Source organism: Hypanus sabinus, chromosome 11 (assembly GCF_030144855.1).
Source record: "Hypanus sabinus isolate sHypSab1 chromosome 11, sHypSab1.hap1, whole genome shotgun sequence".
NCBI lineage: Eukaryota > Metazoa > Chordata > Chondrichthyes > Myliobatiformes > Dasyatidae > Hypanus > Hypanus sabinus.
The window spans coordinates 36589033-36661121 of NC_082716.1; the positions used below are offsets into that span (position 1 = coordinate 36589033).

At 40.7% G+C, this 72089-nt stretch overlaps 1 protein-coding gene and 1 pseudogene across 1 annotated transcript; one reads left to right on the top strand and one right to left on the bottom strand.

Annotated features, from left to right (window-relative positions):
* Window positions 1-5828: 5828 nt before the first annotated feature.
* Window positions 5829-6674, top strand: LOC132402359 (uncharacterized; annotated as a pseudogene).
* A 25232-nt stretch (window positions 6675-31906) lies between these two features.
* klf17 (Kruppel like factor 17) lies at window positions 31907-35757 on the bottom strand. Its single transcript, XM_059984130.1, has 3 exons — window positions 35417-35757; window positions 33401-34448; window positions 31907-33038 (listed from the first exon to the last, which is right to left on the bottom strand). Exons 1-3 carry the CDS (start codon window positions 35501-35503, stop codon window positions 32863-32865), a joined length of 1311 nt encoding a protein of 436 aa, XP_059840113.1. The 5' UTR covers window positions 35504-35757; the 3' UTR covers window positions 31907-32862.
* Window positions 35758-72089: the final 36332 nt, after the last annotated feature.

The following is a 72089-nucleotide window of genomic DNA, read 5'->3' on the forward strand; positions in this document are numbered from 1 at the left end:
ACAATGATAACACAATTTGTTCAGCAAGGCTGGTTTCTGTTAGACACTGCAATTTTGTTCATGCTCATTCCTGACTGCAACTCAATTGCTCTTTTAAATGTTGAGCTTCATTTACAAGCCATTTTTTGAATGCTTTCTTGTAAGATTCCATAAACTAAATGATCTCTCAGTGCATCATTAAGACCATTACTAAACTAACAATGCTCAGACAATCTCTTCAATTCTGCCATGTGTGCGGAAATGAGCTCCCCATATTTTTGATTCCACTTATGAAACCTAAAGCCTTCAGCAATCAACAATGGCCTTGGTCCTAAAAGTCCCTGACAATATCAGCAAAGCTAATTTTTGCTGATTTGGTTGAAACAGTCTAACTTCAAAGCAATCTGTATGCCTTTAAACAAAAGCACTCTGCAAAATTGGTACAACACACACAAAATGCTGCCTGGCTTGCTGTGATCCACCAGCATTTTGTGTGTGTTGTTTGAATTTCCAGCATCTGCAGATTTCCTTGTGTTTGCTCTGCAAACTTGGTACTCGTTTTTCAATGACTATTTCATTTGCTTCAAAATCTTGCTGAATTAGCCCAGTACATATGAGCCAGTTACCTGTTGTGTAATCAAATTCGTCAATCTTTCCAGCAGAGCCAGCCTTTTCTGCTTTTATTTATTATTATTATTATTATTATTACCCAGTACCCACTCTTTATGAACGCATGAATTCTTCTGTTTAATACCATTTTTTAAATGATCATGCTTTCCTTTCTGAAGCACATGCGCTGGGCTGCGTTTTTCCCTCACTGTTCCTTGCTGTGCTTATTTAAAAATTTGAATGTCTCAGTGCGCTTCAACTGGTAGATAGTCATCTCAGGTTCATTTTAAAAATACCTCGCCGTCAATGTTATGTTTTGTAACTTCAAAACATAAACCTGATTCAAAAGAAGATACAGGTGTCAGAGAATACAGGCCAAACTTTTGTGTTTACTTTAAGCAAGGCACACATATATCACGTAGTAGCATGCTGGCTTATGCAATTCATATATTTATACATTTGACCCATAATGGATTATTTTAATGAACCAAAATGTTTAATGTAAAAGATTATTCAAATATATATATCTGAAACATTAAATACACAACATAATCTGCCCCAAAAAGTGCAGATGTGTGCCTTTATCGATGTGTAATTGACAGCATACTGATCTACTGCATAACATTATGGTAACACAATCTGCAACAAGTTCGACCAAAAGGCACTTCAGGCGAATGACTGGACTACACAGGACATCATTGGGACACAACTACTAGATATAGAGACCTTCAACAAATCACAATAGCTACGGTGGGCTCTCAGAATCGTGATGGATTCATCCCACACCAATAATCATCTGTTTAGTCCCTTGCAGCAGGAAATACAGAAACTTACCTGCATGGGCATCCAGACTGAAAAACATCTCTTTCCCCAGGGCTCTCATGCAACTGAGCAATGCTCCATTTTAGAGTTGTTTGTTTTAAATTCAGTTGTAACTTAGATGTCACTCTAAATAGCTCAGATGTTATTTTAAATTTAATCAGTGTTTTTTTAATTGAATTACCAGTCTGCTGTTTTGCACTGACCGTAGCAGCACTGCAATCTCATTTTCCTCAGCAATGACAATAAAGCCCTAACATCTTCCTTGTCAACTCATGACTGCATTGTGCCACACTGTGGCTGATAGACTCAATTGCAATCTTACAAAACCCACTGACTGAAGAATACATTTCCTTCTGCCGTATGAGAAACCTTTCCCTTTCACTTCTGGGTTCTTACCCAGTCCAGCCTGATGTGCTGACAGTCATTGTTGCATAATTAGTCTAAAATAAAATGAGATTGGATAGTTTACGTTTGCAGTCAGTAAATGAAAAGATTCTCTTTAATGTGACATAACATAAATTACAAGCACTCAAAGCTTGTTAGACTGCTGTTAGTTTTAGCTGCCTGAAATGGACACTTTGCAAACACTAGTAGTCTACAGAGTCATAGAAAAGTACAGCACAGAAACAGGCCCTTTGGCCCATCTAATCCATGCCAAACCATCTAAACTGCCCACTCCCATCAACTTGCACCTGGACTGTAGCCGTCCATAACCCTGCCATCCGTGTACCTATCCAAGCAGCTCTTAAGCATTGAAATTGAGCTCACATGCATCACTTGCACCGGCAGCTCGTTCCACACTCTCCTGACCTCTGAGTGAAGACGTTGCCCATCATGATCCCCTTAAACTTTTCACCTTTTACCCTTAGCCCATGACCTTTAGTTGCAGTCACACCCAAACTCTGTGGAAAAAGCCTGCTTGCATTTACCGTATCTACACTCCTCATAATTTTGTACACCTCTATGAAATCTCTCTTAATCTTCTACATTCCAAGGAATAAAGTCATAACTTATTCAATCTCTCCTTATAACTCAGCTCCTCCAGTTCTGGCAACGTCCTTGTAAATTTTCTCTGCACTCTTTCTACCTTATTTACATCTGTCCTGTAGGTAGATGACCAAAACTGTACACAATACTCCAAAGTAAGCCTCACCAATGTCTAAAATATCCCATCTCCTGTACTCAATACTTTGATTTATGAAAGGCAAGGTGCTGAAATATTTCTTTACAACCTACCTGTGATGCCCCTTTCATTGAGTTATGAACCTGTATTCCCAGATCCTTTTGTCCTACTGCACTCCTCAGTGCCCTATCGCTCACTGTATAAGACCTACCCTGGATGGTTCTACCAAAGTGCAATTTTATGCATTAAGTTCAATCTGCCATTTTTCAGCCCATTTTCCATCTGGTCCAGATCCTGTTGCAAGCTCTGGTAGCCTTCCTCGCTGTTCATCACCTCCCTAATCTTGGTGTCATCTGCAAATTTCCTGATACAGTTAACCATATTATCATCCAGATCATATTGATGACAAACAACAAAGTACGCTTTTCAAAGAATTCTGACAGGTTCATTGGACAAGATTTTCCCTTAAGAAAACCTTGCAGACTTTGTCCTATTTTGTCTTGTGTCACCAAGTTCTCCATAACCTCATCCTTAACAATTGACTCCAATATCTTCCCAACCACTGAGGCCAGACAAACTAGTTTACAATTTCCTTTCTGCTGCCTCCCTCCTTTCTTAAAGAGTGGACTGAGATTTGCAATTTCCCAGTCCTTCAGAATCACGCCAGAAGTCCAACGATTTTTGAAGGATCATTATTAATGCCTCCTCAGTCTCTACTGCCACCTCTTTCAGAACTCTAGGGTGCAGGTCACCTGGTCCGGGTGGCTTATGTACCTTTAGGTCTTTCAGCTTTTTGAGCACCTTCTCCTCTCTTCCCTCACACCTTTCAATACCTGGCACACTGCTGGTGTCCTCCACAATGAAGACCGATGCAAAATGCATATTTAGTTCATATGCCACCTCCTTGTCCTCAATTATTATTTCTCCCTCCTCATTTTCTATCAGTCCTATATCCACTCTCATCTCTCTTTTATTTTTATATAATTGAAAAAAACTTTTTCTATCTATCATGATATTGTTTGCTAGCTTGCTTTCTTATATCATCTTTTCCTCCTAATGATTCTTTTAGTTGCTTCCTGGAGGTTTGTAAAAGCTTCCCAATCCACTATCTTCCTGCTAATTTTTGTTTTGTTGTATACCCTCTCTCTTGCTTCCCTTGTCAGCCACAGTTGTACTGTTTTCCATTTGATTATTTCTTTGTTTTTGGAAAACATCTATTCTGCACCTTCCTCATTTTCCCCAGAAACTCACACCATTGCTGCTCTGCTGTCATCCCTGCCAGCATCTCCTTCCAATTTACTTTTGCCAATTCCTCTCTCATACCGCTGTAATTTCCTTTACTCCACTGAAATACTGCTATGTCAGATTTTACTTTCTCCTTATCAAATTTAATGTTGAACTCAATCATATTGTGATCACTGCCTCCTAAAGTCTCCTTTACCTTAATCTCCTTAATTGCCTAGTTGTAGGCATTCAACAAACTCACTCTCTTGAGCTCCATTACCAACCGGATTTTCCCAATTGATTAATTTAGATTAATTTAGATATCTGATTTTACTTTGACATGGAAGAGACTTTTTCCGGTGATCAGTGTCAAAAATGCCAAATTAAGTCCACTGTGATTCAATGTTGTAGAACAATAAAACATGAAAATTTTCAAGGGGGGCTGGTGAATACTTTATATAGGCACTGTAGATTGGCTGCTTGGGTGGAGTCAACAATAAACTTGCACTCAATGCCAGTAAGACCAAGGAATTCATTGTGGACTTCAGGAAGGAGAAGTTGGGAGAATACAGACCAATCCTCATAGAAGCGTTAGTGGTGGAAAAGGTGAGTGGCTTCAAGTTCCTTGACATCAACGTTCGAGAGGATCCATTCTGGGCCCAATATATTAATACGATCATGAAGAAGGTATGCAGACAGCTATTAGGAGTATGAGGATATTTGGTCTGTCATCAAAGAGGAGGAGAGTTTGAAAGTGAAGAGAATTGCTAGAGGATGATAAGGTGGAATACAAATGCTAGCTGACCAGGAAGGAAGATGATAAAGAAAGCCATTAGGGGAGAGGTGAAGGACAGTTGGAACCGGAACCTCGTGTGCCTGTGTGAATAGAGGGGGTGGTGAAGGGGGTCAGACAGTGGGTGAACTGTGTGGATAAGATGTTGATGGAGGTAGGAGGGGGAAGGGGACAAAAATAGGCAATACAGAGCTGGGGAGATGTTAATGTCCATAATACTTCCCCAGCTGGAGAAGTATCAGAAGGAGATGGTCATGACCATTTTCACAAAGCATTTCATCATGGTAGATGTGAGTTCTACTGGGCGATAGTGATTGAAAAGAATAAGGTGGCGGAGGCCTTTTCTGGCTGGCTGCAATGACTAGTCATCTTCCTTCTGTACCTAATCAAATGGCCACTGAGAGTATGCTCATGGCTTTCTACTGCTGTCCCCAATTCACTTAAAGGTTCAACGTGTTGTGCATTCAGAGATGCTCTTCTGTACATCACTCTTGTAAAGTGTGGTTATTTGAGCTACTGTCACCTTCCTGTCAGCTTCAACCAGTCTCGCCATTCTCCTGACCTCTCTCATTAACTAAGCATTTTTGCCTGCTTACTGGATGTTTTTTTTAATGTTTTTTTGCACCATTCTCTGTAAACTCTAGACCAGTGGTTCCCAAAGTGGGTGATATCATCACCTGGGGTCTGTGAGAGATAAAAGGGGTGGTGGGGGTGTGCTTGGCAGTGAGGTGGGCAGCTGAGGGATTACAGGCTTAATTTAAGAAATTAATTACATATTTTAAGCATTTGATCCTCAGTGCCTCACAATTGATTACAATCATCAAACAATCACCTCATTACTTGCTAACCCACCATTCTCTTAAACTTTGCTGGAAGCGTGTTACAGTTGTTGAAAAGCAATGTGACACTTCTGCACTTAGCATATCATGAAAAATCTAGTCTGAAGAAAAAGTGTTATTTCCTGGCTGGGCCATTCAATACTGTGTTAGCTAGTACAATTCCCAAACTCTAATCAGGCCATGACACAGTTCCTGTGAATTAGTGTATGGCATTCAATGGGATAAAGTTCAGAATCTGTCCTTTCGAATGGTCTTGACTGCATTTCTTAAGCCTAGGCCCAACTGAGAAATCACTGCCCTGGCTTATGTACCTTCAGGCAGCGAGTCAGGTTTCATCTGAGCTATGATGATGCCAATACTTTCCCCTTAATTGACTGCAGCACTTGAGGTTGGACTTGAACAATAGGCGATTGACCACCATCGCTAACCCATAATGAAAATGGCAGAAGCAAATCAAACAAAAAAGAAGTGTAGACAATTTAGCATGGAGTATCTGAAATAGGGATTTAAACCAACACCAAGCAACAACAGTCCTGATGAAGGGTCTTGGCCTGAAACCTCGTCTGTTTACACTTTTCCCTAGATGTTACCTGGCCTGCTGAGTTCCTCTAGCATTTTGTATGCATTGTTTTGATTCCCAGCATCTGCAGATTTTCTCTTGTTGGTGTGAGCCAACTGTAGCCAATGTGTCTGTTGTGTGAAAAATATTTTTCAAATAAGGCAATTTAATTGTCCAGGGTCCTTGAACATTTGAAAAGAATACACTTTGAAAACGTAAACAAGAACTTGACTTATTTTCAGTTACTTCTTGAAAACTTTCAGAAACGGAAAACACTTCAAAACATGTTTGCCAATACTTCACAACAAAATGGTAATGGTTTGCATGCTTCATGCAACAATTCATTGCTCATTGCTAAATCCGGAGAGCTCTATACAATTGGAGAAGAACTGGTTCTGGCAGCAGTAAGGGAGGTTCTGAGAATGGTTTTGCATAAATCACTCAGCATCAGCTCTGTACAAAGACAAATAGATGAAATGTCTGAGAACGTGGAAGACACATCGTGCAACATACTTAGCACAACAGAATTTGCTCTGCAGTTGGATGAGTCAACTTTGCCAAGCAACAAACCTTTGCTTCTTGGTTATGTTGCTTCATAAAAGATTGAAGCATGGGTAAGAATTTTTCAAAGAGAAGGGCCTTCTGCTCACCAACATTCTTGCTTGTACAACAAATGGGGCACCATCAATGAGGACGCTGTCATGGAGTTATTGCTTCCCTGAATAAAACTGCATCTGACATATCTACCATTCACTATGTAATTCTCAGACAACATCTTGTCACAAAAAACCCAAGTGGGCTACACCCATCATTATTAAATACTCTTACCACAGCAGAAAATAAAATAAAATCCTAAGCTCTCAATTCTCAATTATTTTGAAGCTTTGTATTGAGAATGATGATCAGTCTGCATGCTAGCTGTTGCACACAGAAATCTCTTGGTTCTCAAAATGAAACTGCCTGAGGAACTTATATGTGCTATCTGAAACTGTGACAAAATTCTTTGAAGTCTCAAATGCTTCATTCAGCAATCAACTCAAAAATATTACGCATGACATTACTTATTTGTCAGAATTATTCACAAAGGTTAATGAAATTATGTGAATTGTAATGAAATAATGTGAATTTTATCAAAGTCAAATCAGTTTGATCCCACATTTCTGTCCAAGTTAACCCTATTTAAGTGTAACATTGGCAGTCACAACCCTTTTCTAGCCTTTCTGAGTTGGAAGAGAAAGAAAGAATGGCAGATGATCATTTTCAAGTAAACTGTGCCCACCTGAGTGAGCTGCATAAAGACATGTCAGAGAGATTTCATGGATCTTCACTGAACACTTGTAATGAAGAATTAACAAGAAGGATAGACGAAGAACTGATCTTGCTGCAAAGGCAACACGAGTGAATGTGCAGATGCTGGAAATCAATAAAAACACAAAATGCTGGCAGAACTCAGCAGGCCAGACAGCATCTATGGGAGGAGGTAGTGATGACATTTCAGGCCGAAACCCTTGACTCACTCCTTATGAAGGGTTTTGGCCTGAAACATTGTCACTACCTCCTCCCATAGATGCTGTCTGGCCTGCTGAGTTCTGCCAGCATTTTGTGTTTTTATTTATCTTGCTACAAAATGACTTTATGGTAAAGCTGAAGTTCAAGAGTTTTGGTTGCAGAAATAAATCTTTGAACGCTATCCTGCACTGTGGAAAAATGTCAAGATGTTATTTATGCCTTTTCAACATCATATTTACTGGAGCATAATTTCAGTGTATTCGCTCAGCTGCTTTCAAAGTAGTGAATCAAGCTGCACATTACTGAAGCTGAGGACCTGAGACTCCTTCTGAGTGACATTCAGTCTGATGTTGGGAAGCTTGATATAGCTGCATGAAGTCCAAACATCTTATTAAAGGTGAAAAAGCAATGAAGTAGTGAATAATTGGATGACTAATGTACACTCTAAAATTGTTAATGAATACTGTTTTTACTGTAATCAAATAAAGAAATTATGTTATTTAAGCCTTATATAGGTTTGAATCATTTTTGCAATTATTTGTCACTGCTTTGAATTTGTAGATCCTATTTTAGACTGTAATACCATAAGACACAGGAGTAGAATTAGGCCATTCAGCTAACAGAGTCCACTCTGCCATTTCATCATGGCTGATCCCGGATCCCATTCAACTGCATACACCTGCTCCCTCACTTGATGCCCCAACTAATCACGAATCTATCAACTTCTGCTTTGAATATACCCATAGACATGGCCTTCAACACAGTCTGTGGCAGTGCATTCCACATATTCACCACTCCTTACCTCTGTTCTAAAAGATCACCCCTCAATTTTGAGGCTGTACGCTTTAGTTCTGGATACCCCCACCAGAGGAAATATCCTCTCCACATCTGCCTTATCTAATCCTTTCAACATTTGGTAGTTTTCAATGAGATCCCCATGCATTCTTCTAAATCCCAGTGAGTACAGGCCCAAAGCTGCCAAACACTCCTTGTATGTTAACTGCTTCCTTCTCAGAATCATCCTCATGAACCTCATCTGGACTCTCTCCAATGATAATACATCCTTTCTGAGATAAGGGGCCCAAAGCTATTGACAACACTCCAAGTGTGGCCTAGCTGGTTTCTTTAAAAGCTTCAGCATTATCTCCTTGTTTATATATTCTATTCCCCTTTAAATAAATGCCAACATTGCATTTGCCTACTTTACCACAAACTTAACTGGTGAATTAACATTCTGGGAGTCTTGCACGAGAACTCCTAAGTCCCTTTGCACCTCTAATGTTTGAACCTTCTCCCCGTTTTGATAATAGTCTACACTATTGTTCCTTTTACCAAAATGCATTATCATACGTATCTCAGCACTATATTTCATTTCCCACTCTTTAGAACATTCTTCCAATTTGTCTGTCCTGCTGCTATCGCATTGCTTCCTCAGCACTACCTACCCCTCAACCTATCTTTGTACCATCCACAATCTTTGCCACAAAGCCATTAATTGTACTACCTATCATTGACAAACAATGTGAAAAGTAGTGGTCCCAATACTGGACCTGGAGGAACACCAGTAGTCACTGGCAGCCAACCAGAAAAGGCCCCTTTAATTTCTACTGCTGCCTCCTGCCTGTCAGCCATTTCTCTATTCATGCCAGTACTTTCCTGTAATGCCATAGGATTTTATCTTGTTAAGCAGCCTCATGTGAGGAACCTTATCAAATGCCTTCTGAAATCTAAGTAAATGACATCCACCACCTCTCCTTTGTCCACCCTGTTTGTTACTTCCTTAAAGAACACTCACAGATTAGTCAAGCAAGATCTCCCTTTACAGAAACCATGCTGACTTTGACTTCTTTTATCAATAGTCTCCAAGTACCCCAAAAACTTGTCCTTAATAATGGTCTTCAACACTTTTCCAACCACTGAAGTTAGGCTAAATGGCCTATAATTTCCTGTCTATTGTCTTTCTCCCCTCTTAAAGAGTGAGGTAACATTTTCTTTCACTGTGCATCATAAAACAAAGTGCTTTATAGTTTCTATGTAAAGGCCAGAAAAGGAGAAGGAGGCACTGGGGATGTGGTTTGGGGCCGATGGGGGTGGTAGCTGAAAAAAAGTTTAGGAACCTGTTCTAAAGACTGTTTGGAGGAGAATCCCAGGAGATCAGCAGTCTCTGAGATACTCAAACCAACCCATCTGGCACCAACAATCTTCCATGGTCAAAGCCACTTAGATCACAATTCTTCCCCGTTATAATGTTTGATCTGAACAACAAATGAACCTCTTGACCATGTCTGCATGCTTTTATGCATTGATTTGCTGCCTTCTCTTTGGCTGATTAGATATTTGCATTAACGAACAGGTGTACTAGTGTACTAATAAACTGACCTTTGAGTGTATGTCAGTGGTTTGGATGATGGAATTCATGGCTTTGTGGCCAAGTTTGCCAACGATGCGAAGATAGGTGGAGGGGCAGATAGCGTTGAAGAAGCAGGGAGTCTGCAGAAGAACTTAGACAGACTAAGAGAATGTGCAAAGAAGTGGCAGATGAAGGGAAGTGTGTGGTCTTGCACAAAGAAAGAATAAAGGCATAAATCATTTTCTAATCTGGGAGTAAATTCAGAAATCAGAACGGAAAAAGGGACTTGGGAGATCTCATGCAGGACTCTTTAAAGGTTAACTTGGAGGTTAAGTTGGTTGGAAGGAAGGCAAATGCAATGTTAACCTTCATCTTAAGAGGATTAGAATATAAAAGGAAGGATATAAAGCTGTGGCTTAATTCAATAGTCAGACCACATTGTGTATTGTGAGCAGTATTGGACTCCTTTTATAAGGAAGGATGTGTTGACATTGCAGAGGGTCCAGAGAAGGTTCATGAGAATGATCCAGTGAATCATTTACTGATTCACTGAGAGAGTCAATTATTCTCACAGCAGTCCTCACAATCTGCTGCAAGACCAGAGAGCACAGAAGCCACAAAGGACACCTATAAAGTGCTTTGTGAATAATTGAAATTAGCCACAAAGGCTATCTGTCTCCTACATGCATACTTCTACAAAGCCAGGTGGAAGGAAGGATGGTTCTCTGGAATTCTTTGCTCTAAACAACAGTAAGAAGTTATTCACATGGCTGAATTCTTAAAGTGCTGCCAACCAATATTACAGTTTACATTCCTGCTTAAGAAAGTCGGTACTTCTTTCTCTAAGGTATTGGCAACATACCTGCTGCCAGTGAATGATGTAAATGATGATAAGGGAATGGAGTTTGCAACAGGGAATGAAAACTGTTGTCTAGATCTTCATGATGTTGAAATGGTTTACTCAAAGTTGGCATCAACCAGGGATATGGAGGAAAGAGATGGTGATGGTTCAGGAGAGATGGCATTGGGAGACAGATGGGTGATGTCAACAAAGGCTGAAATTAGCCACTTACCTTTGGACAAATGATATTGAGGAGTAGCATGGACACAAGCAACAGGAGGAATCTAAGGAGAGGTTCTCAGAGCTCTCCAGAGATAGTAGTGTGAGAACAAAAGAAAGATTGTTGACTCTGAAAGGATATAAAAGATGAAGGTTAAAGGTCGGGCAGAATAAAAACTTAAGGAAACTATTACCATCAGGAATAAAGAGACAGATCAGCACTGACCCTGATCTCTGCTTGATTGTTGCTGAGGCAAGTGCAATGTTACAGGAGTTTTCTGTGAGAAAGATGCTTCCCAACTATTCTGTAATTCCTGCCCTATGGATTAGCATTGTCACATGGCTGAAAGTAGAGGGGGGCAAGGTGAAGTGAGCATCTCAACTACTGCATCTCTGACTGACCAGGATAATGCTGGAGGACAGCAACAGTTGTTCTAGCACAATTTGCACACTTCACATCTGCCTCTCTGCTGATTCTGAGTCCATTAATGCTATGTCATACATATTAGAGTTTGCAGATATTGTAGGTTGTACAATGCATACAGGAATGGTGACCTTTAAATCATCTTTGTACTTCTATTGACATGCCTACTGTATTTAGGGTATTTTTACTAATTTTATGTGCATTGCTGTAAGCCCAAATTTATTGGGGCCCATATTCATAGACCTCTCTAAGTTGCCATGCAGTTGATAAGGTGGTTAAGATGGCAATGGTGTGTGACATTCACCAGTCAGTAGATTGGGTTTAAGAGCCATGAGCTAATTGTTGCAGCTCTATAAAACAAACTTTTGTTAGATCATACATGGAATATCGTGTTCAGTTCTGGTCACCTCACTATAGGAAGGATGTGGAAGATTTAGAGAAAGTACAGATGGAACATGTCTCACAAGGGAAGGCTGAGCGAGCTAGGTCTTTCTTCTTTGGACCAAAAGAAGCAGAGAGCTGACTTGATAGAGGTGAATACGATGATAAAAGGCATAAATAGAGTGGACAACCAGCACCTTTCTTCCCCGGGGCGGCAATGACACTACATTTTGAAATAAGTCTCAACAATTATGTTGTCAAATAAAATTCAAGCAGTGATATGGTTGAAAAGACAACATCTGCATGTTTGAACAACTTTCAGCCTCCTAGAGCATTGTGGGAACTAGATTAACCCTGACATTGGCATAATGTCTCTTTTTAATTCAAAAAGAGCATAAAAGTTAGAAAAATATGTTAAAAATTCAGTGGTTTGATTGAGTTATGAAAGACTTTGAAGAATGCTTTTATTTGTTATAAAATTATTCGCTAGAATATTACTCCAAAGCATAACCAGAACAAACAAAAACAAGGCATTATAATTGTCACAATAAAAACTCAGGTAAGTTTTGACATGGGGAAGCCCAGGAAAGAACAGCATGACAAAACCAATACTCTAGTCTGCTATGTAGATCATATGTTATCTGGCATGGCATTGTAGCCGTTAGCACAACACTTCACAGTGCCAGGTATCAGAGATTCACTTCTTGCAGCTGTCTGTTTGGGGCTTGTGACCTTGGCAGTTTCCTCTGGTATCCTCTAATTTTCCAAAGATGTACAGATTTGGGTTTGGGTGAGGGTTAGGATTAGTAACGTATGAGCAAACTATGTTGGTGCCAGAAGCAAGCTGATGCTTATGGGCTGTCCCTAGCACATCCTCGGGTTTTGTTGGTCATTGAACTCCCTTGAACACCATTTCATTAGACAGCTTTTGCACTAGTTATTTATTTTGTAACTTAAAGTAATTTTGTCTTGTACTGTATGCTGCTGCAAAACAACATATGTCAGCTGATTTTGATTCTGACCCTTGAAGTTATATAAATGAAAAGCACTATCAATCACCAAAAATAAGAGACTTGGCACCTTCCAATGATTTCCAATGCAAAAAATACAATAGTAGTTCAAGGAAACGTTCGCTATAATCTTCGATGAAGTTCAACAGCCCTCTCCAATCAGATTGCATCATTTTCAGCGAAACATATCAACTCCCAGCTTCTGACATCATTCCCCCTCTCCACCCCCTCATGTGCCTTTTACCCTCCCCCAATCCATCTATCACTTGCCAGCCATTGCTTCAACCCTAACCCTCACCTTCTGAACCATCTTCTCTCCTCCTTCTTTCCAGATGAAGGATCTTGACCCAAAACATTGCCTCTCCATTTCCCTCTATAGATGCTACCTGACCCATTGAGTTGTTCCCAAGCTTTGTACATTGCTCCAATTTCTGCTGTATATTTTATGTCAAATTCTTCTTGTCTGCAAAGGAAGGAGACTTTTATTCCACAGTCCTGTGTATCAGTTGAACTGAATTTTCTTTTGGCCTAGTTATTTGCAAAGCCACAACTTATTATCTGTCTCTAGTCTTCCTGAGTAAGTGTTGCTGAGGTGACTATCTGAATTTTCCAGGCTGAGTAGTGAAGGAAGGGATGCACACAGTGATGTTTGGAAATGAGGATACTGACCCATCAACGATAAAGGAAACATGATGCACTTCCATGGGAAGGTGGTGTGGAAGGATCCTTGATGCTGACACTAATTCTATATGCCTGCTACCAGCCCACTGCTGGGTAGTCACTGCAAGCCAAAGAAACTAAGAAAAAAAAACTAAGAAACTTGATGAGGTTTCTTGTAGTGCGTCTTGTAAATTGAACTCACTGCAGCCATAAGGCAGAAGGAGCAAAGTCTAATGTTAACAAGTTTTATGTTGCATTCCCAGAAGTGAAAAGAAATGTACTAAACCATTGTAACATACTTCCTGTCTTCATAAACTGCATTTATTTGGAACCTTCTTTGGAGCATTTCCTAACTCTCTTGTTCTGGATGAGTTAGGACTAACTTTAGGAACTGTTACAGGTGAACTGAGATGCCACTATCAAGCCTTTTATTTCTCATCTCATAAGTCTGTAATAATAAGATCATAAGACCATAAGATCATAAGATATAGGAGCAGAAGTAAGCCATTCAGCCTACTGAGTTTGCTTTGCCGTTAAATTATAGGCTGATCCAATTATTCCAGCCATCACCATTCCCCTGCCTTCTCCCCATACCCTTTGATGTTCTGGCTAATCAAGAACCTATCTATCTCTGCCTTAAATGCACCCAATGACTTGGCCTCCACAGCCACTTGTGGCAACAGATTCCACAGATTTGCCACCCTCTGGCTAAAGTAATTTCTCCACATCTCTATTCTAAATGGACGTCCTTCAATCATGAAGTTGTGCCCTCTTGTCCTGGACTCCCCTACCATGGGAAATAACTTTGCCGTATCTGATCTTTTCAGGCCTTTTAACATTTGGAATGATTCTATGAGGTCCCCCTTCATTCTCCTGAGCTCCAGGGAATACAGTCCAAGAGCAGCTAAACGTTCCTCATGCAGTAACTGTTTCTTTCCTGGAATCATTCTCGTGAATCTTCTCTGAACCCTCTCCAAAGTCAGTATATCCTTTCTAAAATAAGAAGCCCAAAACTGCACACAATACTCCAAATGTGGTCTCACAAGTGCCTTATAGGGTCTCAACATCACATCCCTGCTCTTATATTCTATACCTGCAGAAATGAATGCCAACATTGGATTCGCCTTCAGCACCACCGACTCAGCCTGGAGGTTAACCTTTAGGGTATTCTGCACAAGGACTCCCAAGTTCCTTTGCATCTCTGTATTTCAAATTCTCTCTTCATCTAAATAATAGTCTGCCCGTTTATTTCTTCAACCAAAGTGCATGACCATACACTTTTCAACATTGTATTTCATTTGCTGCTTCTTTGCCCATTCCCCTAAACTATCTAAGTCTCTCTGCAGGCTCTCTGTTCCTCAATACTACACGCTCCTTCACCTCTCTTTGAATCATCGGCAAACTTAGCCACAAATCCATTAATTCCATAGTCCAAATCATTTGACATGCTGTACATTGTAAAAAGTAACGGTCCCAACACCGACTCCTGTGGAACTCCACTAGTAACCGGCAGCCAGCCAGAATAGGATCCCTTTATTTCTACTCACTTTTTTCTGCCGATCAGCCAATGCTCCACCCATGCTAGTAACTTCCCTGTAATTCCATGGGTTCTTATCTTGCTAAGCAGCCTCATGTGTGGCAGCTTGTCAAAGGCCTTCTGAAAATCCAAGCACACCACATCTACTGCATCTCCTTTGTCTCCTCTGCTTATAATTTCCTCATAAAATTGCAGTAGGTTAATCAGGTAGAATTTTCCTTTCAAGAAACCATGCTGGCTGTAGCCTATCTTGTCATGTGCTTTCAGGTACTCTGTAATCTCATCCCTAACAATCAATTCCAACAACTTCCCAACCACTAACAATCAGGCTAACAGTTCTATAGTTTCCTTTCTGCTGCCTCCCACCCTTCTTAAATAGCGGAGTAACATTTGCAATAAATGGTAGCTAATGAGCTACAGGGTAGTATTTTACTTCTGTGACTTACATGATCATTAAAGGCCTTGAGATTGAACTTCTTATAATTTTATTGTAAGTTACTTGCTGTAAAAATACATTATTTTTCTTGAGCTCATTTTATTTTACTTGTATAATTAACCGACAATTGCACAAAGTGCAGTAAAAGCTGGAATGATCTAGATAATGGTAACACAAGATATGACCTGATCATCCTGAGAATCATATGATTTACACTTCGGTAGCAGAAGTTTATTATTTTTGGCAACAGATCATTAGCCAAATAGTCTATTCAATAGATATACTAGATATCTGTGAACACATAAATCTTAGTAAGAAATAAGAAACAAGGAAGTCTCCAACTACAATTGTAAGTGTCGCTATTTTTGACAAAATTTGACATGGCAAACATTTGTACGGAGAGAACTACTTCCAACATTTGAACCGTTTCCTGTCTGTTCTATTGCACTTGCAGTTACCTGCCACCTGGTGGTATGGTGCAGGTCCTGTTCCAGTGTCAGGACACAGCTTTTTTGTCCCATTTTATTTCTAGTTCATGTAAGTAATGCATTTATTTTGTAAAATAAAATGTTTGACATTTCTCATTTGCATCCTATTGATACTTCATCTTTACTGAACTGCTTTTCTCATTTTCTTATTGCATCCTTCTGAATAGAAAAGCTTTTCATTATCTCAGTTCAAAATTATCACACTTTATCCTGAAGCAATGCACTCTCTCATCCTGTTCTGAGAAACTCTCTTAATATCCACTTTTCAGAATGCCAGATTCCTCTGTTCTTATATAACTCAAAGGTTATGGGACTATACTTACTTCATTATGCCTTATAGAGCAACTTCTCAGTCCTGTGAACACTTATTGCAAAACCTCAAATGGAAGTATGTTTTTCCTTAGGTATGGAAGCCAAAACTACAGAGGAGTGGAACTGCAGAAGTCCAATACAATTGTATAAAAGAAATCAAGAAGATTAAAAGATTAGTTCTATTTGTCTTATGCACATTAAAAAATACAGTGAAAATATGTCATTTGCATCAAATCAAAACCATTGCAATAAAGAGTTCTGATGCAGGTTAATAATGAGGGGCTTCAACTCAAGACTTCAAGAACTACTTTGTTCCCCTATAGATGCTGTTCAGCCTGCTGAATACTTCCAGAAGGCTGCTTGTTGCTCCAGGTTCTCGTTTCCGCAGTCTCTTCTATCCCAAGAGAAAGATGCACTCAGCGACCACTTTATTAGGGAAAACTGCTCATTACTGCAAATATTAAATTCAGCCAATCACCTAGCAGTAATTCATTTCATAAAAGCATGCAGGCATAGCCAAGAGTTTCAGTTGTTGTTCGGACCAAACATCAGAATGGAGAAGAAGTGTGATCTAGGTGACCTTCACCGTGGAATGATTGTTGGTGCCAGATAGGGTGGTTTGAGTATCTCAGAAACTGCTGATTTCTTGGGGGTTTCACACACAGCAGTCTCTAAAGTTTACAGTGAATGGAGTGAAAAGCAAAAATAAACATCCATTGGGTGACAATTCTGTGAATGAAAACCCCTTGTTAATGAAAGAGGTCAGAGGAGAGTGGCCAGACTGGTTCAAGCTGACAGGAAGGCAATAGGAACTCAAATAACCACATAGAGGTGCCTAATAACATGGCCACTAAGTGTACTTCCTCTACAGGTTGTTTCCTGCATTTGTTTGTTATCTTCCTGTGTTCTGGGTATAAGTTCATTCAGATTCTTCTGAATATTGATACTGAACAGTTTCTCAACAAGTTGCAATAACAAAACTGCCAACATTTATCATCATTACGCAGTGGAACTACAGGCTATGCATGTCAAATTAAATGTAGAACTCAAAAAGTTGCCATGATAAATGTGCAGCTAAATGCCATTAGGTAGATGGTAACTGGAACACTTACTTCAATTGAGTCACTACTGGTCCTTTCCCACATTTACGGACTGGCAGTTGCTGCTATTCCAACATCCTTCATAAGATACGAATACTGTGCAACTTCAAGCTCTCTATTAATTCACAGCTGCACAAAAGGAGGAAGTCATGGCGGGATTGTCTACTGAGCCATTGTGGGTGGAAGTCAGAAACAGGAAAGGGACAGTAACTCTACTGGCATTTTTTATAGATCCCCCCCCCCAACAGTAACAGAGACATCAAGGAGCAGATGGGGAGGCAGATTCTGGAATGGTGTAATAATAACAGGGTTGTTGTGATGAGTGATTTTAACTTTATTGATTGGCATCACCTTAAAGCAAGGGGTTAGATGGGGTGGAGTGATCAGGAAGGTTTCCTGTTGCAAAATGTAGATAAGCCGACTAGAGGAGAGGGTGTACTTGATCTGGTATTGGGTATTGAACCTGGTCAGGTGTCAGATCTCTCAGTGGGAAACCATTTTGGAGGTAGTGATCACAACTCTATCTCCTTTACCACAGGAGCAGAAAATTTGGGAAAACATTTAATTGGGGCAAGGGGAAATATAATGTTTTTAGGCAGGAACTTGGGAGATGATGTTCTCAGGGAAATGCACAGTGGAAATGAAGCAAATGTTCAGGGAACATTTGCATGGCGTTCTGCATAAGTATGTTCCATTGAGGCAAGGAAAGAATGGTAGGGTAAGAGAACTATGAAGGGTAATTTATAAGTTCGTGGCCTAAGGTAGAAGGAGTCGATTTTAGAAAACCTAGCACATTTATTTTTCAACATAGTTCCCTCCTACATTTACACACTTATTTCAGCGGTCATGGAGCATACGGATCTTAGACCTCCAGAAAGTGTCCACAGCAGGGGTGATTGATAAGTTAATGGCCTAAGGTAGGAGATGAGTTATACAGTTCTCGTTACATGCACATGCAGTTCAACTCTTTGAGTGATTATGCAGAAAGTTTGAAGTTAATAACTCATCAGGAGTGATTGATAAGTTCGTTGCCTAAGGTAGAAGGAGATGAGTTATTAACTTCAAACTTTCTGCATAATCACTCAAAGAGCTGACCTGCACGTGCATGAACATGGCCTTTTCTCCTTGGAGAGATGGAGGATGAGAGGTGACCTGATAGAGATGTATAAGATAATGAGACGCATTGATCGTGTGGATAACCAGAGGCTTTATCCCAGGTCTGAAATGGCTAACATGAGGGGCCATAGTTTTAAGGTGCTTGGAAGAAGGTACAAGGGGGATGTCAGGGGTAAGTTTATCACACAGAGAGTGGTAGGTTACTTGGTCGGCACAACATTGTGGGCCAAAAGGCCTGTAATACCCTGTAGATGCTCTATGCTTCTATCTCAGAAAAGCCACCAGTCAAGCTGGCCGCTGGGGGAAACAAACTTATAGATCTTGAACAGAGAACAGATTATCCAGATAGCGGGAATGGTGGGAAGCATCTAAAGCAACAAGCACCACGTCACTGACCATTTGGCATATTTTCTGTCCCTGCTATAGATACAATATATTTATGACCTCAATTGCTATCAGTTGTACTATGTCAGCATGCTACAGACCCTTGTTTACTTATGTTTCTCTCTACCTTTTTATACAATTATGGAGGAGTTACTATCTTAATTAATACTTGGTTCTAATTTACTTTCATTCTGCTTTCCCTTCCTCTATCAAAGTTTTAATCATCCTGCAATAGTTTAATATTATTCATGGTTACTATCCTTCTTGGCAGAACTGTATTCTTTTATTTTCAATCCAATACCATTTTATCTTTTCAACAAAGCATAAATTGATCACTTTTCCTCAGGTGTTTTAAATTCTCAATGGAATGTACTTGACAATTTTGAAATATTTCTTTTTTTTAACCTTTCAATCTAATTTCCAAACATTTGCAAAATTATTTTTGTTTCAGATTTAGATACATCATTCCTGAAAAGTGGAAAATTCAAATCATATTATGATCACTCTTTCCTGGATGGATCCCTTATTCATTTCCTAGTTAACCATGTTTTATTAAACAGCTCAAAATCTAAGACAACCTGCATATATATTTCCTAACATAATATTTTCAGAATCAGAATTAGGTTTATTATTACTTGTATGTGACATGAAATTTGTTAACTTAGGTGCAGCAGTTCAATGCAATACATAATCTAGCAGAGAGAGAAAAATAATAATAATAATAATAATAAATAAAATAAAACAATAATAAATAAACAAGAAACTCAATTACGTATATTGAAAAGTTTTTTAAAAATGTGCAAAAACAGAAATACTGTGTATTAAAAAAGGTGAGGTAGTGTCCAAAGATTCAATGTCCATTTAGGAATCGGATGGCAGAGGGGAAGAAGCTGTTCCTGAATCACTGAGTGTGTGCCTTCAGGCTTCTGTACCTCCTGCCTGATGGTAACAGTGAGAAAAATGCATGCCCTGGGTGCTGGATGTCCTTAATAATGGATAGTGCCTTTCTGAGACACCACTCTAAAGGTGTCCTGGGTACTTTGTAGGCTAGTGCCCAAGATGGAGCTGACTAGAATTACAACCTCTGCAGCTTCTTTCGGTCATGTGCAGTAGCCCCTCCATAGCAGAATGTTCTGTCGGAATGTTCTCCACATTACAACAATAGAAGTTTTTGAGTGTATTTGTTGACATGCCAAATTTCTTCAAACTTCTAATAAAGTATAGCCGCTGTCTTGCCTTCTTTATAACTACATTGATATGTTGGGACTCAGAGATCTTGACACCCAGGAACTTGAAGCTGCTTAATCTCTCCACTTCTGATCCTTCTATGAGGATTGGTATGTGTTCCTTCATCTTACCCTTCCTGAAGTCCACAATCAGCTCTTTTGTCTTACTGATGTTGAGTGCCGGGTTGTTGCTGTGGGACCACTGCACTAGTTGGCATATCTCACTCTTGTACACCCTCTCGTCACCACCTGAGATTCTACCAACAATGGCTGTATAGTCAGCAGATTTATAAATGGTATTTGAGCTATGCCTAGCCACACATTTTTGAAAAATCTCTCAAATACCTCTATAAATTCATCATTTGAGTAAAGGAAAACATTTTTCGTGTGAAAAATATGACCAGAGTCATCTGTTTATTCTAGCCAAATAAGAATGGCTGATTTATTTGATTTATATGACTCTCCCATGAGCTAGTGGAAAATTCACAACAGGCAGGCTTGTCTGAACTGAATGTTGACTTCAGGTCAACCTGGAGTGCATAATAAATTTGGAAGCTGCTTCTTTAGTGAAGGACAGGCTGTGAAACTATATCCCTTCTAACAAACACAGGTAACTATATCTGAGTCAGATAATGGAAAGCTCGAAGCAGTTGACCTCTCTCATCTATAACAGTCACAGGTAAGTGGAGTGGAGTGGATGAAAATTCTTTCAGCATTGGGGAAAGACACAACCTTGCAGTAAAGCCACAGTAATACCATATTGGGAGAACAGAGTTCAACAATTAAAACATCCAAAGCAGTCATTAACAGAGTAATGTTCCCTCAGACGATGAAACCCTTAATAAAAGGCACTCATTTTAATCAGGGGCCAATGAGTTAAAAGCTGTAATGCAAAAGGTTAAGTGATTATGAAAAGAGGTCAATTTAATGGGATTTAACTGAATTTTCTCATTACCAATGATATTATGCACTGTAGGTTTCGACAAAAGCAACAAAAATATTTTCTTCAGCAGAACTAAAGCTTAGAAGGTACACGGAGCTCAGAAAAATAGAGGGTTATGCTCAGTTTCTAGGGTAGGTCACATGGTCAGCACAACACTGTGGGCCAAAGGGCCTGACTGTGCTGTAGATTTCTATGTTCTAGAACAGAAATTCGAGACCTAATGTACTGTTGCCGGAGCAAGAGTGGCAGTGAGAACTGAGAGCGGAGGCTGCAGCGGAAGAAGCTGAGGCGCGACTGCGCCACAAAGCGCTGGTGGGGGCAGTCGCCAAGGGAAGAGTTGGACTTGGACACCTTGAAGTCCCCCATTTTGACAAAGTACAAGGGAAATAGCGACGAGAACTGGTCCAGAATGAAGTAAAGGCAGCTGTGAAGGAGGAGAGGACCAGCAGAGCAGTGGCAATGAAACAGCAAGGAGCCTGGACCAAATGGGAGCAGGTGATCGAGTGAAAGATCACGTGAAACGATCTCTGGAAGGAGGATCCACACCGCATCAAGTTCGTTATCCAGGTTATTTGTGATGTCCTTCCTAGTCCATCCAATCTTCACTGCTGGGGCTTTGCAGAACGACCAGCTTGCCCCCTCTGTGAGAAGACCGGTACGCTGGAGCATATTCTGAGCTGCTGCCCCAGAGCTCTTGCCGATGGCCGTTATCAGTGGCGGCACGACCGGGTCCTCCGGACAATTGCTGAGACAGTCTGCAGCACCCTTATCATCTGCCGGAAAACAAGTCTGGCCAAGAATACAGTCTGCTTTGTCAAAGAGGGGGAAAGACCAACAGAACACCAGAAAGCAGCCGAGTTGCTCTTCACTGTGCAGGACTGGAAGCTAAAAGCAGACCTGGGAAATCAGCTGAAGTTTCCTCCCCGCATCACAGAGTCTACATTGCAGCCCGACATTGTGTTGTGGTCCAGCTCATCAAAGCACGTTCTTATGCTTGAGCTTATCGTGCCTTGGGAAGAATGCATGGAGGAGGCCTACGAGCGAAAAAGAGCCAAGCATGAAGATCTGAAGAACAACTGCCAAAGAAGAGGCTGGAGAGCAAAGTGTTGGCCCGTGGAGGTCAGATGTCGTGGCTTTGCAGGCCAGTTGCTCTGCAAAGTAAACACTGCACTTGGAATCATGGGAGAGAGAAGGAGGAGAGCCATTTCTACGATGCAGCAGAGAAAGCATCAAGATGACTCTGGATAAAGAGGGCAGATCCGTGGGTTGCTGCTAGGGCACAGGCTGGGTCTGATCAACCCTGTTCGGGTTGTCTGGGCGAGGGTGTATGGTGTTGTAAGACCCGAAACACCTGACAACCCCAGGTAACATCACTGATGATGTGCCCTAGCTTAGCATCATGCAGATGTTTCTGTAAGAATCACTTCACTGAAACTGATTCTGGTGCAGAAAGTCAGTGTTTCAGTAATTTCACTATATGTCAGGAATATAAACTTGTTGTTAAAGATGCATAAATCAGGCAGATATAGGTGGGCCCTGTTTTTTGAACGTTCTCTTTACAACACCTCGCTGTTGCGAACGACCTGCATTAGTTTACTGTTTTCGCTAACAGAAGGTGTTTTCACTGTTATGAAAAAAGGCAGTGTGCATCTCAAGCAGCTAAGCTCCTCCCCCAGAACTGCATTCTAGCTGCCATTGCTTGAACACGTAGAATTGTGCTTTAAAACTAAGTAACAATTACAGCATGAAAACAGGCCATCTCAGCCCTTCTAATCCATGCCGAACACTTACTCTCACCTAGTCCCACCGACCTGCACTCAGCCCATAACCCTCCATTCCTTTCCTGTCCATATACCTATCTGATTTTACATTAAATAACAATATCAAACCTGCCTCTACCACTTCTACTGGAAGCTCATTCCACACAGCTACCACTCTCTGAGTAAATAAGTTCCCCCTCATGTTACCCCTAAACTTTTGCCCCTTAACTCTCAAATCATATCCTCTTGTTTGAATCTCCTCTACTCTCAATGGAAAAAGCCTATCCACGTCAACTCTATCTATCCCCCTCATAATTTTAAATACCTCTATCAAGTCCCCCTTCAACCTTCTACGCTCCAAAGAATAAAGACCTAACTTGTTCAAGCTTTCTCTGTAACTTAGGTGCTGAAACCCGGGTAACATTCTAGTAGATCTCCTCTGTACTCTATTTTATTGACATCTTTCCTATAATTCAGTGACCAAAACTGTACACAATACTCCAATTTTGGCCTCACCAATGCCTTGTACAATTTTAACATTGCATCCCAACTCCTATACTCGATGCTCTGATTTATAAAGGCCAGCATACCAAAAGCTTTCTTCACCATCCTAACCACATGAGATTCCACCTTCAGGGAACTACGCACCATTATTCCTAGATCACTCTGATCTACTGCATTCCTCAATGCCCTACCATTTACCATGTATGTCCTATTTTGATTAGTCCTACGAAAATGTAGCACCTCACACTTATCAGCATTTAACTCCATCTGCCATCTTTTAGCCCATTCTTCTAACTGGCCTAAATCTCTCTGCAAGTTTTGAAAACCTACTTCATTATCCACAACACCACCTATCTTAGTATCATCTGCATACTTACTAATCCAATTTACCACCCCATCATCCAGATCATTAATGTATATGACCAACAACATTGGACCCAGTACAGATCCCTGAGGCACACCACTAGTCACTGGCCTCCAACCTGACAAATAGTTATCCACCACTACTCTCTGGCATCTCCCACCCAGCCACTGTTGAATCCATTTTACTACTTCAATATTAATACCTAACGATTGAACCTTCCTAACTGACCTTCTGTGCGGAACCTTGTCAAGGGCCTTACTGAAGTCCATATAGACACCATCCACTGCTTTACCCTTGTCAACTTTCCTCGTAACCTCTTCAAAGAATTCAAAAAGATTTGTCAAAATGACCTTCCACGCACAAATCCATGTTGACTGTTCCTAATCAGACCCTGTCTATTCAAATAATTATATATACCTTCTCTAAGAACACTTCCCATTAATTTACCCACCACTGACGTCAAACTTAAAGGCCAATAATTGCTAGGTTTACTCTTTAAACCCTTTTTAAACAATGGAACCACATGAGCAATATACCAATCCTCCAGCACCATCCCTGTTTCTAATGACATTTGTAATATTTCTGTCAGAGCCCCTGCTATTTCTACACTAACTTCCCTCAAGGTCCTAGGGAATATCCTGTCAGGACCCGGAGATTTATCCACTTTTATATTCTTTAAAAGCTCCAGTACTTGCTCTTCTTTAATCATCATTGTTTCCATAACTACCTTACTTGTTTCCCTTACCTTACACAATTCAATATCTTTCTCCTTAGTGAATACCAAAGAAAAGAAATTGTTCAATATCTCCCCCATCTCTTTTGGCTCTACACATAGCTGTCCACTCATATTCTCTAAGGGACCAATTTTATCCCTCACTATCTTTTTGCTATTAATATAACTGTAGAAACCCTTTGGATTTATTTTCACCTTACTTGCCAAAGCAACCTTTTATCTTCTTTTAGCTTTTTTAATTTCTTTCTTAAGATTCTTTTTACATTCTTTATATTCCTCAAGCACCTCATTTACTCCATGCTGCCTATATTTATTGTAGATCTCTCTCTTTTTCTGAACCAAGTTTTCAATATCCCTTGAAAACCATGGCTCTCTCAAACTTTTAACCTTTCCTTCCAACCTAACAGGAATATAAAGATTCTGTACCCTCAAAAATTCACCTTTAAATGACTTCCATTTCTCTATTACATCCTTCCCAGAAAACAAATTGTCCCAATCCACTCCTTCTAAATCCGTTCAGCATCTCCTCAAAGTTAGCCTTTCTCCAATCAAAAATCTCAAACCTGTGTCTAGTCCTATCGTTCTCCATAATTATATTGAAGCTAATGGCATTGTGATCACTGGACCCGAAGTGCTCTCCAACACATACCTCCGTCACCTGACCTATCTCATTCCCTAACAGGAGATCCAACACTGCCCCTTCTCTAGTTGGGACCTCTATGTATTGCTGCAAAAAACTATCTTGCACACATTTTACAAACTCCAAACCATCTATCCCTTTTATAGTATGGGCTTCCCAGTCTATGTGTGGAAAATTAAAATCTCCCACAATCACAACCTTGTGCTTACTACAAATATCTGCTATCTCCTTACAAGTTGGCTCCTCCAATTCTTGCTCCCCATTAGGTGGTCTATAATACACCTCTGTAAGTGTTACTACACCTTTCCCATTCCTCAGTTCCACCCAAATAGCCTTCCTAGATAAGCCCTCTAATCTATCCTGCCAAAGCAGTGCTGTAATATTTTCTCTAACAAGCAATGCAACACCTCCCCTTCTTGCCCCTCTGATTCTATCATACCTGAAGCAATGATTTATCTTGATTTATTTTGTGCATCCGTTAGCAAGATGAGTTCTGAGGTATCGGAAAAGCCTTATGAACATCATTAAGTGTTTTGATTGTGGTGAACTAAGTAAGGACATTGTCTGTGTGTTGAACCATTTGCACTACTTATACCCAGAGAGAAAGAATCTTGAAAGCTGCCGATGTTACTGTTGGTTCTGCTCATAGCAAAATGGTCTCTCTTAGTCGGCATCCAATAATGGATGAAATGGAAAGTCTATTGCTTGAGTGGATTGGCAGGTGCACAAAGCGTAGTGTTCCATTAAGTTATCTTATACTTGAGGAGAAATCAGTCAGTCATTTTAATAAGCTTAAAGAGAAAGCACTGAGCAATGATGATGAAAGTATTGCGAAAGTGGATTTTAAAGATAGTCATTGGTGATTTGATCAGTTTCTGAGTCGAGGGCAGCTACATAGTTTAAAGTTTACTGGGGAGAGTGCTTCGGCTGATACTGAAGCTGCGGAAAAGTTCCTAGCAGAACTAAAGAAAATAATTACAGAAGGTGGTTACTTGTATAAGCAAGTGTTTAACTGTGACGAAACTGCAATTCATTGGAAAAAATTGCCGAGCGCCCCAACCTCCAAAGACTCAGCCTAACACACCATCCATCAGTGTGATCGTTGTCTTCCCAATTCTGGTAAGTGAAACTACACCGTACATACATTATTTCTACTTATATAGGCTGTGTATTTTTATGTGTTATTTGGTACGATTTGCAGCTTCATAGCTTAAAGGTTACTGGAGAGACTGCTTCGGCCACATAGGGAGATTATACGCTACACTAGACAGTGCTGCAATGATTGCAGAAAAGTATTTCTACTTTATATAAGCTGTGTATTTATCATATCATTCCTGCTTTTACTATATGTTACTGTTATTTTAGGTTTTATGTGTTATTTGGCATGATTTTGTAGGTTATTTTTTGGGTTTGGGAACGCTCACAAATGTTTCCCATATAAATAAATAGTAATTGCTTATTCATTTTACGACATTCCACCTTATGAACCATTTCATAGGAACGCTCTACCTTCAGATAGCGGGGGAAACCTGTATTAGATAATTAAAACTAATAAAAGATATAATAAATATCCTGTATCTATAAAAATTAAGATGAATAGTACCTATAAATTACATAGTTACAACTTAGTCATCAATCTCATATAAAGAGTTGGATACTGGGAATTATTTAAATACAGGTTACATAGTCAACCTATAGGAGCAAACTGGAAATATTCATAATTGCAACATTGAATATTCTGATACATAGTATGAAATTTAAGTAGGTGGTCTACATAACAACAGCTGTTGTGACCACTGCCTTCTGGTCGTCCCTGGTGCGTGGTTGCCAATACATTGCAGGACTACCTGCAGCAGGCACTTCTAAAGAGCAGGAAAGGCACCACCAATAGTGTTTCCACAAAGTCCTTTAACTCCATTGGTAAATATTAGTGATGTAATTGAATTCAACATCTCAAGTATTTAGCCCCTAATAGAACAAAGGGGTTGGGGGGTGGTTGCAAAACATGACACAACATCCTGAGACAGATGCTTAACTTCAATCTCTACCAAGGACAAGAGAATGCCATGTTATCAGAGGAAAATATTAAAGCAGATTTACAAAGTCACCTTGGTCACCCATCTACAGGAAAGATTTAAATAAGATTGAAAGAGTACAAAGACAATTTCCAAGGATATTGCTGGAGCTGGAGGGCCTGAGTTAAAAGGAAAGGTTGAATAAGTTAGAACTTTATTCCCTAGAACGTAAAAGATTGAGGGGAGATTTGATAGAGGTATACAAAATTATATGGGGTTTAGATGGGGTAAATGCAAGCAGGCTTTTCCACTGAGGTTGGGTGAGACTACAACTCGAGGTCATGCGTTAAGGGTGAAAGATGAAATGCTTAAGGGGAACTTCTTCATTCGAAGGGAGGTGAGAGTGTGGAATGAGCTGCCAGCGCATGGGGTGGATGCAATTTCGATTTCAATGTTCAAGAGAAGTTTGGATAGATGCATAGATACATGGTATGGAGGGTTATGGTCCAAGTCAATGGGACTAGGTAGTTTAGATGGTTTGGCATGGACTAGATGGGCCAAAGGGCCGGTTTCTGTGCTGTAGTTTTCTAAGACTCTGCACATAGTCTATTACTCCATGACTCTGGTATAACATCCACTTTGACTCATGGGAAACCCTGTAAAAAGAGTTTTGCGTATGGTACTAATACGTCTATCCATTTACTAAGGACAGATAGTCACACAAAGTAATTGGCAGAGGTACTTACCCAAGCTAATATGCTCTTTCTGCCAATTATATCAAGCACCTTCTGCCTTACTACAGGTCCCACATTGAACTTATTAATCACCTCAAAATGAACAGAACTGGAAGTGAGCAAGTTCTGCTTAGTTCTGCTGAAGGAGAAGAATAAATCTTCTAGGCATATGTTTTGCTGTGATAATTGATCTACACAATTGATAATTGGTATAGATTGTTAAATTGGCATTAGATAATCTTTGGTCTTAAGATGGTATATCCACAGAAAATATGATAAATAAAAGCACTAATTTCTGAAACACATGTTACAAAATTATTATACTTTATGATCAAACATAGAAATCTATGATTTTCACCCACTTCTATCTGCTATGATTGCTCTTAATGTTCTTAAATGTTCAGTTTCTAATAAATGGATTTCCAAACATCTGTAATTCATGGGAAATCCACAAGACGGTGCTATTGCACTTTGGGTAACATAATGGGCTTGCTGCTGCCATCTAGCAACAGGGGTTGTAATGCCCTTCTTAAACAGCCAGATAGGTAAAACTTGACCACGGCCGTGTTACCTCTATTTAAAATGTTTGTATATTTAATCTATTCCTAGGTTTCTGAAAATACTGCTGAACTGTGTAACTAGAATGTGGGTGAGAATTACAGAACTTACTTTGCACTTTAACCTTTTCTTTCTCTGATGAGAAAGAATGATTCCCTTCTCTGAAAACATAACTCAATTCGCCAACTTACTAAAATAGAATTAGAAAATGTTGGAAATTCTTAGCAGGCCAAACAGCATATCAGGTGATTAATCCTTAATCAAATGACATAAAGAAAGAAATGGCTGTAAATATCCAGTAGGCCAGGCAGCATTTGTGGAAAGAGTTGCTTCATCAGAAATGGATCTCAGCCCTCAAATGTTATTTTTGCTTATCTTCACACAAATGGTGCTTTAACTGTTTTTTTCCCCCAGCAATTCTATTTTAGATTTCTAGCTTCTGCAGTTCTTTTTGATTTTCATCAAATGTTGCTGCTTGTCCTGCTGTATAATTGCAGAATCTGTATAATTGTATATTTCAGACTCAGGTTTATTATCACCAGCACGAGTCGTGAAATTTGTTAACTTAGCAGCAGCAGCTCAAAGCAATACATAATATAGAAGAAGAAAATAATAATAATAAATAAGTAAATCAACCACAGTACATGTATATTGAATAGGTTAAAATGATGTAAAAACAGAAATAATATATTTTTAGAAATTGAGGTAGTGTTCATGGGTTCAATATCCATTTAGGAATCGGATTTCATCTGCAAGATTTTACTTTTGTGAACATTGTGAGGATAACTCCAGATATTTTGTGATCCTTTAAAATGAACAACCAAAAGATATAACTTTTATGAAGCTTATTTTCTACTAAGTACATTAAATTTACCTTGAAAATTACAAAATATTGCCTAATGACAGAAGTAATTAGAGAGGTGGTTTAACTTAACCCTTCAATCTAAAAAGAATTCATTTGTACTATCAGTTCATCAGATGATTTGTGGGGGTGAACAACTGCCACCTTTAGTTTAGAAAAACACATGTTCAGATTGAGCCTTGCAATGAACCTCGTTTTGCTCAAGCGCCTGGGAGAACAAAGGAAGCAATTTGTTAAGCCTCTCAAGCATGCTCTGTCTTTCAACTTGATCATGACTAATCTGGAACTGAATATTAGTTATACCTTTCAATTCATTTTCCTTCAATATTCTTCACCAATAAACGTCCATCTATGCCAACTCTGAAAACTTCAAGAGATTTTGGGGGAGGGTATTCCAGGTTGATAGCAATATGCTGAGGGAGATGAATAAATTGACAAAACTCATACCCAGGAGTACCTACACTGGGTGACATACTTAGAGGGACATGTGCCCATGGAAGCATGACCATCCAGGGGAAAAGTGAAAGGAAAAACTGTCAAGTCAGATTGGTAACTAAGATGCAGAAAACCAGCTGAAAATAAAACAAACAACCTTTATAAGGCCTTTAATAAAACTCTATGAAAATATTTATGATGCAGGAAAATCATTGTGAAATTACTAATCATGTTGTTAAATTGTGAAATACACAAATATGGAATTGAGATCCATGATGTAATACTAAAATATTAAATTATGCAGTTCTGTTTCTGTATTGTATTACTGCTGAGCTTAATATATATGTATTTTATTTTGTACTAAATATATTCCACATGACTTATGACATTATGGATTAAATCCAAGGGTGGCCAACTATAGGTGATCCTATGAACTACATCTGATCTGAGTGTGCCTGACACTTTTCCTACCGTGGCTCCAACATCCAGCGTTTTAATGTATCAATTATTCCTTTGCAAAAATATGGATTCTGATGGGAAAAAAAGTTGAACTAATGCAATATGGTTCCTTAAGGTGAAGAATTATTTACGTAAATCAATAGTTTTAAACGCAAGTTAATGTTTTCGCATCTCTTACGACTGGAATGTATTAACATTAATTCCTTGACTCTGTATGGATGTAACATTCTCTGTGGGCCTTGACGAAAGTTGATTCGTACATTTGTTATTTAGACGAATGGAATGATTATTTTTTTTAATTAACGTAGGTTATTTTTCGATAACACTCGGATAACGTTAATTATTTTCTTCTATCGCCGATTTAATTCCAAAGCCTTGTTAACATCAAAGCACTGATTTCCGAATAAGATGTTGGCCACTCCCTTAAGTCACCATTATTCAGGAAGTGAGCCTTGAGAATAAGGAAGGCATCGGAAGTCAAGCTTGTTCCAAAACAAATAAAAATTGTTTCAATGCCGCTTGATAATGGTTGACCAGAAACATAAAAGTTACAAGAAAAGGCTTTAGCTTTTCACAGTAACAGTGAAATTAGTCTGCACAAAGCACCCTTGGCGAATTGAAACGTGATTTTCCGTTACTGCGTGACAGGACTGAGAGAATAACAGGGCACCAGATATTTGTGCTTAAACTGTTAAATTGAACCTTGCGGGTTGGAAATGCTCCTCACCAAGTCGCAGACTGGTGCATTTTTTAAAAAAATTATTCTGATCATCACCTTTTCTTTTGAACGGAGATGATTTGAAATTTGAGACAAAAGAAACTGCAAACGCTAGAATTGAAGAGCGACAATTCGTCTGCAGGAGCAACTCTGCAGGTTGAGTAGAGCCTGTGGGAGGTGGGTGGGTTAGAACTTAAAGCTCAACTGACAGTAAAACAAACTTGTTTAGTTAAGGAACAGGACTCTTTACGTCCTATTTGCTCAACAGGTGCCTGTTGACAATTAAGGAACTGAAGGTTTGTGAAATTGTTGGTCTTCAAATATGGAAAGACCTTATTGATCACCCCACCTTGGTTAGGTGTAACTTTGTCGTCACCTCCAGATCTAAAACTTCGAGGCTCGGCAGCCGAAATGGGATCGGACTCCTGTAAGTACCCCGCTCTCTTCGGCACGGCACGCAGATATTCGCAGTGGTTCTTCAGCCCTCCTTGACTACATTGGGAATTTACCGCGGATTAATATTGAACCGTAAACCTGTGGAAGCTAACAGCCGAGTCCGTGTCACATCGCGGGCCAAGACCCTCGGCTGAATCAATATCATGAACAGAACTACTGCGTTCCTCGCATTTCAGCTATGAGTTACAAATTCTTTTTTAAAAAAAAGACACGATTTCTTGTATGCTTTCTTATCAGTACATAAGGAAGATGTGAAAAACAGAAGATTAAATATGCATGGAGCTTGACTTGCCTTTTGCATTTACTTACCAGAATAAATGAAACTCGGCGGGTGAAGTACCTTCGCATTAGTCTGAAGCAGGTGATAATGGCCTTTTAGCAAAATCCGGCTACAGCATTCTCTGCTGCTACAGCAAACTCCAGTCATTCTGGGCCAAGTGGGCATGTCTCTATGCCGGGAACTGCAAAACTGTTCAGACCAATAGCCGTATTTAAACACTGAGTGGAAACTTTGGGTGTTCAGAAAGCCAGCGTAGTAGGTTTATTAAACAACGTTTCTACAGTATATGCATATATGAACACTTATATACCAACGCACACAAACACAAGTTTATAACAGCAATTCAAAAGAATGATGAGGGCCTTTCTTTGCTTCCTTTGCAATGGGGTTTCTAATAGGGTTCTTTAGTGCCACTAAAGCTACTGCAAGGGAGGAATAAAAGGATAATGGGATCCCAGCAGGTTAGGAATGTTTATAAGGCTTTTAAAAGAAACGCTTTACAAATGTGTTTTAAACAGTTTATTTGTAATATAAACAAAAGAAAACGAATACAACGAATCCATTGGAGATACCTGATAATGATATTGTAATTGCTCGCTTTGTATTCCCATCCGTGAAACAGCAGTTAGCTTCCAGTGTTTGATAACTCGGAGTCAACAGGACCCGATTACAGGAGAAACACACGCACAGACGCACAAAAACACACATACACATATATTGCACTTTGAACAGTTCTTCCGATATTTCGACTTTATCTGCATACTTTTGCTTTCATATCGAGAACTGTAACAAGAAGGCGAGCCGTACTATGAGAATGTTTACACTGCTTTTGTCGTTGTATTCACTGCAGTTTTTTTTTCAAGTATTTCTTTATATACAAAGCAAACAAAAATATATATATAAAAAATAGTTCAACTACTTCATTGGAGGCAGTACCTGGGTCATTTCCTCGTCAAAGATGGTGCCAATTTAAACCAACGCCCTGCCCAATCCAAATAGAAAAGGTTCAACACAAAATGGACTTTAATTTAACTTGTCTATTAAGTGAACAGTTCACAAAGTAAATAAGCTCCAGTACTAGAGAATCCGCAATAATACAACTTAAAACAGCAATATACTTTTGCTTTACTTAAATTGTTTATGCATTGAATTTCAATCCAAACAATATAAGCTATATACACATTGAATGTACAACTGGGTCCGGCCCTATTTCTTTTGCATAAAAAGCCTCCCCACCCATTCCCTCTCCAGCTGAATTTGTAAGTTCTAATACTTCTGTTTTCTTTCTGGAAGACATATCCGGGTGACAAGAGATTTTATTTTAAATACTGAGTAATAATTTAGTGCTTCTTTTTTTTTAAAAAGATCCTTTATATACATAAAATGGCCATTACCCAGTATCAAAATTTTGTAAATAATAAGCTCTGTATAAATAGTATGCCCAAACGCGCCCTTGCTGTTTACATGTGCCTCTTCATGTGCAAGGCAAGGTGGTCAGATCTGGAGAATGCCCTCTCACAGAGGTGGCACTGAAAGGGGCGATGACCAGTGTGTTTGCGATAGTGGCGAGTCAATTCGTCGGATCGCGCGAACTTCCAGCCACATCCGTCCCAATTGCAATGATAGGGCTTCTCACCTGGAGAGGCAGACACAAGAAGAAAGTTAGGTCTGAAACTTCTCAGGAAACAATTTCCCACATCTTCCACCCTGCTAAAAACAATTCTCTGCAAACTTTACTAATAATTTTATTTTCCCATAAACTCCTATGTGTCATTCTTTGAAAGCCCCAAAATTGTCTTTTTTTTTGTTTATTTTTCCTGTTCATTTGTTTGTTCACAGCGTAGTCTAAGGCTGAGAAATCTTGTTAAAAGATTTATCAAGTTTTGAAATCTACTTTCCCTGCAGTTACAATACCGGAGGTTGGCATGGTAATATCATGTGGGCGGTTCAAGGAACCCGCAGAGAGGGACTCCGAGCTGTTCGATCTGCACTACTCACCTGTGTGAGTCCTCATGTGCGCCTTGAGGTGCGAACTCTTGGTGTAGGTCTTGCCACAGCCCGGGAACTCGCAGTTGTGGGTGGCGGTGCGTTTCCTGGCCCAGGATCGACGGCCCCGCTTGGGCTTACTGTCCTCCGGGGCGGAGACGGGAGGGAAGAAGTCCAGCAGAGGGGACGATGGCGGGGTCAGCATCATCCCGTGCATGCCTGCGTGCACCTTCCGAGGGTCTCGGTAGACGTTGAACTGTCCGTGAAACTGGGGCGCCGCAGGCTGGCCGTAATGGGGCGGGTAGGAGGCGCCGATCTGATACTGATGAGGCACAGAGAGGTTGGGGGGGCGGTGCACGTCTGGGATTGCTTGGTAATCCTTGGGCACCAGTTGGCCAACGTGAGGGAGCCTGTGGTGGCCAAAGGTCGGGCGGTGCACTGGTTGCTGCGGCGGATGGGAATGATGGCGCAATGGAATTAGGTTCGGCTTCTGATCGATCAATAGTCCCGACGATGTTCCTGCATGCATACAGGACTGATTGGCCTGCGGCTCCCGCTTCATCTTGTGGCTCAGGTGCTGAATATCCATGGGCATGGATCTCGGCACGGTGTTGCCCACGTTGGGAGACCGCAGTTCTGTGTATTCTCTTATTTCCAAAGCAGATTTGATGCCAAAGTCCTGATTGACCTCGCAAGCACTCGGGAAGGCGTTCGGCAAATCCGGTGTGAGCAGTTCAGCCACCAGGCTTTGGGTTGGACTGCCGGCAAAGTTGGTGTTGCCGAAGTTATTCGAGGGAGGGTAGGGGCCATCGTTCTCATACACAGTGCCGCAACTCTCGGGAGTTTCCGGCAGGGGGTAGGCTGAATGCTGCCCTCCCGTGCTCCTGGGCTCAGAGCCCATCGTGTTGGATAAAATAAAATCCAAATCCACGAAATTCCCCAAGTCGTCTTCCTCTTTTTTGACGGGATGGTTTTCAAGAGAGTTGAAGGCGGCATTGTTGGTGGGTCTTGTCTGATAGCCACACTTGGAGACGGAGACAGGTTCGTCAATCTTCCACCTCTGTTCAAACGAAAACAATGAGAAATAGTGAGGCCAAACCAAGTTACAAACCGTCTCCACCTGCCAAAAACGGTATTACCTCCCTCCCACCACACACACATTTATCCCCAGAATCACCCCCCCCCATAATGTGAATAAGTCCAGTTATTCTCGAAGGAATCTCGCAAGTATATTCAATTGATGCAACCAACTCTCCCAAACGGCCAAACCAGTTTAGAATTCTTCAAAGGCTCGTTTTTATTTGCACAGTTCACGGGAATGGAGAAAAACGGTTGTCCGAGTTCACCTGATTCACGCTTTTGATGATAAGTTGAACGACAGCATTCCTTTCGCATTAAAAGTTGGGAGCTAAACTATATTGTGTGCTGTCAACTCCTGATATTTAGCAACAGCGGACGGTTTGACATACCATATGTTTACTTTATTTTATTTCCTCCCCAGATCGCTGATAATTATTTTTAAAGCTTGTGAGGCTGATTTAAATATGTATTTTAATGCTTCACAACTGCTGACAGTGAGAAATGCTGATCACACCTTGCCATTACGAGCTGAAGATTAATTGAAACGTTGCACGCAACCAAGAATGGAAGGAGACAGCTACAGATTGCGCTGATTGTGTAATATTTATGGTTTACACAGTGCACTGTAAAATCACTCAGAACGGCGTTGGTTAGCTTCGCAATAGCTGTTTATCAATATAATTATGTTTGTTTAAGTCTTGACTTAGTAGAAATTCACTGGATATAACCAATTGCAAAACTTTATCAGCGCTGAATTCAATTTTGTGTTTGCAACTAGCAACTTAATACTACTTGATAGTACACAATTTAAAACCAACTCCGATTAAATTCAGGTTAAATTAAATTTCACGTATGTCATAAGAAATGTTAAAAATGTTTATCTCTCTTCTCATTCTCTCTCTCTCTCTCATATACACACACACTCACACAACAGATAGTAAAACTTACGTTGATCATCTCGTTTTGCTTTTGCACCAACGCTTCATGGCTGGCAAAAGTCGCAATGGAAGGAAGCATGGTTTCTGTCAGAGCCATTGCTGCTCCCCTCACTGCCGAGCGTCTTCGCAACAAGGTTCTCTGAAGAATGAAGCCAGATTCTTGCTCCTAGTTCCAATGTGTAAAACCGTCTTCGGACTGGGAATGTGTGAGAAGTTTCTGTCAGAGTAAAAAAGTTCAGAGTGTTCACCAACTCCGGGAATAGGGAATGTTAACACTCTTCCTTTACTTTGATTGGCTAAAAGTCAATCAATATAAATAAGCTAATTAGATGTCATCCAATCAAGTGCGGCGGGCTTCAGCTTCCCACCCCTTTCAAGAGAAAACATAATCTTCAAGTGGTTTTCCGAACTGTAATTGGTGGGGCTTTGCTTCATGAAGGAGAAAGGGGAGAGGCAGTGGTTCTTTCTTCGCTTGAGGCTGTCTTGAGTGCGGTTAAACTGTGCTGTTAAGAGAGTTCTGATTTTGACCAATGGTGTCGCTAACGTCACAAAAAGCGAAGCGGGCAGTGTTACGGACGTGATCTAAATTTAGTGTTGGTATAAAAGGGGCTTCAGGGGAAGCGGAGAGTGAGTCCACCCCGAAGCGCTATTGTCTTGCTTCAGCAGAGCATTTGCTGGTAGTGGACCGTTCGCGAACACCAGCAACGCAGTTAGTCAGATTTTGTGGGACATAACAGGTGACGTCCCAGGAACTTTTACACGACATGCCATCAAACAATGTGTGCAGATTGAAAAGTACACCTCCACATTCAGTTTTCACCTACCGAACCCAAGCGCTTTTGTGAAACATCGATACACTTGTTCTCATTTAAAGTTAAGCGTTATATTATGTACCTGACTTAAGGCAGTGTTTAGTTAGGTTCGCACCCGCCTCCCGATTCTGTACACAGAAAATCAATGTAATGACAATACGTGGTTAAGTACGTGTCCCATGTTTACCAATGGTATGATGGGATACTTTCTTCGGTGAAGTTTGCCTCAGCATACTGAACGTTCTTAAAGCTGTGCTTTTTTATTATGAGGCTGGTTCCAATATGGCCCTGCAAGGTACAACTTGTTTTGCAAATGCATAAACTGATTTAAAGTGAGCTTGTAAAATTCACTTTCCGATGTATTTTGTTAATGGGTGTTCATTTTTTTCAGAGAAGTTATCCTGACAATGGATCATGGGTCATGATCAGTTTTAGAAAGTCATAGCATACTCTTGATCGTTGTATTATGTAACTTATTTTGTTTTGTTTTTGGTTTGTTATTAGGTATATATTTAACGTTTCTGACAAGCAAACAAACTAATAACTTATGGTTACAAATAAATCGAAGGGAAGGGAAAGTCGAAGGGAACAAGGGCTGGAGGAGACATTAAATTGCGAGGTGCGGGCAAGAGTTGCTATTACGCCACTCACGTTGGATATTTCTGGTGGGAGAATTCATTGAGTAGTCGACATAGGGGAGGGGGAATAGCTAGGCTGAACCGGGCGCGAGCAAACCCTCTCGAAAGGAAACATTATCTCTTTAAAACTGTTCTTTAATTGTAACATTTGCAATGTAAACAGGGTAGATAAATCCATCTTCTAAGATTGAATGAAAGTAATAAAAAAATGGACAGTAAACAAAAGTAAACAAACAAACTTAGAGGACAAGAGAGAGCCAATGAAAGGGTTCCTGAATTGAGAACAGAGCATCTTGGTAAAATGGCAATCGTTCAGTTAGTTGGACATTGAAAGTGGTTTCAAAAACCAAAATTGTTTCTTGGAATTGGAAGATTGAATAAGTGACAGATGAAATGCATTGGACGTAGATGATACCTTTTGAGTAACAACTTGCTCCAGGTTACTCTTGTGGTTCAGTGCTTGCAACAAGAAACTATGTTACTTATAGAGGCAGCTCACATTTTAAGTTTAAGTTATCAGCTCCCATCTATCCTTTGACCCACTCGATCTTAATGTTAACATCTTCCCTTCTCCACCGATGCTTTCGTTTCAGAGACAAACGTATTTTGAAATAAATGGTTCGAGAGTGTCGGGAATAGCGTGAAAGTCAGGTTGTAGTTTTTTTTCAAAGCAATGTTGCAAGTTGACGGGCGAAGAACACACGTACCTCATTTTATGTGGTGCTTTTGTCACACGACACAATCTAACTCAGTTTCAGATTTCGTTTATCTTCGCTGCTTTTTAAGATTCGATCAAATTAATTACCTGAAGAAGTGGATGCTTTAAAAGTGACTTAACATTTCCAGCAAGTTGTAGCAAAGAGGCTGCTTGTTCATGATACCCCCAGAGCGGAATTCACTTTTATGAAGAGTCACTTAATTTGTGCTATTTAAAGCCGGTATAGTGGGACGGATAGAACCGAGAAGTTTTGTCCATTTTTTAACACCTGAAACATTGGAGGCAAATCAGAACATTTTTCCACCCGCGAACTGAAAACTTAAAAGCGCACCTGAACACTCTCCAGTGTGGTTTCTTTGATGAGGTGCCCGTTTCAGATATAAATTCTGATTTCTTTCTGAACGATGTCGGACCCTCCCTGATTGAAAATGTCCGGTGTTCGTTGGCAATACAAGAACATCTTTTAGTAGATTCAACACGACACAGACTCGTTTCGAGCCAACTAAATACAAATGATATGACTCATCTAACTGAAATTAGGTGTATCAATAATTTGGAAGGAATCATTTTTGCTTACATTCAAAAAATTCAAGAGGACTTCAGTGTCGCTCATCATCAAAAGCAATACGTAATTTAAATGAAAATTTGGAACATCGAAAGGAAAGAATTCCATTATTTTGTCACAGTTGATAGAGTAACAACATTCAATTGTGACATAAAAGGTTGTTTGAGACCTGAGTCTAAATTTCACTGGGCGGACTGAGCGCGCATAAACAAAAATATAACCCCTCATCTACCTACACATTTTGCAGATGTGCGTGTTCACGGGTGATTCCTGTCTTTACCTGGTTGCTGGAAGAATGAAAAACTTGTTAACTTCTTATGACAGTTGGAGGTGAAGGTGGAGTTTGCTCAATTGACTAAGCTGGATATTGATTATCATAACACCTTCGGCTATATTAATTCTAGAAATAAAAGTCATTTGTGATGCATCGCCCTGTTGTGTAAACAAGCGAACAACTCTCAGTTATTATTAAGACTTTTCTTCGATTATTTGGGGCCACGAGTACTATGCCTTACAATATATTATTCAACCTGATCTGCTCCAGGGCTGCGAGTTTAGCTCTATTGTTGTGGAGAAATCGAAAATTCAAAGAATTGATTCTTAACCGCGAGGTAATTCATCCTTATTTCTGATTTGACAGTTCCCTAGGAGGACTAAGAGAGCCTTATCAGGGCAAGAGTTCAAGACTAGAGGCGTGGAATTACCACAGAGACAACCGATAGGAAAGTATATGTGTTCTCCTGAATCTTATAGCACCGTGGACATGCAAATTATCAAAATACTCATTTTAGAAATGGAAAACATAATTTTCAGATGTACGGTATTCAGCATGGCCAACTGTAATAATGACTGAATTTGGTCAATACAACCGCAGTAAGCGATCTTTCTGTTGACACATTTTTCGATAGGATTTGTAATTTTTTTGGGTAAGAATGTGATTGTTGGAGAGGGACACTTGTCCTGCAACGGTTTTAGTGCGGATTACACGACAGATCCATATAATTTAACTGGCATTTAATCGATATTATCTCACTACGTTTCACTTCAAGGAACCGGCGTATTCTTCATTCTTTTGAAGTTATTTTCGATTATTTTAACTATATCCCTTAAATGCGTTCGAAAGTAAAGATTTAGCTTGTAAAAGGGAATATTACCAGTTCATGGAAACATTTAAATATACATTTTCCATATCGACCTCGTTCGCAAATAGCCGAGGTCAATACATACTTTATATATCTGCAGAAGTATGTTGTCCTGGCAAAGGTCTTTATTTGTATTTGTGTCCGGAGGTGGTGACGAAGAGGAAAGCACATTGGCTTTAATGAACTTGTGTGAGGGATCAGCGAGTGCCCTGCTCGAAGCTCTGTTGTGGCCGGAGTTCTTCGCCTCGTCTTCTCTTTATATACCCGTGTTATTTTTAACCCAGCACGCAAATCATAATCAGAAAGTCGCATTGTTTCTCTTCGGGACCAGAAGGAAATGGGAATGTTACGAGTTTCCTGAAGGAGTTTGGGCTACGGCGTGTGACAGAGACAGCAGCTGAACGAGGGAAGTTGGCCCAATTCCAGCTTTGAACTTTCACTGGTCAAAAAAAAACGCAGAGAAAGAGCAGCGGGGAGAACATAATCTGCACGATTCAGTTCAATATGGAGCAATAAGTAACATTTTATCATAAATTCTATGACATTTCGTTATGTCATAGAATTGTAACTAAGAATCAGAAATTAAAATATAAAACACATGATTTTGGATATGGAGATACTGGACACATTTAAGGCGGCACTGCCAGAAGGATGTCCCGTCTGACTTTTCTTTGATAGAATGATAGGGAACATTTACCAGTTTTCTGACGTTCTCTCCGGCACTCTTGCTCTCGTACCTGAGTTTCGGTGCACAAAGCTGTTCTAAGCTAGCCGTCATTGATTATTCTAACTGTATGGCTGGGTTATCACACCTCTCTTGGCATGACCACAGGTATCACAGACTGCAGTGGTTCAAGGAGACGACTTCTTTCATAGGGCAGTTGGGAATGGGGATTAAATCTGGATACCCTCATTCCAAATGCTAATACGGTTTCTGCTCTCAGCAGAAGATTTCACTTGACCTTGTGAGATTTTCTTCGTGACCCCGGTAAATGTTGTCCATTAGCGAAACTTCAGTCACTAGATCTGTGACTACATATAGATAAACTAAATTATACTGTTTTCAAAGTGGTGTGTTGATTTCCCAGTCTGATTTCTGAGAGCAACTTTATTCTTCTAATGTACGTGCACAGGCTTTATAAAACATAAATGTAAACTGTAACATCTACAAAACAATATCTGTCTGCATATACTGAAATAGCTTAATGATCTAATTTAAAAAATGCCAATGAGACCTGTAGAACCAGGTTTAAGAATAATCCAATCACCAAGTACCGAAAGTATGCAGGAGACTTTTACTAGTTCATTGGCTGAGGAAGGCACAGAAGTGGACAAGGTTGACAGTGTTTGTCCTGATGCCCAGGATATGTGGTTGGAATTTCAACTGGGAGTGATGCCAGTTGCCTTGTTCAGCCTTGCATAGATGCTAGGGAGATAAAACCAATGGCAATGAGTTTTTCCAGGGTCTGATGACAACGATAATGATGTAGATAACGTTTCTTCTCACTGAATATTGGAATCTGGGCAAGCGGTGTGACTGACCAATCAGGCGTTGAATGATGGGTGAAGGTTCTGCGGGGCTAGTGACGAGAGTCCTAAAATACATATGGAAACTGATGTAATGACACCGTCAGTGATATCAAGCACATGATAAGTAGGAAGGGGAAAGAATAAGTTCCTGGGAGACATGGTGAGGGAGTCTTGACTTTTGAATATACTGTAAGTATAGGTGATGTCAGTGCCATTTATTAGGGAGACAAGCATCTCGGGATGATGATGTGATCAACCCCCTCACAGACTGCCTCAAGAAGGGGCTGTGAGAAAATAAACAATATAAAACCAATATTGCTCCTTTGAGGCAATAATGGCTCTCAAGTTGTTTGTTTTAGCTATAATCCAGGTATTTACTAAATTCAATTCTTGTGATAGTTATCATTTTCTATCCAATGTTCAGTCATTTTATTTAATTGCAATGAAAGCATGAAAATAGCACATAGTTTTCTTCTTTCTTGTTTTTCCCAAGTAACTGAAGTATAATGAACAGGAATTTATACGGCAATGGGAATAGTAATTAGTGAGATGTTTGTTTGCAAGGCAGACGTACACAAAGCAGAAGGCAGGCTATCACCTCAATCAGTCTCCAGCCTTCCAAACACATTAAAGCAGCTCTATAGTTTAACTAGCCTGATAACGACAAACAGTTGGTAAATCATACTAAAATATCTAAGGATTTTGTATGATGTGGTAAGACTTTAAAACATTTTTTGTAAACATAAAGAAAATGACTACAACATTATTTACAGAAAATATTACAGTGCATCTGAACAATAACATCAAATCCTGAAAACATTCGATCTGAACCTTTGATTTGTAGCTGAAAAAACATAAAATAAATAATTGTGCAAATATTAAATGACAGATCCATCTTGATTATGTGAAATCAGTGGGTAGCATTTTGACTTGATACTTATTCTTTTTAGATCAACTTTCGGTACATTCTGCATTATTTCTGTTTATTTTGTGATGGATGTTCCGACAAATCCATTTTCTTTCAAAGCTGAAAGTTCAAAGTAAATTTATTAATGGTGTGTGTGTGTGTGTGTGTGTGTGTGTGTGTGTGTGTGTGTGTGTGTGTGTGTGTGTGTGTGTGTCGCCATATACTATGCTGGGATTCTTTTTTATGCAGGGATTCACAGTAGATACGAAGAAATACAACAAAATCAATGGAAAACTACACACAAACAAAGATGGTCAAACAATCAATGTGCAAAACAAGGCAAACTGTGCAATAGATAAAAAAATAATAAATAGATATTTAGAATCTTAATATTTATGCCTCCCTTCTCCTCTGTCCTAGTTTCCACATGTATACAGACAGGGAGACACACACACATTAGTTTTTCTTTGGTCAAGACAGGTTCACATGCACAAGTGTCTTTAAAATACAGAAACTCCTTGCTGCTATTGGCTTTGTGCTTTGTTTTCCTGATTTTCTGTCTGTTTCTGTACTGAGAGTTTATCGTTCAGAAAACAATAGAAGGTATCATTGGCTGGACTCATCATTAGAAAGCCAACAATATGACAGGGTAGCTCTAGATAAAGGTCATTTTTAAGAGAAACTCACTTTCACATCTTTAAGTGAAAACGAATAGCAATTGGAGCATGTGCTGGCAGGTTTCTCATAGTGAAGCTGACTCAGGAAGTGCTTAAAGAATGGCACAATGTTGGGGAAGCAGCCACCCAATATTTTCAAAGATCATGGAGGAGGGTGTTGGGGAAAAGGCACAACTTCCCTCTCCCTCACAAAACAACCAACAGTCCCACTCACAAAGACTTGCTAATTTTTAAGATGGGTATTTTTTTTGTTACATGTACATTGAAACATAGAGTGAAATGCATCATTCGCATCAAATCAAATCAGTGAGGGTTATGCAGGGCCCCGCTTCCGATGCCAACTTTGCATCCTCACAACTCACTAACCATAACCCATTTATCATTTGAGATGTTGGAGGAAACAGTACCACTCGGATGAAACCCCAGTGGTCATGGGGAGAACATACAAACACCTTACTTGCAGTGGCAGGAACCTAATTCTGATCTTACAGCTGGTGCTGTAAAGCATTGCATTACTGCTATGCTATTGTGATCCAGTATTCTCTTCAAAAAGTAGTCGAATTTAAGCTTCTGGATCTTCAAACACTTCAAAGAACAGTTCAGAATGAAGTTCAGTCCAGGAAGGAACCTCCTGTAAATTTGGCGCAGTCACAAAAGATACTCAGTGGTTTCACAAAGGAGGTCAAAATCACTAAGTTCAATTTCAAACATTTCATATCACCTGGGACAATGATCTTCAGACCCTCCAAAAGATCTCTATCCATCAACACTCATCCCATTCATTCTTATGCTTCCCCTTGCCTGGATACATCTTGTGTTGCTGCAAACCTTGCAATGATGCCTAACAGCTACCAGTTATTCTAATAGGACATTGCCAGGAGCGTTTCTTCAAAATGGAGACATCCATCATTAGGGACCCCCATGCTCTATTCTCATTGCTACCGTCAGGGAGGAGGTACAGGAGCCTAAAGGCACACACTCAAGGACTCAGAAAAAGTTTCTTTCCTACTACCATACGATTTCTGAATGGACATTGAACCCATGAACAATACGTCACTACTGTTTTATTTTCATTTTTGTACTACTTATTTAATTTAACCATTTTATATATATTCACTGTAATTCACAGCTTTTCTCTATTATTATGTATTGCATTGTATTGCTGCCGCAAAGATAACAAACTTCATGACATATGCAGGTGATATTAAACCTGATTCTGATTCTGAGGAGCCACTTTACCAGAACCCCTTTATAATTCTCATTGGAACACTTTCCTCTTTCTGTTGTAGGACAGGGTGGCATAGGTTGACCACATGAGGTGGGTACAGAGATATGTCTTCATCTCCATTGAAAAGACGTTTCTTACCATTATAGTCAAGGCCTTGGAAAACATCAGAGACAATGGTGAACTCATGCTTCTACTTAGAAGCTAGTTAGAATGAAGTTCAGTCCAGTTCTTAGTAGCACTTAGTTCTACTTAGAACTAAGTCTTCTACTTACACGCCACTAATGACATAGGTAGAAAAAGAGATGTGGTCTTGTAGTGTGAATATAAGGAGTTAGGAAGGAGGTTAAAAAGCAGGACCTGAATCAGGATCTCTGGGTTACTCTTAGTGTTATGCACTGGTGAGGATAGAAGGATAGGGCAGATGAATGCATGGCTAACGAGGAGGTGCAGGAGGAACGGATTCTGCTTCTTGGACCACTGGGATTTGCTCTGGGGCAGAAGCGGCCTGTAGAAGAGGGCCTGTTGCATCTCAGCTGAGGGAGGACCAATATCCTGGCAGAGATTTGCTACAGCTATGGAGGAGGGTTTAATGTAGTCTTGCAAGGGAACAGGACCAAACAAATAGTGTAGCAGATAAGAATGTTATGGCCAATACAGAAGTTTAAAGCAAGTAAGTCCAATAGATAGCACAGGCAAGAGCAGAACAGTGAGAGAGCAAGCTCTGATAGGCTAAACTGTGCTTGTTTTAATGCAAGAAGACTGACGGTAAGGCAAATGAACTCAGAGAATGAGATAGTAACATTATAGACATTACAGAAACTTGATTGAAGGATAGACAATATTCTGAAGTACAGATATGATCAAGGTGTATGTATGAGAGGTGGGGAGTTGCTTTTTTTTAATCAGGGAAAACATCATGGCAATACTTAAATGTGATATCCCTGGGGCAAAGTCCAGAAAGGCTACATGGGGAATACTTAGGAATAAGAAGGGAGTGATCACATTGTTGGAATTGTGCTGTAGATCCCCAATATTCAATGGGAATTAGAGTAGAAAATGTAATAGCAGAGCATAAATTGCTATGTGAAAAACATGGTTGTAATAGTAGATCTTAACTTTTCTAGTATTGACTGGGATTGTCACAGTGCTAAATGATTAGTGCTAAAATCTGGGTCAGATTTTGTTTAGTGTGTCAGAAAGTTTTCTCAAGAAATATATAAATGACATTACTAAAAATGGGGCAACACTTGACTTTGTCTTGGGAATGGAGGCTAAGCAAGTGATTGAGGTGTCAATGGGAAATCAGTGTCACAGACCATAATCACATAGTTATGTAAAGAGTTAAGCCTGGTCCACAAGTCCCAATAGGATTGAGGTTAACTTTGATGGCATTAGAACAAACATGCAAAGACTGATTGAGAGAGTCTGTTAGCGGGTAAAAAGATTTCTGGCAAGTGACTTTTAAAACTGAGATAGAATGAGTTCAGGGTCAACATTGACTCATTTGGCATGGACTTGTTGGGTTGAAGAGCTTGAATCCCTGCTATATTACTCCATAACATTTTTCTATTAGGGTGAAGTTCAAGGCTGACAGGATTAGGAAAATCTGATTCATCGGGCATATAGAGGCTCTGGTCAGACATATGCCAGATACAGGCAGCTGGGATCAAGTGATTTTCTTCAAGACGTAAAGGATTATATCCTGCACAAGAAAAAGGTCCCAAAAGGACAAAAAGGGGACATAACTTATCCTTGGCAGATAAGATGAATCCTAAGAGAATCTATAAATTTATGAAGAGCAAAGAAGTAACTAAGGAAAGAATAAATCCCTTTAAGAATCAATAGGGTTGTCCATGTGTGGAGTCATGGGAGACTGATCTTAAGCTAATATTTTTCATCTATATTTACCATGGAGAACCTCATCGAGGTTAAGGAATCTAGAGAAGAGAACAGCTTTGCCCTGAAACATATCAATATTATAAGAGGAGATATTGGTGCTCTTAACACATGTAAAGGTAGATAAAATCCAAGCACCTGACCAAGAGTATTCTAGAAATTTTTTGGAAAACAAGTAAGTGAATTGCTGGGACTCTGGCAGAGACTTTTTTAACCTTCCTTGGCCACAAGGGATGCAAAATTGGTTTGGTGGAAGGTATCAGACTGATAGCGGAGTATTGTTTTTCAGATTGGAGTTGTTTGTTGCAGAGATTGATGTAGTTTGTCATATACTGTATATTATTGATTTGGATGAAAATGTAGGTGGTTTGAGGATGACACACCAAATTTGCTGCCATGGTGGACAATGATTAAGGTTGTCTAAGGTCAAAACAAGATCTAGATCAACTGGGAAAGTGGACAAAGGAATAGCAAAAGGAATTTAACTCAAACGGGTGTCAAGTGATACATTTTGGGAAGTTAAACTAGGGCAGGACTTACACAGTAAATGGTTGGGCTCTGGAGTGTGGTATAGAACAGTAAGGCCTCATGATGCAAGTGCATGTATCCCTGAATGTGGTTACATGCCATAGACAAAGTGATGAAGAAATGATTCAAAGGATTTAAAGTGGATCTGAAAGGCAAGTTTTCCCATAGAGGACGATGGGTACAAAGAAAATGGTAGAGGTGGGTATAGTTACAATGTTTAATGACATTCAGTCAGATTCATGGATGGGAAAGGTTTAGAGCAGTTCCAACTGGGGTCCAATGATCCCTTAGTTAATAATATGTGTTCATGGCCTAACAGAGGTTGGGAACCCCGGTTAGATGAATGTAGATCAAATGTAGGCAATGGGACTAGCTCATGAAGGCACTTCGGTGTGCATGGATGTAATGGTTCGTTTCTGTGCTGTGTAACTCCATGACTCTATGACTTCCATTTAAACAACAGTCACTTTTGATTTATGACTGGCAAGTGGAGGTAAGTATGTTCCTCTTATTTTTCCCAGTCCTTCAGTAAAAACGTATCTTAAAGATTATTTCATATCTTATTCTTAATGACTGCAACCAGGACATGTGGTGGTAAAATAATAAGAAAGCAGTGTCATTCCAATTCATGTTCACAGGCACCAGCTCATATATTGACTGTACATTATTTGGAGGGAGCACACTCACACGGGTTTATGAAATCTGTGTAAAAAGCTTGAATTCCCTTTCACTGGATGAGATAAGCTTTATTTGTCACATGCCCGTTGAACCATCAAAACATGCAGTGAAATGCATCATTTTCTGTCAAACCAAATGAGTGAGGATTGTGCCAAGGAGCAGCCTGCACGTGTCACCACACCTCACGTGCCAACGTAGTGTGTCCACGACTTATTAATCCTAACCGTACGTCTTTGGAATAGGGCAGAAGACAGGAGCACCTGAAAACAAACCATGTGGTCACAGGGTCAAAGTGCAATCTCCTTACAGGAATTGAACCCAGATTGATGGCGGCGTAAAGAGATGCGCTAACTGCCACATTACTGCGCCGCCCTTGCTGATCATCCTGCTCTGTCAGGACTTCTGCAATTGGTCTGCAAGGATGACCCCATGTCTAGAGATCCATGCACAGGCAACTTTCACCCGGCAAAACTGAAGTGGAGGCAAATCATCCTCAATCCTGAGGGAGGGCCTGACAAGAAGTGAGGCAGAAGTTGCACACAGTGACATCAGTGCCTTGCTCTCAGGAAAAAGGTGTCAGGCCTGCTCCCGCTGACATCTCCCAGCCTGCACATACAGGAACCTCTCAGTCTCCACCCAGTTAAAGGGATTCACCCACCGCTCATTCCAGACTCATCGCCTGCAGGCTATTTAACTTCAGTTCTCATCCACAGTCTTTCTTCACTCATTGAACCAGCTGGTCTTACCAGTCACTTCCAGCTTTCACTCTCCCTGCATAAAGTTTACCCTGTTCCCTGTTGTATTTTGTTTCTGTTCCGTCTTGGTTTGTGACTCCTTGTGGCTTGTTATTTTGCTATTATTAATGTAATTGCTCTCCACTGCTCTGCTTTTGGGTCAAACATCCTCTACATCTCCTGATAGGATGAATGAACCAATGGTTGCCCCAATAGAATATGCTGATCTCAAGGAAGTTGCCTGCCTACATGAGGACATGAAGCAGGAAACCGTCCACGACTTTCAGCGAACTCTGCACCTCACTGCAGAAACTCCACACCAGTCCACCTCCTCCCTCTGAGGCAGGATTCCCATGTCTGAGTGCTTCAATGGATCTCAGCTCCAATGCCACAACTTTCTGTCCCAGTGCATCCGACCACTTCAAGCTCCAGCCTTCTCTGGATTCTATAGACTGGGCCAAGATCACCTTCCTCATTTCTCTCTTGACTGGGTGAATTTTGACTTGGGTCACTGCTAACCAGGACAATAAAACCATCATTTGCAACAAACATGAGGATTACACCGCTGAGATGTGCCAGGTTTTTGATCACCGGGAAGCGGAAAGGAGGCAGTGGATATGATACTTCACCTATGCCAAAGCTCATGCTCTGTGCTAGCTTACACCATAGGCTTTAGGACCCTCACAGTGGAGTGTGGCTGGAATGCAGAAGTGCTGTTGGCCCATTGCCATCACGGCCTCTCAGAGCACTTGAAAGAAGAGCTGTTTACCCAGGAGTTGCCCATCATTACTCTGATTTTCTGTATCAATAAGTATCTAATGGAACAACCTGCATGATCATCACCAAAACCTCCAGAATCCAGCCAGCTAGGGAGAGCTTCCTTAGCCCTACAGGAACATGAGCATCAATGGAAAAACAACGTGTGCCTACTGTAGAGAAGCCCATCACCAACACATTAAATGGCCACTGCATCTGGGAAACCGGCACCTCCAGGTAGAGGCGAGGGCCCTCCTATCTGGTAAGCTCTCCCTGGTCCCTCATTCCAGTATCATATCCCATCTAACTGTCTTCCTCCTCCTCCACAGACCAAGAGGCTCTACGCACATAAGAAGATCTGATGCATTCCTGTGCAGCAGGCAGCTTTCTGGATCGGCAAACTCCATGTACAGTTTGGACTCGCTCTTCCACTTACCTTCCACACCTTAAACGTCATGGTGGTTGACAGACGTCACTTGGGGTCTGGGACAGTCAGAGCACATGCACGGCCTATGCACAAATGTCAGAGAGTACTGTGAATCCATTCAGTTCCTCCTGATTGACTCACCCAACATTCCTTTCATCATAGTTATTCCTGGCTCTGCACTCATCAAATGACCCGCCTGCCAGATCACCTGCTTGAAACCTCAGTTGATTTAATCCCGTAATCTGAGGAGATGGAGGAAACCCAAAATTCACCAAACTCCCACAGGAATATTAATATTTAGTCATCGCCTTCAGTAAAAGGGAAGCCAGTGCCGTACAGTTTCATAGACCACTCGGATATACAATTGACCTCCTCCAGGGCACCACCCCTTTCCAAGGCCATCATCTGTTCTTCCTCTTCCCTCCTGAGACCCAAGTCATGAATGACTACATTGCCAAAGCACTAAAGCAAGGCTAATTCAACATCTGGTGCAGGATCCTTCTTCATCAAAAAGGAAGACGGGGGGTTTCGTTCCTGTATTGACTACCATGGACTCAACTAAATTACAATTAAGAATAGTTATCATCTCCTCTTTTTAGATAGTGCACTTGAAACATTCTGCAGGGCCCAGGTCATCACCAAACTGGATCTATGGAGTACATACAACCTGTCCTGTATCCATCAGGCTTATGAGTGGAAAACACCGTTCATGACACTCACTGGCCACTGCAAATGTATGGTGATGCCTTTCTGACTTTCCAACAGCCCACCTGTTTTCTAAGCCTTTACTAACGATATCCTTGAAGACACACAAGAAAAGTACGTGTTCGTCTACCTCGATGACATCCTTATCTTCTCCAAGAACCCCAAGACGACGTGTCTCACATCCATTCAAACCTTCAGCGTCTCCTCAAAAATCAACTGTGCTGTAAGTTAAGAAAATGTCAGTTCCACACCCCAGTCATTTTCTTCCTGGCACAACCCAGAGAAAGTGTATACTGTTGTTAAATGGCCCAACTGAGCTCCCTCAAGTAGCAACAATGCCTCCTGGGCTTCTCCAACTTCTACTGCCATTTCATCAGAAGCTACTGCCATAGAACCATAGAACACTACAGCACAGTACAAGCCCTTCAGCCCTCCATGTTGTGCCGACCCATATAATCCTTTAAAAAAGGTACTAAACCCACACTCCAAAGACAAATGTCCCAGCTCTGCTAACCTTGCTTCATATGACTTGTTCTCTAAACCAGGCAACATCCTGATAAATCTCCTCTGCACCCTCTCCATAGCTTCCACATCCTTCCTATAATAAGGTGACCAGAAATGAACACAATACTCTAAGTGCGGTCTCACCAGAGACTTGTAGAGTTGCAACATGACCTCTCTACTCTTGAACTCAATCCCCCTGTTTATGAAGCCTAGCATCCCATAGGCCTTCTTAACTACCCTATCAACCTGTGCAGCAACCTTGAGGGATGTATGGATTTGAAACCCAAGGTCCTTTTGTTCATCCACACTCTTAAGTAATTGACCATTAATCCTGTACTCAGTCTTCTGGTTTGTCCTTCCAAAGTGCATCACCTCACACTTGTCCGGATTGAACTCCATCTGCCATTTTTCTGCCCAACTCTGCAGCCTGTCTATATCCTCTTGTAACCTTCAACAACCTACAGCTCCATCCACAACTCCTCCAATCTTCGTGTCATCCGCAAACTTATTCACCCATCCTTCCACCTCTACATCCAGGTCATTTATAAAAACCACAAATAGCAGGGATCCCAGGACAGATCCCTCCGGCACTCCACTAGTCTAATTTGACTACTCCACTCGACTAATTTGCTGTTCCTCTCACCTTCCTCATAGTCACCTATCTCTCATATAACTGGTTTGCTGCCGGGGACCCTGCTTTCAAGGATCTCAGTTGATGCTTCACCATCACTTCCATTCTCCACTATCCATATCCCTCCAGGCCTTTTGTGCTAGAGATAGATGCATCTGATGTGGGCACCAGGGCCATCCTCTCCCAGAGAGGAGTGGATGGGAAGACACACTCTTGTGCCTTCTTTTCATGCAAGTTCAATCCTACGCAATGCCAATATGGAGTAGGAGACAGGGAGCTATTCGCTAGTAAATGGGGCTTGGTGGAATACAGATTGCTTAGACTGTTCCAACCAAACCAGCCGGAATAAGCTTTACTGATATCATGAAAGTAATGCAGGAATCATTAGGACCGAAACTATTGTTGATTGCAGAATGCTTTAGGTTTCATAAGTGGAATCAAAAGGAAGGGGAGTTCATTTCAGCATAAGTGTCCAAATTAAAGAAGTTGTCTGAGCATTGGCAGTTCAATGATGGTTTAATGATGCACCGAGAGATCATTTAGCTTGTGGACTCTTACAAGAAAACATTCAAGAACAGCTCCTAACTGAAGCACAACTCTCATTTAAAAGAACAGTTCAATGTAAACAGCAGATAGTGATGCAATTGAGCTGCATTCAGAAATGAAGTGCGCCTTAACAAAATTGCAAAATCTAAACAAAGACCTCTCTAGCCCACACAAATTGTGTTACCATTGTGACAGCAGTTCACATGCATCAGACCAATAAAGGTTTAAAAGTGAAATGTGTAGAACATGCAACAAAGTATGACACATATAAAGAGCATTTTGGGCAGACAAAAATGAATGGACTGCACAGGAAAGTGAGAAAGATGAAAAAGTCAAAAGTCAGTTTCAAAAAGAGCACCTATCTGCATGCTGTTGATGAAAAATTTGACAATGATGAGAGTGACACAGGACTGTGTAGCCTTAAGATTTACAATGTGAAAACAAACAATACACAAGCAATATGGTTTATACCAGAAGCGAGCAGCAAATTAATTAAAATGGAATTGGACACTGACTTGCCTGTTTCAGTCATTCCACAAAATTAATTTGAATGACATTTCAAAGATACTAAACCGAAGCTTGCAGATATCCAACTCAGAACTTATACTGGGAAAAAAAGGTAACTCCAGCTGGAATGACATTTGTAACAGTGAAATATAACAACCAACTAGTCACATTGGGCTTGTATGAGGTAAAAACTGGAGGGCCAGCATTGTGAGGCCATGATTTGCTGGGGCAACTACAGCTTAGAGATCCAACCACCATTTGCATGCCACATCCCCTGTCATAGAGTCAAAAGAAACTGAATTAAGAAAGTTAATGGATGATGCCTCAGCCGCGTTCAAGGATGGCATTGGAAGACATATCGATGGTAAATTAGTGTTAAATGAAAATGCCACATCCAAGTTTTACAAAGTCCATCTGGTTCCTTATACCATATGTAATAAAGTAGCCATTGAGCAAGATCACATGGAGGTTAAATGAGTTCTTTCCAAGGTTGAGTGGAGCCCATGGGCATTGCTAATGGCCAAGAGGAATGGGTCTGTCAGGATCGCTGGTCATTTTAAAATCACCATCAACCCAATACACAAAGTAGATCAATATGCTCAGCTCAGGATAGAGGATATCTTTGCAAACCTTTACAGAGGAAAATACTTCAGGAAAGTAGACTTAGCCTACCTACAGATGGAGATGGAAGAGAAATCCAAAGCGTTTCTCACCATCAGCACTCACAAAGAGCTTTATCACTACAATAGGCTTATTTTTGCAGTAACATTTGCACCTGTACTTTGGCAGAAAGCTATGGACCAGATGCTGCAAGGCTGCCCAACACTCAGAGTGTGGAACACCTGGAGTGTTGCATCAGAGTACAATGCAACAAGTGTAATTCTTTTCTTTTAGGGATTCAGATTTCAGGATCATTGGGACCTCTTCTGGGGCAGGTGTGACCTGTACACTTAACCCAAAGAGAACCAATATCCCAGCGGGGAGTTTTACTAATGCTATTGGGGAGGGTTTAAATTAGATTTGCAGGGGGGTGTGAACTGAAATAAAGAGGCAGAGGACAGGGCAGTTGGCACACCAGTAGAGACAGTTTGTAGGGAGTTTGTGAGGAAGGACAGGCAGATGATAGAGCAAAGATGCTCTCAGCCTGATGGTTTGAGATGTGTCTACTTGGTTTGAGATGAAAGGAGTATCATAAACTAGGTGGATTAACTCAGAGCATGGATCAGTACATGGAACTATGACACTGTGGCCATTACAGAGACGTAGATGTCTCAGGGGCAGGAATAGCTGTTGAGTGTGCTGGGCTTTAGATATTTCAAGAAGGACAGGGAGGGAGGCAAAAGAGGTGGGGGAGTGGTACTACTGATCAGGGATAATATCACATCTGCAGAAAAGGAGGAAGTCATGGATTATCTACTGAGTAAGTGCAAGGGTAAGTCTGAAACAGGAAGGGGGCAATCACTCTACTGTGTATTTATAATAGACCCTCCCACAATAGTAACAGGAACATCGAGGAGCAGATAAGGATGCAAATTCTGGAACAGTACAATAATAATAGGGTTGTTGTGATCAGAGAGTTTAACTTTCCTGACTGGCATCTCATTAGAGCAAAGGGTTTAGATGGGGTGGAGTTTGTTAGGTGTGTTCAGGAAGGTTTCCTGATGCAATATGTAGATAAGCCAACTAGAGGAGAGGCTGCAACAGGTACAACACGCTGGAGGAACTCAGCAGGTCGGGCAGCATCCGTGGAAATGAGCAGTCAATGTATCGGGCCGAGACCCTTCATCGTGACTTAAGAAAGAGGGGGCAGGGGCCCTATGAAGAAGGTGGGGGGAGGGTGGGAAGGAGAATGCTGGTAGATGCCAGGTGAAAAACCAATAAGAGGAAAGCTCAAGGGGTGGGGGAGGGGAAGCAGGGTGGGTATAGATAGGAAAGGTGAAGAAGGAATGTAAAGGGGAAAGTTCTATGGGTAGTAGAAGAAGGCGGAATCATGAGACAGGTGATAGGCAGCTTGGAGGAGGAGGCAGAGTGAAAATGGGATGGGGGAAGAGAGGGGGAGGGAATTACTGGAAGTTGGAGAATTCAACGTTCATGCCAAGGGGCTGGAGGCTACCCAGACGGTAGATGAGATGTTGTTCCTCCAACCTGAGTTTGGCCTCATCATGGCAGTGGAGGAGGCCATGTATGGACATATTTGAATGGAAACGTGTAGCAGAGTTGAAGTGGGTGGCAACCGGGAGATCCTGTCTGTTAAGGCGGATGGAGCGGAGGTGCTCGATGAAGCAGTCCTCCAACCTGCGTCGGGTCTTGCCGATGTAGAGGAGGCAGCACCGGGAGCACCGGCTGCAATAGATGACTCCAACAGACTCACAAGTGAAGTGTTGCCTCACCTGGAAGGACTGTTTGGGGCCCTGAATGGTGGTAAGAGAGGAGGTGTAGGGACAAGTATAGCACTTACGCTTGCAGGGATAAGTGCCAGGTGGGAGATCTGTGGGGAGGGACATGTGGACCAGGCAGTCGCGGAGCGAACGATCCCTGCGGAAAGCAGAGAGGGGGTAGAGAGGGAAAGATGTGCTTAGTGGTGGGGTCCTGTTGAAGGTGGTGGAAGCTGCGGAGGATAATGTGCTGGATCCGGAGGCTGGTGGGGTGGGAGGTGAGGACAAGAGGCTGTACTTGATCTGGTATTGGGAAATGAACCTCACTAGATCTCTTGGTGGGAGAGCATTTTGGAGGTAATGACCACAACTCTATCTCCGTTACCATAGTGCTGGAGAGGGATAGAAATTGACCATTTGGGAAAACATTTAATTGTGTTAGAGAGAAGTATGATGCTATTAGACAGGAACTTGGGATCATAAATTGGGAGCAGATGTTCTCAAGGAAATGCATGGCAGAAATGTGGCAACTGCTCAGGGAACATTTGCATAGCGTTCCTCATATGTATGTTCCATTGAGGCAGGGAAAAGATGGTAGGCTAAAAGAACCATGGTGTACAAAGGATGTGGAAAACTAGTTATGAAGAAAAGAAAACCTTATGAAATGTTTAAGAATCTAGGTATTATTAGAGTTTTAGAAAATTACAAGGTTGCAAGGAAGGAGCTTAAGAAAGAAATTTGGAGAGCTAGAAGGGGCCATGAGAAGACCTTGGAGCTTTTGAAAGGTAATAAGTTAGATAAGTCACCAGTACTGGATGAGGTATAACCCAGGCTACTGTGGGAAGTGAGGGAGGAAATTGCTGAGCCTCTTGCGATGACCTTTGCATCATCATTAGGGATGGGAGAAGTACTGAAGGATTGGAGGGTTGCAAATGCTGTTCCCTTGTTCAAGAAAGGGAGTAGAGGTAACCCAGAATTGGCTTGCCCATAGAAGGCAAAGGGTGGTTGTAGGTGGTTTGCATCCTGCATGGTGGTGTTCCACAGGGATCTGTTCTGTGACCCCTCCTCTTTGTGATTTTTATAAATGACCTGGCTGAAGAAGAAGAAGGGTGGTTTAGTAAGCTTGCTGATGACACAAAGGTTGGGGGTGTTGTGGATAGTCTGGAGGGTTGTCAGAGTTTATAGTGGGACATCAATAGGATGCAGAACGGGGCTGAAAAGTGGAAAATGGAGTTCAACCCAGATAAGTGTGAAGTGGTTAATTTCAGTAGGTCAAACTTGAAGACAGAATATAATATTAATGTTGGCAGTGTGATCAGAGAGTCCATGCCCCTAGGGCACTTAAAGCTGCTGCGCAGGTTGACAGCGTTATTAAGAAGGCGTACGATGTTGTTGGCATTCATTAACCGTGGGACTGATCTCAAGAGCTGTGAGGTAATGTTACAACTATATAGGATATTAGTCAGACCCCACTTGGAGTACTGTGCTCAGTTCTGTTCGCCTCATTACAGGAAACGTGGATACTACAGAAAGAGTGCAGAGGAGATTTACAAGGATAGTGCCTGGATTGGAGGGCGTACCTTATGAGAGGCATTGATCATGTGGATAGTCAGAGGCTTTTTTCCAGAGCTGAAATGGCTAATGAGGGGGCATCATTTTAAGGTGCTTAGAGGTAGGTGCAGAGGGGATGTCAGGAGTAAGGTTTTCATACAGAGGGTGCTATCTGCATGGAATGCACTGCCAGTGACAGTGGCTGAGGTGGATACAAAAGGATCTTTTAAGAGTACATGGAACTTAGAAAAATAGAGGGTTAGGCAGTAGGGTAACTCTAGGCAGTTTCTAGAGTAGGTTACATGGTCGGCACAACATAGTGTGCTGAAAGACCTGTAATGTGCTGTAGATTTCTATGCTCTATGTTCTATGTCCTATGTTCTTTGAACCAAGGATCAGTTACTGTGGTCACAGTAGGTACGGCATGGTAGGTCAAAGGCTACTGATTTTCAGTGGGGAACACTGGAGCCTTGCAGCACAAACTTCAGCATGGAAGTTCAAACAGCTGTCTTCAAGTTCAGCCAGTAGACAACATGGCTGTGGGATACAGAATGCAAAGTAACCCCTGATAGTTTGCTAGGACTGCTAAATTGCTGTGTTTTGTGAACAACCCATGGAATATGAACCTGCTGTTCTCTCTCAGGCAAAAATGTGCATCCTCACACTAAGTTGCTTGGGTACTGTCCTTCCTCTGGCTTGACAGGCAGCTGGACAGGACTATAACTGCCCAGGCTGAGGTGGTACACTAGAGTTGTTTGAGCTCGTCTCTTCTAATGAAGGTTAACTACCTTCCACCAACACAAAGACAGGCAAAGGTCACACAAGGTAATGCACAAGAATAAGTTAATATTATGTAAAATTTAGCATAATTTCAATTATAAATTTTGTTCGTATTTTGTGAAGTTAGATGTTTTGTTGTTTCAGGTTGAATAATGACAGGTGAGGAATTTTTTAGAACTGAGTTGTACTTAATTGTATTATACAGGTGAATGCGGCTACTTAGGTTGCATCCTTCTACCTCACATTGTCATCCTCTTCTTTCTCCTACTCCTGCTCCTTCTCCTTAGTTCCCCATCATAAAATGGATGGTAAAGACTGACGATGACAAGGTTGGCTGGCATGCAATCAGCAGCATAAATCTTGCTACCAGCTCTGTCAAATGAAGCATGGTTCCTCTGAAGCAGTCAAGTGTGGAAAGCATAGTTTCAGTAGGCCAGTGAGATTATGTTCAATTGTGTCATCTAAAAGCTTTTGTCACTCAGTAGTCTTGCCATGCCAGCTCTAACAGAGCTGGCTCAGTTCATGCTGCGACTATCCCTACTAATATGAACCAATGTTTGATGGATTGTCACTCTTTTGCAGAAAAGTAAGTTTAATCTTGTACAACCACAATTTGTAATTAAATAAAAAAAATTAAGCTGTTTTGTTTAAACAATATTGTACTTACACTCAGTTGCCACTTTAGTATGTACACCTCTACAACTGCTTGTTAATGCAAATATCTAATCAGCCAAACATGTGACAGCAACTCAGTGTATAAAAGCATGCAGGCACGGTCAAGAGGTTCAGTTGTTGTTCAGACCAAGCAACAGAATGGGGAAGAAATGTGATCTAAATGACTTTGACTGTGGAATGATTGTTGCTGCCAGACAGGGTGGTTTGAGTATCTCAGAAACTGCTGACACCCTGGGATTTTCATGTACAGTGGTCTCAAGAGTTTACAGAGAATAGTGCAAAAAGAAAAATATATCCAGTGAACAGCAGTTCTGTGGGCAAAAACACCTTGTTAATGAGAGAGGTCGGAGGAGAATGGCCAAATTGGTTAAACTTGACAGGAAAGTGACAGTAACTCAAATAACCATGTACAAAACAGTAGTGTGCTGTCGAACTTCTCTGAATGCAAAACATGTTGAAATTTTAAATGGATGAACTACAGCAATAGAAAACCACAACATTTACTGAGTGGCCACTTTATTATGTACAAGAGGTGCCTGATACAGTGGCCACTGAGTATATAGCATGTAATGGAAAGTTGAGAGATGTTTTGTTTGATGTGCATAAAATAAAGAGAAATAGTTAAATACAGCCATTAATTGTACTGCTGGAATATTTGATACATAGTTAATTACTCAAGCTGAAAATTCTAATCATCTTAGAAACCTGCAAAAAGTTGCAAATCATTCATTGAAAACTGAATGTAAGAGATTAAGTAGTACTGGAAATGTGTTTTCTTATTTAATTTTAGATTAGAAATACTTTTTGAAACTGACGATTCCTGGAAGTTGTTTCTGGATAGACGCCTTGCGTTAATACTCAGAAAGTTCACAGTCTGACAACCATTCCATGCTGAAAGCACATACTAGGAAGATTTGGCTAATAGTAAGAGTTCCAAAGTGCTCCTCGAGGTAAAAATGAAAGGGACATTCATAAACAAACTTCAGTGGTTTACGAAAGCAGCTTCCAATTTGCTGTAGTGTCAATACTGTGTAAATAAAGATCAATACCAGAGATCAAGAACCCAATCAAGATAAGTTAGCAGACATCAGCCAAAATGTGATGGTCTAAAAATCAAACTAGTAACTGTGGACCTGGAATCTTAGAGGACAATGATATTGCTGTCAAATGCTGTTTGCTGCATGCTCCGATCATCTAATGGAGAAGTGGTCTGTTAACTTGTTGAATGATGCTGAACTTTTTAGTGCACACACTATTATTTGTGTGATTAAGAAACTTCATCAGTTTCTCGGAAGGAAAGGATATACTACAAGTTATGAACCCTGACCAATTTCTGACCATCCACCATTGCAGGGTTTTAGCTAACAGTTGTGCTTGTTGTGAACCTTGGAAATAATTTCAAGAAATTGCTACCTTGTGCACTACGTGGAAACAACAAACACCAAATTTACATATAAGTCATAAAAGAAGTAAACAAAGTCAGAAATATTAGAGGTTCTACAGATGTTGAGAATTTTGAGCACCACACACAAAATGCTGGAGAAACTCAGCAGCTCAGGCAGCATCTATGGAGGGAAATAAACAGTCAATATTTTGGATTGAACCCCTTTACCAGCAGTGGAAAGGAAGGGAGCATAAGCCAGAAAAAATTCAAACAGCCCAGGTCACATTGGCAAGAACCTTTCCCATGGTTGGTATGCTTCCCCTCTGGCACCAAGTACCTAACATCAAGGCTGCCAACTTCATCCACAGGGTTACTTTATTCAGTTTTGAAGAGGTAATTACAGTTAATATGTTCTCATTTTAAAATTTAAAGTCCATGCCAGGAAGCTGCCTATTAGTTTGTATTTAGTCAAGCATTATGTCAAATTTATGGATGCTTTACTTGGTGGTAAGTTGCTTGACAGACTTCTTCACAATGGATGAGGCTCAAGACAATCAAAGTTTGTATGTCCTCCTGTGACCTCCAGGTGCTCAGGTTTCCTTCCCCCAGCCCAAAGATGTACAGGTTGGTAGGTTAGCTGGTCATTGTAAATTGTCCCATGATGAGGCTGGGGTTAAATTGGGGATGCTAAGTGATGCAGTTTGACTGCACTGTATCTCAACAAACAAACAAATAAATGAACGAACAAATAAATAAATAAAATAGCATACATGCCAACAGAATATTATTCAGAAGTTTGTGCAATCATTCTCTTAAAAGTTGAATATTAGGACTGCAGAAATCATACAAGTCGTTAAAATAACTTAAGGTCTAAATTTAAAGTGCCACACATTTAAAAATGCTTTGGAGAAAATAAGCATTTCTTGAGCTTGCTGTATTCTTGAATTTTCTGGGTAAAGAAGCAGATACAATTTTGCAAGCATTGTAGGCTAGCGTGTCAGGCGGGAAGAGGAGGAAATAGGAAGTTTTAAAAAGTTAGAAAAGCATGGCATGAGGAAAAGCCATTGCCTGACCATATGCTCTCTGCTCCATCATGGATTCTATCCAAACCATTTCATTTCCTAAAGAAAGATCTTACAAAGTTCCTCCCTAGCCTCTGAAGGGAAATCAGGCTTAGATCTAAACATCTATCAAATCTACATCCGTATTACACACCCTAGAGCAGGTGCTTTCCTTGATATGACAATTTCCATAGTCCCAGCAGCTATCTACTCATTTCCACGTCATTCAATGATCTGTTTCAGTAATTATCTCAATGCTTCTCCTGGTTTTGAATACTCCAACTGACGTTTGTCAGTGAAAATATATTAATATTCAGCAGACTTATGTAAATATAAGAAGACCTAGTATAGGTACATGGAACTTAGAAAAATAGAGGGCTATGGGTAACCCTAGGGCATTTCAAGTCAAGTCAAGTCACTTTTATTGTCATTTCGACCATAACTGCTGGTACAATACATAGTAAAAATGAGACATCGTTTTTCAGGACCATGGTTTACATGACACAGTTCAAAAACTAGACTGAACTATGTAGAAAAAACAACACAGAAAAAGCTACACTAGACTACAGACCTACACAGGACTACATAAAGTGCACAAAAACAGTGCAGGCATTACAATAAATAATAAACAGGACAATAGGGCAAGGTGTCAGGCCAGGCTTTGGGTATTGAGGAGTCTGATAGCTTGGGGGAAGAAACTGTTACATAGTCTGGCCGTGAGAGCCCGAATGCTTTGTAGCCTTTTCCCAGATGGCAGTAGGGAGAAGAGATTGTATGAGGGGTGTACGGGGTCCTTCATAATGCTGGTTCCTTTCCAAAGTAAGTACATGATCGGTACAGCATTGTGGGCTGAAGGGCCTGTATTGTGCTGTAGTTTTTCTATGTTTCTATGAGCAATTCTCTGTGTATTCTATGTATGACATATCACTGTAGGAGCAGATGTACTACTTACGCCCAATCAGGACAACCACAACAACATCTTTGTATAACGTCTCTGATGCAGGAAAGCACCACACTGCTGCATCAAGGTTCTTCACAGAGATTAGATTGTTGCCAAATAATCTCAATAGGGGTCAGTTATGAGCATCACAAAGGAGCAGATTCTGGAAGGGTTAAGACAGACAATTCACAGAGCTGGACTCAACTCAATGCTTGACACTGAACAGACTCAACAATCCATAGAGTCACACTGAAGGATTCTATAACTCATTTTCTCAGTATTATTTATTTACCTTTTTATTATTTGCACTATATGTCTTCTTTTGCACATTGGTTACTTGTCAGTCTTTGTTTATGTATAGTTTTTCATAAGTTCCATTATATTTCTTTATTTTCCTGAAAATGCCTGCAAGAAAATGAAACTCCAGGTAGTATACGGTGACATAAATGTACTTTGATAATAAATTTACTTTGAACTTTGAATGCAGGAGGGAAAGAAGAATATGTGTCTGGAATTATTGAGAAGGGAAGCAAGATTAAAAAGCTTGAGGAGGCTGCAGAACAATAAATGGTGAATTTTGGGAGGGACAGAACTCAAGGATAAGGATTTAAAATTAATCTAGGTTTTGCAGAGTAATACAGAACTACAAGCAGGAATATGATTCTTTGTCTTTGGTGTACAATAGGAAATTACTCGTAGACCATTGGAATTATTTGGGAGTTCAAGCTGAAGAATATTAAAGAAGTATTTGAGAATGAAATGCAAAAGCTGTGAATGATGTTTTCTGAAGCTACCTGCTGCAGTCAGTGGTTTAGCTTCCTCCCAGATTCTCAACATGTGGCGGTAGCTTAACTGGATACTGTAAATTGCTTCCTAATAGCTAGCATAAGAACTAAAGGGAGAGGGAGGGAGGGAGAGGGAGGTGAAGGAGAGGGAGGAAGTATGAGGGAGAGTGAGGAAGAGAGGAAGGGAAAGAGGGTGAGAGGGAGAGAGGCTGAGGATAAGAATGACCTCATATAGTGAATTTTGGAGCAGCGCAGTTAGCTTAGTATACTACTAAAAGTGCCTCTCTGGTCAGCCAAGGTGGCATGCAGAGGGTGAGAAATGTTGTCCAGAATTTCTGGGATTTTTTTGTAGTCCTTTGTTCTACTATAGACTCCAGAGTATCAAGTTTGACTCCTATAACAGATCCAGCCTTTCAAATCAGTTTATTGAGCCTGTTAGCCTCACCAGTGTTGATGCCATTGCTTCAGCACACCACTGCACAGAAGATTGTACTGGTGACAACAGACTGGTAGAACATGTGACAGGGAACCCTGCAAACTTCAAAGGACTTCAGTCTCCTCAGGAAACAGAGGTGACTCTGGGCCTTCTTGTACACAGCCTCCGTGTTAGTGTTCCACTCAGATCTGTCATCCAGGTGCACCCCTAGTTACCTATAGGGTCTCACTACATCGATGTCCAATTGTAGCAGCGAGTCTTCCTAAAGCCCCTCACCAATTCCTTTGTCTTACTGATGTTGAGCTGCAGATGATTCAGCCTGCACCATTTGACAAAGTCCTCCACCAGGGCTCTGTATTCATCCTCCAGTCCTCCCTTTATACACTCAACTGTTGCTCAGTCATCAGGGAATTTCTGCAGGTGACATGACTCAATGTTGCATCTAAAGTCTGAGGTATACTGGTTAAACAGGAAGGGAACCAATACAGTCCACTGTGGGGCTGTAGAGCTGCTTATAACAATGTCTGACACACAGCTCTGAAGCTGCATTTCTGTTGTCTGCCAGTCAGGTAGTCCATAATTCAAGATGCAATGAAAGTGCATTGGATGGAGCTCTTCCCTAGCAAACAAGGATGTATGATATTGAAAGCACTTGAAAAATCAAAAAACATGTGCTGCTCTGCTTATCCAAATGAGAGTAGATAGTAGATAGTTGATGGAATCATCAATTCCAATGTGCTACTGGTGGGCAAACCGCAGGGGATCGAGGGCTGATCTGACCAGGGGTCAGACATGATCCAGGACCAGTCTCTCTAGGGTCTTCATGATGTGTGAAGTCAGGGCCACTGGACAGTAGTCATTCAAGACTTTTGGTTGGCCCTTCTTGGGTACTGGGACCACACAAGATGTTTTCCACACAGTCAAGACCCTTTCCAAGCTGAGACTCAGATTGAAAATGGGCTGGAGAACTCCACACGGCTGCTCAGCACACTCCTTCAGGACCTTGGGGTTCAAACCATCCGGTCCCAATGCTTTACATAACATAAGAGATAGGAGCGGGAGTAGGCCAATCGGCCCCTAAAGCCTGTTCTGCCATTCAACAAGATCATGGCTGATCCAATCTTAACTCTAGTTATCACTGAATCCCACAAGGCAACAGTGCCAACCAACAGGGCACCATGCCGCCCATTTTATTTTATTATTCATCCCGCCCAAACCCATGTGATCACCTGGGGTAAAAAAAATTGCCAATTGAGGAGAAAAAATCTGGAAAATTCCTCTCCGACCCATCCAGGCTATCGAAAACTGGCCCAGGAGATGGCTGATCTAAACCTCGCCTCATGTCCACTTACCTGCTTGCTCACCGTATCCCCTAATGCCATTTTTATCCAGGAAAATGTCTATCTCTGTTTTGAATTTATTGAGTGTAGTAGCTTCCACAGCTCTCTGGGGCAGTAAATTCCACAGCCCCACTACCCTCTGAGTGAAGAAATTTCTCCTCATCTCAGTCCTGGAATGGCATCCCCTTATTTTAAGATTAAGCCCCCTAGTCCTAGTTTCACCCATCATTGGGAACATTCTCCCTGCATCCACCCGATCAAGCCCCTTCACAATCTTATATGTTTCAATAAGATCGCCTCTCATTCTTCGGAACTCCAATGAGTAGAGTCCCAATCTACTCAACCTCTCATCATACATCAACCCACCCATCCCCGGAATTAATTGAATTAATTAATTTGCCATGTTTGAATTTCCCCAGAGCCCTTCTCACCTGCTCAGTAGTGAAGGTGAGTCCATGGTGAATGTGGAGTTGTTGGGAAGCAGGGGCAGGGGAAGGTGAAGATCGGTACGATAGCAGTTGGTATGTGAAGGTGTGGAAGGTAGGCGCAGGGCAAGGAAGGGTTGTAGGCAATGGTGGATGGTGTTGTTCTTTCATGTGTTGACGTGGAGGAGTGAGGAGAGAGGCGGGGTTCCTTGCTGCTGAGGGATCATTGGGTGCTTCAGCTATTGGGAGCTAGCATAGATTCAATAGACAATGGCTTTCTTCTGTCTCAATAGGTAAGAGAGAGTCTATTATAGAAGGTTTAAGAGAACCGAATCTGAAGAGATTTTCAGAGTAAACAACTCAGTCCGTCTGGTGATGACCAGGCTATGAAAGTATAAAGTTCATACCCATTCTAACTTCTTGGAGACGAGAATTTAACAACCTGTAGGGACCTCCCAGCTTTCAGAAGAACTCTCCCATGCTGTTCCAAACCTCATACTTTTAACTTTATAGATGTCAAAACCAACAATTATCGTGTTCTTTTTCCCAGATCAGATCAGACAATGCACCATGCAACTGCCGATTAGTGTAGGAGATAGCTACAACACAAGAAATCACACAATACTTTGTGCAATTAAACCTATCAGAAAAATCTCACCACATACAAGAAGAGGAAGTGTACATTTTTCTTTGTGGAGCTACAAACACAATTCACATTCCGAAGTCTTCACAATAGTAATAAACAGATTTTTTGATCAAAGGAAACATCTATTAATTAAATCAATGAACCAAACTGATCTGAGATCAAAGGCCCTTTTGATCATTAAGGTCAAACAATATTGACTTTGTTACGGGCGTTATAATCTAATGGAGGTGCTGTATACTGTATTTCTCCTGTTTGTGAGCTTGATGTAATTTTTAAGAATTTGGTTCAGAAGGCTTCCTGTTGCTACATTTGAAGTGATTTACTTGAAAAATATATAACAGAGAGAATAATTCCCTTCTGGACAAAGCCATCCAATAAAGTAGATGACAGATATTGTGTGATCATGAAGTACATTAACTGCAACTAAACAATAAAAAGTTACCTTTCAGATTTTTCTGATTTGTAAGTTATTCTGCTAAAAGTCAACTCCCATAATAATTAGACACATAGCAGGAGAATTATGATAATGCGGGCTTAGACTTAGCATTACTTATTGAAAATGGTTGGACTTCACTGCTGTAAGTTGATGGTCTATAATCTGTCTTTCTACATTTGGCCAACACTTAAACTGTGTCAAAGGACTCAATCAAATTTAATCTTATTTAATTTTATTAAAGTCTGAACCTTCCACATTATTAGAGAAAGACAAATAAAATACGACTCAGCACGCATTTTATAGGTAGTTGTCATTTTCATGAAAATGCACCTAATATCTCATTGCCATCTGCTGAGACCTATATAGTATTCTGCTTTTAATAACAGGTGTGGTTGTAGGGAAAGTGCCAAAGCTAACAGATGTAGACAGGAAAAGCTCATAGTTCAGGGATGGACTTAAACATTTTGAAGTAGTATCTAATTGCAAAATGATAAGAATAAATATTTAACAATAACATGATTGCATGTAGACTATGGATGGTCGGGGGAGGGGGGGGGGTCACAGGAGACTTGTGTGGAGACCAGAATTGGTGTTAAGCCAGATAGCAAATTAGTATCAAAAAACATTTGTAGACTTGAGCCAAAAATAACAAAAGCCCTGCTCCCCAGACAATATCCCTAATTCATTTACTGAATAGCTGACATGTATATTTGGTTACAGTATTTGAAAACAGTGTTTCAATTCAAAGTCTTGGAAACAGTTAAAGTGGAGATAGATGAATTTTTAAAGATTAGGGGCCTGAGAGTTATGGGGAATGGGGGAAGAAGAGCTGAGGTTTGCACAGATCAGTCATAATCAAATTGAAAGTAGGGGCAGGTTTTCTAGGCTTTCTATTTTCCTCTCTTCTTGTATGCTAATTGAACAACGTCTATTATTGTTTCAACACCATTTTCTGTGGAAAGTAAGATGGAGAAATAGTCCTCAACGATAATAATAGCCGTGTATTGTTTTAATCAAGGAAAAGCAAGATAGGTGCAGAAGTCATGAAAGTGTGCTTAATAGTTTGAAATGATCTGTTATTCTTGTGATTTTACAACAATGCAATATGCTTTCAGCTTTGAATCCATTATATTGGAATCATCTCATTAGATTTTCTTCAGCATAATTGATCTCTCAGTGAAGATGTTCTGAAGACAGCAATCCACAGTGGACTGTCTATCAGTACTATCACTTTTTGTGTGTTGGAGGCTGCGTAAGAACATTTTTGGAGGGAAAATACTGAATTCTAAAAAAATATCAGTAGATAGAACAATTGTAGAAATTGCACTTGAGTGATCAGGCTGGGATAGTGGCAATGTGTCAATAGGTGTCAAGGGGCTAAGCTCTGGAATTCCTTCTCTAAACCCTCTACCTCCCTTTGATGATGCTGCCTAAAACCAGCCGAAGTGGTCGGATTCAGGAACAGTTATTACCCTACAATCATTAGGCTCCTGAACTGGCATGGACAACTTCAATCTCCACAGTTTTATGACCTATGGACTCACTTAAAGGGCTCTTTAAAACTCATGTTCTCAGTATTAATTTTATTTGCACAGTTTGTCTTCTTCTGCAGATCAGTTGTTTGTCAGTCTTTGCCTGCTTACATATTGCTTTGCAAATTTCTTTTATCCTATTAATGCCTGCAGAAAACGAATCTAAAGGTAGTATATGATAACAAACGGAATGTGTATTTTGCTAATAAATTTACTCTGAACTTTCAATTTCTGCCTGATAACACCACTGCAAAATTCTTTGGAATATTTTTCATATTTTAAGAGCTCTCTGTAAGTGTAAGATAGTACATGTGTGATAGGGCTGATTATGAGTTAGCATTCATTATCACAGCCCATGTCTTCATTCAAGGAATAAGACTTGTAGCCCTTTGAGTGATTTCTGTTGTTAACTGAAGGGGGTGATCTGTGTGGTGACTCCACATATTTCCCTCTCCAAGTCTATCCATGCGACATGCAAAAAGCGAGGTGTAAATGGGAATATGAAGGAACATATTGTTCAGCAATATCAATAACAAAGAAGCAAACTGTTTGCAATACATTCACTATACAAAAACTGCAGTGTGCTGTCAAATCAAACTTAAAAGTTACTTTAAATGTTCATGCATGCACCCTGAGTAATCTGCCTTAATAAGACATTTTTGAGCTCAATGATCAATAATTCAGACTCTTTTGGATATGGCTAAAAGTATAGCAGAAGCTTCACCAACAGTGTGAATCAGCTTGGATTGAGCTTTAAGTATGTTAGGTATTTAAATGAGACCCATGCATGCTAAAGCCAGGTCTCCTCAATCTCCTACACTTGGTAGGAATACAGCCCTGAGAAACTCCTGTCATGATGTTCTGAGGTTGGGATAATGACATCTTCGTTAATGTAGGAGATTACTCAAGTGATTGGCAGTTTTCCCTTTGATCCTATTGGCATCCATTTTATATTTAACTAGTTAGATGCTGCTTTGTTATCAAGACATTTCACCACATTTCACCTCAGCAATTCTGCTGCTGGGTTTACAGTTAGACCAATGCTTTGATATATCTGGAGTCAAATGGCGCTGGCAAAACAAAAAATGGGGATTGGTGAATATGCCGTTGGCAAGCAAGAACCATTTGGTAGTACCGTTGACAACAGCTTCCATGACTTTGCTAATGATTAAGTGTAGACTGACTAGGCAGATTAGCTAAATTGGATTTATCCTGCTTTTTATGAGCAGGATGCACTGGGCAATTTTCCACATTGTGAGGTAGTTGCAAGTTTTAATTGTACTGGAGCTGCTTGAAAAAAAGGCACAGCATGTTCTGGAGTGCAGGTAGAACAACACAGTGTTCTCATGAAGTGCATTGACTTGGCTGAAGAACAGTTTCTGTGACATTGGAGCTCTCAGGAGGATGCCAAGATGGGCTATTTGTTTGGAATGTTTACCTGAACATGATTGCAAGAGTTTCAGTGTTTTCTTCAGTACTCATATGTTGGACCCACCATTAGGGAGGATGGGGGTATTCTTGGAGCTTCTTCTTCCTATTTGTTGTTTAATTGTCAACTTGTTTCATATTCACCGTACTCTCTTCAATTAACATGTGCAGGCATATGTCCTTAAAATCCCATTGAGTTATATCATGGACAGAGACACCTCGGCCTTCCCAAACCCTCTGGGCACTCTGAGTCAGATGTGGCACTGAAATGTGTCATGAAATTGTTTTTTCTGGCAGCAGTATAGTGCAATACATAAAAAATACAAGTTAAAATAAGAAATACTTAAAAATGCAAAATGATACAAAATCCGTACATTTAAAATTTAAAGTTTTGGAAAATTGCTTAAAGACATGGAAAATTTGTCCTTTGTTCCTGATCTATCTTGCAGTATAAGCTTTAAAAATTGGCATCAACAAAGCCAGGTTATATGATGGAACAACTTCCCTGGACTATAGGTGGAGTATCACTTTCCTCAGGAAACAGGTTGGACTTAAATCAGTTTTCAGCTGGTTCCATTAACACCCATTCCGCCTGTTTCTTCATGCTCTTTCACCATGTGGCTGTGTAGAATATTTTATTGCCTCATCTGGCCCAGTTTTCACTGTCAGCTGGCAGACCACTCAGGTTGGTTGTCAGCATGCTACGGGGGAAGCTTTATCATAGACACTCCAACCAGATTCATCAAACACTTGAAACTATTCTGACGCAATTCACTAGATTAAGGTTGACCAACACAATCTTGCTTCAGATAAGTAACTTCTGCTTGGCCTCAAGGAGTTGAGGAGGAACTTCGTTAGCCAGAGAGTAGTGAATCTTTGCCACAGGCAGCTGTGGAGGCTAAGTCGTTATATATATTTAAGGGAGAGGCTGATCGATTTTTGATTGGTCAGGGCATGAAGGGATATGGGGAGAAGGCACGGGATTGGAGCTGAGAGATACATAGATAGATAGATAGATAGATAGATAGATAGATAGATACTTTGTAGATAGATAGGTAGTTACTTCATTGATCCCAAAGAAAATTACAGTGTTCCAATAGCATTACAAGTGCACAGATCTATAAATATTAGAAAAGTAGAAAGAATAAAAAATAAGCTCCCTCAAACAGTTTAACAGGAGGGGGGTCATCGCTTCCATGGTCCTTGGTTAACTCATTATAGAGCCTAAAGTCGATGGTAGAATTAGCTCAAGTAGCACTCTTTGGAGCAGTGCAGTTGTCTTAGTCTATTGCTAAAAGTGCTTCTCTGTTCAGCCAAGGTGGCATGCAGGCGATGAGAAACATTGTCCAGAATGGTCAGGATTTTCCATAAAGTCCTTTATTTGACCACAGCCTCTAGTGCATCCAGTTTGACTCCCATAACAGAGCCAGACTTTCTAATCAGCTTATTGAGCTTGTTGACATCACCCATGTTGATGCCATTTCTCCTGCACACCACTGCGCAGAAGATTGTACTGGCAACATCAGACTGGCAGAACATGTGATGGAAAGGCCTGCATACTCCAAATGACCTCAGACTCCTCAGGAAGTAGAGGTGTGTCTGGCCATTCCTGTACACAGCTTCTGTATTGGTGCTCCACTCGAGTATGTCATCCAGGTGCATCCCCAGATAGTTGTAGGTCTTTATCACATCCACATCCTCACCATCAGTAGTGATAGGGAACAGTGCAGGCTTGGTCTTCTTAAAGTCCATCTCCATATCCTTTATCTTACTGATGTTCAGCTGCCAAAGTCTCCCACCAGGGCCCTGTATTCATCCTCTGTCCTTCCTTTATACACCCAACTATTGCTCAGTCATTAGAAAATCTCTGCAGATGACATGACTCGGTGTTGTATCTAAAGTCCAAGGTGTACAGGATAAACAGGAAGGAAGCAAATACAGTCCCCTGTGAGGTCCCAGACCTGCTCAGAGCCACGTCTGACACACAGCTATGAAACCACTCAAACTATGGACTGCCAGTCAGGTAGTCCCTTATCCAGGATACAATGGAAGTGCCAACCTGCATTGAATGGAGCTTTTCCTCCAGCAATGGTATTGCAGACACTTGAGAAATTAAAAACATGGTTGTCACTGCTTATCCAAGTAGGAGTAGGCTCTGTTCAGCAGGTAGGTGACATCATTCCTGATTCCTGTGCGATCCTGGTAGGCAAACTGCAGGAGATCAAGGGTTGATGTGAACCAGGACCAGCCTCTCTAGGGTCTTCATGACGTGTGAGGTCAGGGTCAGTGGATGATAGTCATTCAAGACTTTTGGTTGGTCCTTCTTGGGTGCTGGGACCACACATGATTTTTTCACGCAGTCAGGACCCTTTCCAAGCTGAAACTCAGACTGACAATATGCTGGAGAACTCCACAGAGCTGCTCAGCACACTCCTTCAGGACCTTGGGGTTCACACCATCTGGTCCCGAGGCTTTGCCGTGGCTGAGTTTCCCCAGAGCCCTTCTCACCTGCTCCGTAGGGAAGGTGAGTCCATGATGACTGGGGAGTTGGTAGAAGGAAAATTGGTCAGCCACAATGAAATGGCGGATTAGACTCAATGGGCCAAATAGCTTAATTCTGCTCCTATATCTTATGGTCTTATGGTCTCCATTAAAAGATTTTACCAAGCAGCCTAACTGTTGAAAGCACCTTTAAAGACACCAGAAAAAATATTATTTATCATGTTGACACTGTAGTCTAGGACTAGAGGGATTCTGAAAAACAATTTTAAAATAATTTTTGTACAGGACTAAGTTTCAATGACAGAAGCCAATAATATCGACTTTTTCAACGATCAGTTATCTGAACTATCATTTGCTAATGTGTATCATGTTTGCTTCCATACAGTTTTGCCTGAATAATTTGAATATGCTGATTCATTTGTTTGCATTCTTGAATGAAGTAGATGGTTTCTGGTTTTTGCTATCATATCAGTGATATAATTCAGTGTGACCTGAAGGTATATGCCTGTAGATGTTCACGGAAGAGAGTGCTGTTCCCAATGAAGAAGAGGTTGGACAAACTTGGATTGTGACTCTCTCTGGAATATCAGAGGCTGAGGGGCAGCCTGACAGAAATATATAACATTATTAGAGGCATAGATACATAGAGAGTTTATTATCAGATATCAGATTCTAGAGGACAAAGCATTAACTTAATAGTGGGTAAGTTTGAAAGAGATTTATGAGGCAAGATTTTTTAAACATAGAGTGGAATGCACTGCCAGAGAAATGTCGTAAGAATGTAAACGTATGAATGGGTAGGGAATGGAGTAATTTAGACCATGTGCAGCCAGGCAGGATGAGTTTGGATGGCCTCATCATCAAGACAGACACCAAGGACTGAAGATCATGTAGGGTACCATTCTACAACTAGTGGAAACAAACAGAATCAGGAAAGAAGTAACTCTGCATTAATAATAAAATGGGGGTGGATCCATTAGGGCAAATGCAACTAGCTTTGTTGGCATGGATGAGTAGGGCCGAAGGGCCTGTTTGAGAGCTGTATTACTCTATGTCTTCATTAGCATACATATGACTCCTGTCCCAGCAAACCAAGATAGAGCAACAGATGTAGACGTATTACTTACTTACTGTCCATTACAACACTGGTGTTTAGGACAACAATGAAGGTCCTCCATCTCTATCTGCCCTGGGTGGAGACTTAGGAATACCGTTGCACACAGAAGTAGAAGGATTCTTCATTGCTGTTTCTGAAACAGTTTTGTTTGACCAGCTAAGGTTGTTAACTTGAGCTGAATCCCTGAGCCTTGGAGGACCGCTGGGCCACTGTTAGTCTGGTTTCTACCCTTTCACCTGTTTGGCATTGGTGACCCTATAATGAGAAAAGAACAATGCCCTGACTCCGGCCAGCATAGCTCTCCAAGTCACTGAGGCACGCAAGCCTCCAAGCCAAGACAAGGTTGTGGTCCTCTTAGAAGGATGTAGACACATGCCCAAGATTATTAAGTGCATTTGTTTCCCTTCAAATGAGAGGAAGCAAAGTCCTGATGCCAGCCCGCCTTACTCCCCCCCTCCATATCAGGCACACAGAGAAATTTGAAGGAATGATGAGAAAAAGAAAAGTATGCAGGAGAAAGTCAGAGAACAAAACCCAAAGTTCATGTGAGAGTGAGGACTAGGTGGATTGGAATCTAGAACCATTCTCAATATACTAAGATCTAGAATCTAGAACCATTGCCAACTGTCACATCTCAAAAGAAAGAAAATGACCTCAAAAATAAAATGTAGATTGATAAAATGATACTAACATGCCATCTATGTTCATTGAAATAAACTAAAGGTAACAAGTGGATAAAGAGCTAAAAATAAAGAAGGGGAGCCAATCCTGAAATCATTTTATGAACATTAATCATAATTTTAATAGTAGTTTGTTGTGGCCTTGAGAATTTTCCACTTTTGAGAGGCAGGATATCTCATCATAACATTTAAGTTTGTGATTGTACTCCAGAATTAGCTCTAAATTCTATCCTTAGCTCAGGACAAAGCAACACATCTACCACATTAAACATTAACTTCCTCCACTAGCTATGTATTGTGGCTATGGTATACACAATCTATAAGAAACACTGTACTAAATCAGCAAGATAACCTCCACAATAATTGCCTCCTAGAAGAGCAAGAGTAATATGTGAATGGGTATCCTACTCCTGAAAATTCTTTTCTATGTCACACATCTTTCTCTCTGGGAAATAGATTGC

Excerpts from the sequence above, each read along its gene's own strand:
- klf17 (XM_059984130.1), bottom strand. The coding sequence starts at position 35,503 with ATGGCTCTGACAGAAACCATGCTTCCTTCCATTGCGACTTTTGCCAGC. Across the intron at positions 34,449-35,416 it reads AGCAAAACGAGATGATCAAC|AGGTGGAAGATTGACGAACC; the intron begins GTAAGTTTTACT and ends TCGTTTGAACAG. Across the intron at positions 33,039-33,400 it reads GCACATGAGGACTCACACAG|GTGAGAAGCCCTATCATTGC; the intron begins GTGAGTAGTGCA and ends CTGCCTCTCCAG.